General features: G+C 36.7%; 2 protein-coding genes across 2 annotated transcripts; both read right to left on the bottom strand.

Annotated features, from left to right (window-relative positions):
* Positions 1–17,846: 17,846 nt before the first annotated feature.
* On the bottom strand, positions 17,847–18,656 carry LOC125863873 (uncharacterized). The gene is made up of 4 exons (XM_049543847.1): positions 18,637–18,656; positions 18,392–18,557; positions 18,206–18,283; positions 17,847–18,050 (listed from the first exon to the last, which is right to left on the bottom strand). The coding sequence occupies exons 1-4, from the start codon at positions 18,654–18,656 to the stop codon at positions 17,847–17,849; spliced, it is 468 nt and encodes a 155-aa protein (XP_049399804.1).
* A 27,646-nt stretch (positions 18,657–46,302) lies between these two features.
* On the bottom strand, positions 46,303–47,697 carry LOC125863871 (uncharacterized). The gene has a single exon (XM_049543846.1). The coding sequence runs from the start codon at positions 47,695–47,697 to the stop codon at positions 46,303–46,305; it is 1,395 nt and encodes a 464-aa protein (XP_049399803.1).
* Positions 47,698–72,089: the final 24,392 nt, after the last annotated feature.

Below are 72,089 nucleotides of genomic sequence, written 5' to 3'. Positions count from 1 at the left end.
ACCAATACTTTATTTACAACATCAAAACTTTGATAAAAGTATAGTAGCAGTAGTTCATCAGGAAAACCATGTTTTTGCATAATAACAACACTCTTTTAAAACATAACCACGCTTTATGTACGGGTACTACATTAAATAATTCATTATTCAGAACATCTTACCTTAATTTCATTACTGCAGACAGAGGAAAGAACCTTTCAACAAAAACTTCAATCAATTCTTCCCATGATGTAATATACTTTCTCGTCAACCCAATCAACCACCTAGTTGTTTCCCCTATTAAAGAAAAAGGACATAACCTAAACCGCATTGACTCTTTTCAAATACCATCAACCAAAATGGGGTTGCACACATTCAAAAACTTGTGGAGGTGATCATTAGGGTCTTCATGTTCAAAACACCAAAATAATCCTCCCAATTTAATAAGCTGAGACATGGACTTGGTTACGACAAAAGTGATATCCTTATTTACCGGTGGTAACCAAATTGCTCCAACTTTATTCGTGATATGAGAAATCACCACTTCTTCCTTTCTAATTTCATTATCTTGTCCATGGTGACTAAGTCATCACCACTATATGTATTCATTGTTTCACCTACCAAAAGAACACAATAAGAGGTCCAAGCGTAAGTTTGTTCACCTACAAAACAAATTAGTATGTAAATTGCTTCTCAAACTGAATTCCTAGGTAGCTACAATTTCCCACCAGCGGCGCCATTTTTTAAAATTCTCACACCATTCCTCAAAAACTAATCAAAAGAGTAGGCATTTGTCATCAATTAAAATACCAAACTAAGAGTCGGGGTCGAATACCACAATGAATGGTGTGAGGTTAAGGATCCATTTAGGGACTTAAATCACAACTAATCTCAATGTAGTAATGAGGGCAAATATGTGGATGATTCCACCAAATTTAACAACACGAATTCAGGCTCGCAATTTTATCAATATCTAAGAAAGCAAAGGTTCACAAATTTAGTTAACTCTAGAGGTGTGGGGAATTGAACATTGATAGCACTAGGGGTAGTATTGAATTTATGAATAAAACTAAATAATCATGCATAGGTTGGGTCATCTTTAATAGTGTTAATCTTCTTATGATCTCATAACACTAGTTCATGAAATCTTCTTTTAGACTCATTCATGCGGTGTTCAATTCAACCCAGTACATTAGATTTACGTTTAATCATAACTAAATTGAAAACATCAAACTAATTACCCACTCATATTGGTCTTTTTCAAGCACCAAGACTAGATTGAAGCTAAAATCAAGTTGGCCACCTTAATTCATGCTTTATGCACATGGTAACAGTTCAAATCTATGATTAAAAGCTATAAAATAGAGCAATTATATGCATTCGCTAAGTTAAATTACTATCAAACCCCATAATCACACCCCAAGATATTGGGGTTTAGCCACACATCACAAAGTGTAGAGAATTTATACCTTTCACAAAATCAGTTGTCGGTAACATGAATTTGAGTAATTACAAGAAAGACATCTTCAAATTCAACTTCAATTTGTTAAATTTGAGATAAAAAATATAAAAAGCCCCTAGAAACCAAAAGTGTCCTTCAATCAATAGGAAGTGTTTCTATCTCCAAAATATTCAAAACTATCCCATATTTTTCCAATCCCGTTTTCTCTCTCATTTGGCCTATTTATATGTAACACCCCAAAAAATTATAAGCTAACACCCAAATCATTTTGTAGCACCTCGCAACTCTACTCTTAAAATTTTAATCGTTCGTTGTAAGAATGTTAGTTTGAATCAGGTTATTTTATTCTTTTTCATGTGATATAACATCCTTAACAAGTGTATGAAGAGTATCTAATGTGATCTAGGGTCTTAAGGGACCTCAAACACCTAGCCAAGTTCAAAGCATTCCTATTAGCTAAGTTCTTGCATGATTTTATATAGAGGCAAAATTTAATAACTCATATATCTCAGCATATAATGAATTAGGTAGCTTACAACCTTCCAAATTAAAGATCTATGCGTCTTCTTTCATACGCCACCAAGTTTTCCTTGTTCGGTGTTTGGAGTAAATAGTTATGACTGTTTTACTAGAACATACACAGTTTAGGAAATTGGGCGAACTCACCTACTCAATCGGCGATCCACTGAATGGGTTGGCGAATAGCTGAATTAGCTCACTGAGTTTTCCCGAAAAGCATAAGCTTATGTCCATTTGGGCGATCCGCTGAGTGTTTATGGAGAGGAGACTTCCAGATCACCCATTTGGTCGACGGGATTAATTAAAAGGTTGTTTCCTTGATTTTTATGGTTTTCTTCAGTTTCTAGAAGGTTAGTATTGACCTTTTACCCTAAATCAACCTCCCTAAGTTCATATTACAACCTAATAACATTATTATACGTATAATAACTCTCAAAATCCCCTATTCGTCTTCTTCTAAAGATCAAGAACTCCAAGAAAGGGATTTGTCCATTTTCTCAAGATCTAAATGCCCCAAGTTCAAGATCTAAATGCCCCAAGTTCAAGATCTCTTTAAGAATCCTAATGTTTCAAAATTTTCATGTGCATTCAAACCATTTAAAAAGCTATATGTTATATTTTTATCTTTTCATATCACTGATCCACTTAGCTCTGAAGGTAAATCATTAGGTTATTGAATATCTTTGTATATAGCACTATTTTCAATGGATTCTTCTGGATTATTCCATAATTTGTTTAATTAATCAAAATCAGGTTCAAATGTTTCCTCTGATCTAATCATGTCAATAGAATTCTTAATTCTTTTAATGGACTTCATCAAAGTAGTATCATTACTTATCATTTTATTGTTTGTGGTAGTATTTATTAAATATTCTAAATATTTTACGGATGATGGTGTAGACATGAATATTTAAGAGAGAAGAGCACTATCCTTGGGCATAAGTGTCTACTTTAAAGGTTACATTCGGAGTATTAAATTCATTGTGTAGTAATTATCGTTACCTTTTTCACTAACCTTATTACATTTTATTCCTCTAGGCTTGGCGACGGATAACCCCCAGGTCCAACTCTACGACATATACAGTCTAAGCTAATCCAACAAAAAAGTATGGGCCTGCCAACGTCTAAACCGCGGTTAACCGCTTACCTTACTTTAAGGGATAAAACTAAGAACATAAGTGGAAGAAGAACAACAACTACAAAACTCCGAACTTATTATACGGACCGCACCACATTATTAACAGCTGGGTTTATTGGTACAACAAAAAATTAGTGGAATAATTATCTCACGGAAGATAACAGGCAAAGGAATATTAAATACTAGAACCGGATTAAAATTATATACGGATATGACACTTAAAAATCAATTGAAAAATGGTAGTAAATTATCACGATAAGAATTAGGGGATTTTTGTAAAGACTTTTGATATACCAAATTATCTGCACCTTCAAATAAAGTTTTTAAAAAGGGTAAACACCATCGTAAAAATTATAAGAATAAAGATGAAAAACCTCAGTATTAGAAAAAATATCTAGAAAATCCAAATTAGATAATAAAAGTAATATCAACACTGATACGTGTTGGAACTGAAAAATCGGACACCATGCTAGAGGTTGTTGGGTCTCTAATAAAATAAGGATAAGATAAATATGTTATAACGAAAAGATGAAGTTAAAAATAACTATATTCAATCCTTGATAAAAATCAAACTAGTTCTTCTTTCGAAAGGAGTCCTAGTCAAGATGATCAACTGAATATGATATATAGTTCAGACAGTAATAATTCAACGAACTGTGGATTTGGTGGTGCAATTTGCACCACCAGAACAACTCCATAGATGTCATTACCAACAGTAGTAAAGAATATTTCTTTGAAATAGTTGAGCATATCGAAGATCAAGTGCTGACTAATCTAACTTATTAAGTTATATGTTTTACATGTGTGCATACACTAATACACAATTCTTCTTTTTCACGTAGCTACTAAATAATACCCATTACTGATAATGACTACATGTGGTTGATAATTTATGCAACGTAGCTGGAAACAATCCACATAGCTTTTGTTGAATCTGTTAAATCTATATGCATGTTGAAAATATATTTTTGCTAAAAATAGTCTTGGAAATATGTATGTTCTTATTGTTTGGACCTTTGTCATTTTGTGGCATAGATTTTTTGTCCATACAAGGTCCACCTGCTTGTCTTGAATTCTGAGTTCTTGAGTTACTAATTATTGAATTCTAGTTCCTATTATTGAGTTGATATATCTTGCATTGAGATTTTTGAGTTGATTGTTCATGTCTAATTTTCAACATTAACCCTATTTTCTATGTATTCATTGAGTTCTTATTGAGAATCTTTTGAACAAAATATTGTTTTTTAAATTGAGTTTTGAGAAAATCAAGAGGAGTTTTAGAAAGAGTTTAACCAAGATTTAAGCATAGGGAATATAAGTATTTCCCAAATGTTTCATTTTTACATGAAGAAAGATGATATTATTTTGATAAAAGTAAAAAAAGAGTTTTGAGAAAGATTGAGTACAAAGCAGTTACCCCTTAAAGACGGCCATTTTTAGTAAATATCTCAACCCAGAACGTACTTTTACATTGAATAAAGAGAAACCATGATTTCTAAATGTGCAATGAGTTTCAGAGATATTTCAGCGCAGTTACCTCTTTTAAGAAGATTGTTTGAGCAATTATCTTGAACCAGTGAAAGAGTATGTTTTATACATTTGAGAAAAAGTATATTATTGGGAGAAGTATTGAACACCAATATAGGTGAGAGTCCAAACAACTCACAGTCCCCAAAAACCATGTCTTGCCAATATGGGTACATGATCATACTATTAAGATAAATTCTCATTTATTTGTGTATCCACTTAGTTGAGAGGTTCTAAATGTCGACACTATATAGGACAACTCTGGCAGCGAGAACAAGAGCGTTATCATTATATAGCACGAGATGATTGTTGGTTAGAAAATGTCCTAATAAAGTTTATGTGTATTTTTATATATCACTTATTATGTTGAGTTCAGAAATGAGAAAGAATTTTTTAAAGCTTTAAATGATTTAACTCATTTATTTCATTACACTAAGATTGAGTATATTTTAACTATTGCAATCCTTTCATTCAGTTATTTCTTCTCGCTAGATTACATACTCGTACATTCAAATGTATTGATGTCATTCGACCTATTTTTTGGAGATATTGTGGGTATTGTCTAGACATCTATATTAAACATTAGAGGTTTCATAGATAGATAGACTCGAGAAGTATCTTAGTACATTCTTTCATTTAAAAATGATTTGCAAATTATTATTACTATTATAGCAATGAGTACTTTCAGACATTCTTATTGAGTTTTACATTTCTGTTTTAAGCCTATTCTCGATTGAATAAGTCTTCTGCTAATTAGTCAGCCAGGCCAAAAGTTCGCTTCGTGACCAACAATGGTTCTCAAGTGCCGGCCAGGTCTAAGGTGAAGGCTCTGGGCATGAAAAACTTGGTATCAAAGCATAAAGTTCAAGTGTTCTAGGGTGTCTATTGATATACCGTAAGTTTACATTATTTTTGATTTATTTTACTTAAGAGTTGTGTTTCTAGGGCCATTTTGTAGTAGAAATAATGTTTTATATGTTATGTTTGCAGGAAATAGGCTTGGATGCGGTTGAGTAAGATGACAGCTGAAATTGTGCAGAAGAAGCCACCTAGTGACACAATCCACAGACCGTTGGTCCTTTAACTGTCATTCGATGGGTAGGAGTAGATGGAGCATTAGAGAAGTCTGACCAAGTGAGGAACCATAGATGCAACTCATGGATTGTAGGTCGACCCACGGTCCTAATTGCACATCCGTCGTTGATGAACTGGGAGTTGAAGTTCCAGTACCTGATGAAAATCCTAAGTGTGGAGCCACGGAATAGGACCCACAGACCGTAGGTTAACCTACGGTCTGTCCTGCACAGCCGTTGATGATAAACTGGGAGTTGAAGGTTCCAGCCTCTGGTGAAAAAGTTCTATGTGTTGACCAATGGAGTGGACCTACGGATCGTAAGTCAACCCACGGTCCGTAGGTCGAGTCATCGATCAAAGCCACATTTCAGAAGTTTATTTCCTTATTTTGTTTCCTTTTTGTTTAGAACATGTTTTTCTATAAATAAGGGATGTAAACCTCATTTTTAGGGGTTAAACAATATTGTTCTATTTTAGTTCTTGGTATTTTGTGGAATTAACTCGCAACTTTAGCAATTTGATTTCCGAATTTCGTTTTACAAGATTTTGACTTTGAAATTCAATTTGAGATTACGGGTTTCTTCTACTCTAATCATAAGTTCATGAATTCTCTTTATCAAAACATGAATTGTGCTATTTCAAGCATAAGTAGCTAAATCCACAACTAGGGTTGTGGCAACCATGAGTAAATAAACAAAGTATGATTAATAATTAAGTAATTCTTGAACAGTGTTTATGCTTATATTGTTAATTCTTTCACTTAGAAGACTTTTTAACGGTGTGCAATGTTAGAACTCGCCTTGTTGCTACTTGTCGGACCAAGGAGGTAGATAATGAGAAAAGAATTAACAACATAGATTTAGTGGATGCTATCTAATAGTCTAATATCAATTGGTTGGAGGGTGAAAACTAAGTCATACATTAATGTGATGTCTAATATGAGGTAGAGGTAAGGGTTAATAAAGTATACACTCGTAGCCGGACCAAGGTGCATAGTGAAATTCCCTACTTGGAGGACCAATTACTTAGGGATATCTCTCTTACCAAGTTTGCATGTAAATCACTAGGAAATGATTAATGTTATTAGGATTACTACGTTAAGAGCTCGTAGGGAACACATACACCCTAGTTTTTCTCTCATATTGATAACAACAAAATTTGAATCTTGCTTACTTGTTACTTAACAATCAACAATATATTACTTGTTTACACAAAACTGTCCCTTTAATTACTTGTTTTCGGAAATAGTTTGACTAAATGGAAATAATCATTAGTTAAGTTTAAATTTGAACCATATTCCTCGTGGGATCGACGCCAATCTATATGTTGGGTTCTTTACTTGATAGCGAACGCTTATGCTTCTTTAGGGAGGTGTATTTTGAGCGTATCAAATTTTGGCGCTGCTGCGGGGGAATAAGGCTTCTAGATTAAGTTTAACTACATTATTGAACTTTAGTCAATTATTTCCTGATTTTACGTTTTCTTTTGTTTTTATTTTCTATAGGTTTCTACCCTAGTGTCTGGCAAGTACACGGAGTCGAGGTGAACCATTGACCCCATATGAGTCGAAACTAAGCAAAACACTGAGGAAAATGAATAATCAAGGGGTCCATAATAATCCAATCATAAAGAAACATAAGGATGGAGTTGAATTGCAACCGCCTAGAGTTAGTAATGAGAATGCTCAGGTTCATGGTGGTAACCTACTCGGAGACGCATTCAAGGTACAAAATCCACCAAACCTAAGGTTGCGTGATAACTACAAGGTCGACTTCAATACTGTTGAATCAGAAGGACCTATTGTTCTCCCTCCTCTACCTCCAGGGCATACATTCGTGGTGACGAGCAGTCTTATGCAGATGCTTACAGCGAGAGGGTTGTTTTCTGGGCAAGCTTTAGAAGATCCGCATGGTTACATGGCTAAATTGAGAAGTGTCTGTAAGAGTTGTGTGGGGGGACCGGAGTTGGATATGGATGTCATAGGGTTGAGAGTCTTCCCTCTATCATTGATTGGTGTTTCTACAGTGTGGTTTGCGGAGCTTCCATATAATTAAATTCATACATGGGACTAATTGCATCAAGTGTTCATGTAAAAGTATATCCCAGTGTCTAAGAAGCTTAATGACAAGGACAAGTTGAATAATTTTGTTGCACTACCTAGAGAGTCTGTGAGCAGTTCTTGGGATAAATTCAATGCGTTCATTAAAAGTGTTCCAAATCACCGTATAGATGATGAGTCATTGAAATAGTATTTATACAGAGGACAGGATGACAATGGTAATGCTATGTTAGATACTATCCCTAGAGGATCCTATGGTGAGTGCACTTTTGAGTAGATCGCTGAAAAATTGGAGAAGATTTCTCGGAATAATAAGGCATTGAGCACTAATAAAACTAATACTGGAAGAAGCACATTCGTTGTTCAAGTCGCACCAGATCAAACTAGTGATGACATTCGTGAGGAGATGACTTAGATGAGGACAGAACTTGGGTTGGTATTGAAGCATGTGAGTGAAGGTGTAGAGAAAGTGAAAGAGGTAACCTATCTGACTAGAACTCCACCAGCACTAGTTGAGGAATGCTACTATGAGGAGGATGCTTATTTAGTGAATGATCAAACGGGGGGTTTATGAGCCAACGCATAAGGTTCCAACTCAGATAATTGGCGCTACGGTCAAGGAAACCAAGGTCAGAACTATGGAAACTACAATCGAGAATGAAAGTATGTCCGGGATGGGAACTACAATCGTGATACCAATTACAATCGGAACAGCTATGGTAACATGAATGAGAGGGTTGGGCCCTATGTTCCACCTGCATATTGGGAATCTAGCAAGAGAGAAGTTGAGGTAGTATGTCACGCATTGAGAATATGATGCAAAAGATGATGAAGAGGTTCGATACGACTAATGAGAATGTGAAGGACATGTGAAACGACTTATCTAGAATTGATCAAAAAGATGATGCCCATGCATTGTCAATCAAGCAACTTGAGCAGCACTTTAATTAGTTGTCTACTACAATGAACCCACGTCAGCCTGACACACTTCATAGAAACACAATCCAGAATCTGAAGAATGATGTGCATTGTATGACAGTCACCACTCGAGGAGATAAATAGACCATTGATCCCCCTATGCCGTCTGAGATTGAAATTGTGGCAGAAAGAGATGATGATGAGATTGAGGTTACTGGAGAGTCTAAGAATGCTACAGAAAAGAAAGCAGAGATGACCCGAAAAAGTTGTTCCCATGACTAGACCTCCACCTCCATTCCCACAGAGATTGGTGAAGAAGACCGAAGAAGGAATATACCGCAGGTTCATTACTATGTTGACACAACATTCCATTAATGTTTTGTTAATAGAAGCTTTGGATCAAATTTCTGGGTGTACGAAGTTTATGAAGGATTTGGTAACCAAAAAGAGGGTCGTCAATTTTGAGAATTATGAGAGGTTGCAACATTGTAGTGCTATTGCTACTAGGTCACTTGTGCAAAAGAAAGAGGATCCTGGTGCTTTCAATATTCCTTGTGACATTGGGTTGTTACATTTTGCGAAGGCGTTGTGTGATTTGGGTGCTAGCATTAATTTGATGCCATTGTCTATCTACAAGAAGTTGGGTTTAGGGGCTACAAAACCGACTGTAATGCGACTACTCATGGCCGATAGAATTGTGAAGAAGCCCATTAGTGTTCTCCAAGATGTCCTTGTGAAAGTGGAGTGATTCATTTTTCTGGCGGATTTTGTGTTACTTGATTGTGAGGTTGATTTTAAGGTTTCCATCATCTTAGGGAGACCATTCCTTGCTACTGGGCGTGCCTTGGTGGATATGGAGAGTGGGCAGATGAAGTTTCGATTGAATAATGAAGAGGTAACTTTCAATATTTGTAGGTGTATGAAAAAGGAAAGCGATCTCAAGTATGTATCAGTGGTGAATCATATTGTGGAGCGAGGTTCTGAAGTGTCTATTGAAGAAAGCTTAGGTGTTGATCCACTGGTAGTGGTAATTATGAATTTTGAGGGTGATGGTATTGAAGACTATAATGAATTAGTTGTCGCACTTGATAGGTTCGAATTCCATTCCAAGCCAAAGAAGTTGGAACTAGATATGAAGAATCGTGACTCGCCACCCACAAAATCATCTGTTGAAGAAGCTCCACAATTAGAGCTCAAGGCTCTACCATCGCATTTGAGGTATGTATTCTTGGGGAGAGATGGCACTCTACCGGTAATCCTTGCAGCCAATGTGAATGAGGTACACGTAGAGGCATTGGTTTTTTTGTTGAAAAGGTTCAAACGGGCTATTTGATGGACTATTGAGGACATTATTGGGATTCCTCCCGGCATTTGTTCTCATAAAGTCCAACACATGCCGGACAGCAAGACAAGTATTAAGCACCAAAGGAGACTAAATCCACATATGCAAGAGGTCGTGAAAAAGGAAATCATCAAATTGTTGGATGTTGGAGTCATATACCCCATTGCATATTGTAGTTGGGTCTATCTTGTTCATTGTGTACCTAAGAAAGGTGGGATTACTGTGATTCCTAATGCGAAGAATGAGCTTGTTCCGATGAGGCCAGAGACCGGATGGAGAGTATGCATGGACTACTACAAGTTGAATGCTTAGAAAGAAAAGGATCACTTCCCGATGTCGTTCATGGATTAGATGATGGATCGTCTTGCTGGTAAGGATTGGTATTTCTTTCTTAATGTGTATTCGGGCTATAATCATATCTCCATAGCACTGGAATACCAATAGAAGACCACCTTCACTTGTCCTTATGGGACATTCGCCTTCAAAAGAATGCTATTTAGGTTGTATAATGCTCCAGTGACATTCCAGCGTTGCATAATGTCGATATCTTATGATATGGTGGAGGACACTATTGAGGTATTTATGGATGATTTCTCTGTGGTAGGTGACTCATTTGATGGTTGTTTGATGCATTTGGCCGAGGTACTAAAACAATGTGAAGAGTTCAATCTTGTGCTCAATTGGTAAAAGTGTCACTGCATGATAAAAAAAAGGGGATAATTCTAGGTCATCGGATTTCTAAGAAGGGTATTGATGGTGATAAAGCTAAAGTTAAGGTAATAGAAAAACTTCAACCACCTATCTCTGTTGAAAGTGTTAGATCTTTTCTTGGGCATGTAGGTTTTTTTCAGAGGTTTATTAAAGATTTCTCTAAAATTGCACACCGATTGTGCAAACTGCTTGAAAAGAAGTGTAAGTTTGATTTTGATGATGCTTGTCTAAGAGCATTTGAAGAGTCGAAAGAAAGGTTAGTATCAGTACCTATCAATATTTAACCGGATTAGGGGCAACCGTTTGAAGTGATGTGTGATGCGAGTGGAGTAGCGCTTGGTATTGTATTGGGATAGAGGCAAGAGAAGATTCTTCATCCAATTTACTATGCCAGGAAAGCTCTGAATGTTACTCAAATGAATTATACGATTACTAAATAGGAACCCTTGCTGTGATTTTCGCATTCCAGAAATTTGGATCCTACCTGCTTGGTACTAAGGTCATAGTGAATACTAACCCTTCTGCATTGAGGTATCTGATTGTTAAAAATGATGCAAAACTGAGGTTCATTAGATAGGTATTGTTGCTGCAAAAGTTTAATTTTGAGGTGAAATATAGATGGGGACAGAGAATCAGGTTGCCGACCATTTGTCCAGATTGGAGGAGGAAGTTATGCTGAAGTTAGGAGATGGGGCTGAAATTAATGATTCATTCCCAGACGAACAGGTATTGGCTGCTTGTGTTGATCATATCCCTTGGTTCGCGGGATTTTGCTAACTACTTGGCAAGCGATTTGATTTCATCGGATTTGTCGTTTCACCAAAGGAATAAGCTTATGCATGATGTGAACAAGTTCTTTTGGGATGAGCCTTACTTATTACGTATTTGTGCTGATGGAATTATTCATCGTTGTGTGCCCGAGGTCGAGGTGATGAGTATACTAGAGGTGTGTTATTCATCGCCTGTTGGTGGGCATCATAGTTGTATTCGGACTGCTCATACAATCATGCAGTGTGGGTATTACTGGCCTACCATCCACCATGATACTCATGATTTCGCCAAGTCTTGTGACCGTTGCCAAAGAGAAGGAGGAATTTCAAAAATTCAAGAGCTACCTATGAATCCAATATTGGTGATTGAGTTATTTGATGTATGGGGCATTGACTTCTTGGGTATATTTGTGAGTTCACATGGGATGAAGTACATTCTTGTTGCAGTTGACTATGTATCAAAATGGGTGGAAGCAATTGTGCTTTCAAACAATAAGGGTAAGAGTGTCACCCCATTCCTGAAAAAGAGTATCTTCTCCAGATTTGGCACACCTAGGGTGATTATTAGCAATGGAGGTTCCCACTATTGTAATAAATTGTTCAAGGAGTTGCTATAGAAATATGGAGTTCGTCACAATATAGCTACTCCTTACCACCTGCAGTCTAGTGAGCAAGTTGAAGTGTCTAACAGAGAGATAAAGTGAATCCCTGCATGACTGTGAACTCCAACCGAACGGATTGGTCAAGAAGGCTTGATGATGCTCTATGGGCCTATCGCACCGCATTCAAGACTCCTATAGGTATGTCCCCCTACCAACTTGTAAATGGGAAGTCATGTCATTTGTCGGTAGAGCTAGAGAATAAGGCCATGTGGGCATTAAAGAAGTTGGATTTGGATTGGTGAGCCACATCGTGTCAAAGATTGAGTAACATGTATGAGCTTGATGAGTTTTGCCTAAAAGCTTATGAAAGTTCAGACTTGTACAAAGAGAAAATGAAGAAGTATCATGATCAAAAGTTTGGAAAGCTTGAATTTGTTGTGGGTGATTTCGTTCTTCTATTAAACTCAAGGTTGCGCTTGTTTCCTAGCAAGCTCAAGTCCAAGTGGACCAGGCCATTCAAAGTCACTCAAGTATTCCCACATGGAGCAGTCGAGTTCGAGAACAATGAGGGAACAAGGTACAAAGTGAACAGGCAAAAGATCAAAGTTTACATGGGGAAATTGGAGAGCGTGCAGGAATGATTGAGGCATATTATCTTGATGAAGTCTGAGTAATCAAGGGCCCTGCGTCGTGCCGCGACGTTAAATCAAGCGCTTCTTGGGAGGCAACCCAAGATGTACAATCTATCCAATTATAGATTTTTATTTTCGATATAGGAGTTTTCTTATTGTATTTGTAAACTCTTTAGATAGGTGTTTTATTTTTGTATTAGTGTTGGCTAGATATGGAATAGGGTCCGTGTCTTAAAAGTGTATAGAAAATGTAAAAATAAAGTCCTAATGGTTGCTACGTGTGCAGGGATGAAAGGCAAATTCCGTAAAAAATAGTTGTGCCACGTTCTACGGACCCCATCGACGGTCCGTTGATCAATCCATGGACCATTGATAGCGTCCGTAGATCCCAGGTAAGTCCACAAAATTTTCTAAGTGTCAGAGTGACCTATAGACCCTACCCACGGTCCGTAGATCGACGCATGGACCATAGACAGGGTCTCATGGGTCCAAAAACTAGGGTTGACCCGACCTGGACCCCTTATAAATAAAACCCCTTCATTTTTAAAACACCCCCATGTACAAATATCCCTCTCAACAGTGTTTAAACTTTTTCTCTCCCACAATGACTCCCATTTAATCACAATATCTGTCATATCAAGACCCTATTCACTTCCCCAAATCCCAAATCACTCTTCTTCATTCCCCAACGATTCCACAGTCTGGGTTCAGTCTCAAAGGGCTAGGAAAGGTCTACGGAGTCAATTGCATCATCACACTCACCACTTCGATTACTTGTAAGGTAAATGACTTCACCCTTACTTTGAATTCACTGTTCATTATTGTATCTTGACTTTACGAAGTTGGAACTTGACCTTGGGTTATTAAATTTGTGTTTGAATGTGAAATTGTATGATAGAAACACCCTTGGTATGCTCGTATGTGAGTGTGAAGTTAATTAAAACCGAATAATTCAAGTTAATAGTCCAAATTGGAAGTTTTGACTTAGGTTTTGTTGTGATACTCTATAAAATCCTATGAAATTGGAACCCTAAGGATGATTAACTACCAACATACTTGTTGAAATGCATGTGTAGGCCTAGGTTATTTGTAACTATTGAAAGAAAAGGAATGAAATAAATTAAACCGTCTGAAATGTGGCACAGAAGCGACCCACGAGACACCGCCTACGGACCGAAAGACATTCGACGGACCGTAGGACATTCTAAGGACCGTAGGTTGGGTTGGTGGGCCAGAAGCACACAAGAGTTTTCCTAAGTGTTTAACCACGGTGTTGACTAGGGTCCGTCATTCAATCAACGGACCGTTCTGCACATCTGTGATTCACATCAGAGACCTAACCTTTGGGTGTTCTGATCTACGAAGGGAACCCATGGTCCGTCATTCACTCGACGGACTATAGGTGTCCACCGTGGGTCGACAGTTCAGCTACTGTCAATAATTTTTTAATTTTTTTGTTTTGTTGTGTTTCTTGTTCTAAAATTCTTTCGTGTGTTTTATTTGCTTGTTTTGGTACTAACTAAGCTTCCACAAATACCATGGCTCCTAAGAAAAATCCCACATGGTCCACGAAGGGCAAGTGCTAGTTTGAGGCCCTTCTTTGCGGTTGATCGACGAGGATATAAATGGGGAGTACGTGCCACCTCGCACAAGGACCTCCCCTACTGCTCCCCGCACTACATGGAATACAGCCCAACAGGTGAGTTCCGACATGGTCACTGCCCACCATTCTAATGAGGGGACCACACCGATCGTCTCACAGGCTCCTATCCCAGCGGCAGCACCGCCTTCTCGTACGAGTCTGATAGTACAGGAGAGACCATAGTACCACCCCGTACAGAGCCCCCGGCGGTTGCTACAGAGCCCAACAAATGGTGTGTGACAGGCCACTTTCAGATTTAAAGTGATGCTCACATGCGAAACGAGCATGATAAAATGGTTAGATTAGTCACCGAGGAGCGTTGGGTTCTCCCAGGGAGCCTACACACTACCCCAGTCGTTGAGAGGCTCTTCCGCAGGCACAAGTGCGAATGGATGGCACAGGCCCCAGGCACCCATAGTAAGGATAGTAAGGGAGTTCTACGCTTCCTATGTTTCCATCGTTCGAGGGTTCATCTCATATCGGGTCAATCCCGCAGCTCAGGCCCCAACTGCAGCTTCACTAGTAAGGGGGTTCACTGTAGACATCTCCAAGATCACCCTCTGCAGGCTCATCTATGGTCTAGACTAGACTCTACCTATCAATACAGAAGAATTAGACTACCGCATGGGCATCATTAGGAGAGGGGCATTCTAGAAGAATGCCGAGAAGAGGGAGGCCCTTTTTAGATGGCTAGCCGGGAACCTTGCTATAGATGGAGAGAGCGCATATTGGGTTAGTACCCCTATCCTGGGCATTGGGTCTGCGAATTGATACTTGCAGCTATGATAGCAGGGCTAGAGGTTGATTTCATTTGCATTCTGATCGCGGAGATTCCTGAGAGGGCCTTCAAGGCCACCAACACCCTACCTCTCCCCTGTCTCATCTTCCAGCTTTGCAGGGACTCCAGACTACCAGTTTGGCATTGTGACCGGTTGTTGCAGGCAACCAAGGATCTAGACATCAGCCTTATTCGGGATGAGGCCAATGAAGCTGCACCTCATAGGGAGCCACTGGTTGAGGTGCCACCATTGGGCGATGATCTTGTAGCAGATGTAGAGCAGATGGAAGATGATGACACTTCCCTTCCAACCACTACAATAGAGCCCCAAGCTCCTCCATCTCTGGCCTCCAGTCAGGCCCCTAGATCATCTACCTCCACTCGCTCTTCGAGTTCCACCGCCATCCCTCTAGCCTGACTCCATAGGCTAAAGGCACAAATGGCCACTCTACTTCAGCATGTGAGGCCATGGATGTAGCGTGCTATAGAGGAGTCTGAGGCGAGGGTTGATGTCACGACCCGAGAGAACCCCTTAGTCGTAACACGGCGTATTCAACCCCGAAGGGGTCTTATACAAGTCTCAAAGTCATTCATTGCATTCAGTAATGAAAATAGTGCAGAATTAAAACTTTATATTTAAAACCATACGATTCAAAACATTCAATACTCATAGAAATCTTTCAAAAGACACGGCGAAAGACTAAGTCTCGCATGGCCATCTTAGACAAAACTTTAACAAGATAGGGTCACAGTCCTTTACTATTGAAGTATTAACAGTAGTCTCAAATAAGAAAGAACTAGAAACAATAAGAGCCCTTGTCCTCGACCTATGAGGACATACCAAGTCTTGGAGGAAAACTCTATCCAAACACTTCAATCCTAGCTAGGACCAATCACTTTCCGGAACCTACACTTGTAGAAATAAGAGAAAATATGGATTAGCACACAAAAATATACTAAGTAAGATTACCATGCAAAAACATGCTTTAAAAAGGGACATTTTGGTTGGAAACCATGCATTATGCCACTTTTTGGAAAGATCATGTACAATAGTATAAGAGACATACAATACAAGTATAATCATCATTCAAGTCATAACACCACATTTAGACAACATCATCATGTAAACCATTACCTTTACCTTACACCTTCACTTCAAGTAACCCTCATGTTATACCTTGTGCAATGTATGGATAGCGTCCCATACCACCATCCACAACAAGGAACCATATTAAGGCCACCAAAAAGTAAAGTTTTTTTTTTTTTTGGGGAATAAAACTGTGAATATTACCATACCAAAATAAAGTATTACAATTTGGGAAAGAAAAAACTATAGCATCTAGCTACTTACTATCTACCACATATCCTATGTATTAAATCTTGACAATTTCTTGCTTTTCTAGACTCCTTAACTCTTTCTAGTCTAACTTGTAACTCATTTTTTATTTCTGCAATGAAGTTTATATTTACATGTTTCTGTCTAAACTGCCTCCAATTCCTCGCTTGGCAAGTATATTAAATTGTTGCTCCATACATAGCAGCTGCTGCTTCCTTCTTCAATTGCTTCCAACGTTTTCTTTTAATCCATGCCAATATTTGTTGAATTGTGCCTCTTAGCAGTACCATATCCATCCAGTTTGCCAAATCCTTCCTCACTATATTCCCCCAATGACATTCAGTAAACAAATGTTGGTGCGTTCCAGCACTCTGTTTCTCACACAAGCCACATGCTGCATTTTCAACTTGTATATGCATATTATGTAGTCTATCCTTAGTGAGTAGTCTTCCTTGGTATGCAATCCATAACATAAATCTTTGTCTAGGCCGCATTATAGAGCTCCAAAGTAATTCTGCCTCAGGGCATTTATGTAACAGACCAAGCATGGTTTGGTAGCTACTGGTCATGGAGTATCTGCCATTTGGTGTCAAAACATATTGTCCCCTTTGGTACCATTGGAGAATTTCCGTCTTCAAAACATTCAGTTTCTTCCAATACCAACTACAATCTCGGGGTGGTATGTGCTCCCAAATGTTATTTGTATCCTTCATATATATCTCATGAACCCACTTGACCCATAATACATCTTTCTTGTTCGCCAATTGCCATAAGAGCTTCCCAACAGCAGTTATATTCCATAATTTGCAACTCTTGATATTTAATCCTCCATAATATTTTGGTTCACATACCTTATCCCATTCCACCAAGGCTATTCTCTTGTGCCCTTTCGAACTTTCCCATAGGAATTCTCTGCATTTTTTATCTACTTTCTGCAACACACTCTGTGGGAGGATAAACACTGTCCCCCAAAAATTATATATCGAGAACAAAACAGCATTAACAATTTGTAGCCTCCCTGCATATGCCAGCTACCTCGAATAACCTGAGGTAATTCTTTTTGTAATCTTCTCCACCAATTGGTAACAATCCACCTTATTCCATTTTTTTGAAGATAGCGGCAGTCCCAGGTACCGTATAGGTAGTACACCCATTGAGAACCCGGTACTATTCAAAATTCTCAGCTTTGCTTCCTCAGTCATTCCAACAAGAAATATGTTAGATTTCTGCAAATTTGCCTCCAAGCCAGTCACAGCACTAAAATGTTTCAGAGCTTCCATCACCCTCTTAATAGAATTTGTGTCTCATTTGCAGAACACCATTAAATCATCTGCAAATATTAAGTGTGTAAGTTTCGCTATTTGCACATTGGATGGTATTTGACATCTGCCAGATCACTCATCTTCCTCAGAATTCTCGTAAGATAGGCCATAACTAATACAAATAACAGAGGGGAAATAGGGTCCCCTTGTCGAAGGCCCCTCTTGCCCACAAAATATCCATAGCCTTCTCCATTCACTTTAACTGTGAACCTCGTAGTGGTAACACATGTCACTACCAACTGCACAAAGGTTCGTGGACAATTATAACCCTTTAAAGCTTCCTCTATAGAGTCTTAGCTTACCATATCATTTGTCTTCCATCGATTAATCTTCATCATACATCTCAAAGTAGTTTTATATTATAATGCCTCAGGAAGTCATGGCAAATTAGTACATTATTGATCAATGATCTTCCTTCAACAAACGCTGCTTGATTACTTGCCACTACCACTTTTATTGCTTCCTTCAGTCTCTGACAGATCATTTTTTAAATGCACTTGCACAGAACATTGCAACATGAGATAGGTCTGAATTGACTTGCCATCACTAGTGCATCTATTTTTGGAATGAGAGAGATTACTGTAGAATTTAACTGTGTTAGGAGCTCCCACGTCTCCATAAATTCCAGAATTGCTTGTGTCACATCTTGACCAATCACAGTCCATGCTGCTCTAAAGAATCCACTCCCATACCCATCAGGCCCCGGGCTTTTATTGATGTCAATACCAAATATAGCACTCTTCACACTACAAGAAAAACAGTCTCTAAGGAAGGGAAATATGGTCCCTGAAAGTCGAAATCTGGTCCCAAACGAGCATTTGAGACCTGAAAAATCTAGTCGCCATCCGTCCTAAAAGCTTCATTCGCTATCGCTCAACAGTGACGGGACAAAAAACCAGTCGCTAAAAGGTTTTGGGACGGGGATCCAATCTCGTCGCGAAACACCTTTAGAGACGGTATTTATGGTCTCAATTAGACCAAATATATTTTGGGAAATACTTTTTCCAGGTCGGTAAAACTCACTAGCGACTACCAAAAACTAGTCGTAATAATATTTAGAGACGATATAGATCTGGTCCTAGTAATCTCTAGCGACCATTAAAGTGATGGCCTTAGAATATCTTTATAGACGAGTACTATCTGGTCCTAGAAATACATTAGCGACTATCACCAACCTCGTCCTAGAATTGCTTTGGCGACTATCAACAACCCCGTCCTAGAATAGCTTTAGGGACAGGTATTATTTCTTGGTCTAGATTATCCAATAGAGACGTGCAACAAGCATGGTCATCATAGATTAACCTTTAGAGACCAGCAATAATTCTTGTCCTGGATTGACCACTAATATACATTACAACAAATATCAAATTGCTACTAAAATTTTCGCTACAAAAAGATGATATATATGTATATATAGAGAGAGAAGAGACAGAGAGAAGAAGATATATGTAAGGAGAGCGATTAATTAGAATAAACTAGTTTACATCCATGATATTAGTTTCAATGCTTCCTTAACCAAAAAAAATAGCTAACATCCGAGTTAGACTATGACATCAAGTTTTGCATAAAATTTGTAGTAAACTAATAGTGAGCTCATTCATCTTCTTCTAAACTTGTATCTTGCACTAGAGAATGAACAAAAGCTAGGCAAAAAAAATTAAAGTTCCGATCTTCATCAGGTGCCATCCAGAAACATCAACAAAAGCTGCTAGAAAATAAGAAAAAATCTTTTAGAAAACTTTGAGATGTATTAACCGAGAATCCAATATCTATTTTGAAGATTTACAACTTAAATACATAACATTTGTCTCATAATAGAAACAACGGACTTAATAGCTTTGGAGACGAGTAGGAATGAAAAATAAGCTAGGCAAACACAATTGCTATAAACAAAAAAACAGGGCAGAAATCTCTTGTTTGAAAACATCATCTAGAACTAACTTGAGAAAGCTTTCACAAATATGTATCAGGTGATTGATGTTCGAGGCTCCACATGAGACCCATTATTATGTGTAGTTATGGATGGCAACGAAGAGAGGCGTGCAAGAATAGAGCAGTGAAACCGGGAAAAAGAACAAGCAGAACTTGATAACAAGGCTAATGTAGACTAGTAATTACAAAAATAAAAGCAATGAGAATAGACCAGTATTATAATCAGCAATGACAAGAAAGTGCATATGGATAATAGATGAAAACATTGTGCTGGTTGTGGATCTAAGTCAGAAGATATATACCAACAGGTTTGGTTTCACAGGCATTTGCAGGGACAAGAATTGAATGACTGATCTGTAGCTGGAGACAACAATATTAAAATTCTTAATCCTTTAGTCTATTTTTAGCTTTGAAATACTTTGAAATGAGCAAATATTGATTCTATTCATCCAACAATTATAATTCTAGGTTTCATACCATATATTAGCACTGAAACTCAAAAAATATACTCCTGAAATGACTGAATATCATTTAAACTAGTATGATAGTGAAGCTTATTTATCATGTTTAGTTTGGTTGTGACCTATGTACTCCGTGAATCACGTTCTTTGAGCAGAAAGTTCCTTTGTCAAGGAAGGCAAAACCACGACTCACCTCTGTAAGATTTTCCAAAAACTCAACTAAACTATAGCAATTTATGGTTTACAACCTCCCTTCTAACACGTAGAGAACTGTTGACAACAATCCCAACTTCTAACCTATTAACTCTTCTCTTGAATGAATGAATCAAGTCCCTAACAAACACAAAACAACAGCTACTACAATCAATTAAGAACAACTCAAAGCAAACTATTACAACTCAAGAACAATATACACAAAACTTTATAGGAGCAAGTTCTTTCATTGTCGTAAAACAATCCTTGATTATGCAAACTTACTTTTTCTTGAGCTTCCCAACAGTTTCTATCTATAAATATAAGGGATGTGGAACTTCGGAACTGGGACTGCTAGTTTTGCGTTGTACAGACTATTGTTTGCTATTATGTATGGCAGTGAACTTATATGAGACCTATTTAAGGTTGTGGATGCTTAGTCTGTAACTTCTCTAGAAGAGAATCTTGATGATATCATTTAGGTATTTCATCTTTCACTTGAAAAAAAAAAGCCAAACCATTCACAATGAGGATGAGGACATCGTACAGAGATTGAGGCAGAACTATCATCTTAGGAATAGAATAAAGTCGGGTATATTATTACTTACTTGGTCAGCAGAACAATTGTCATTCAGTTGAAGCAGGCGATATCGTAGGTGGAACATGTGACTGTTGAGCAGCAAATAATTCTTTCATTTTCATTATTTCTTTCATCTCATTTTTAGACAAGCGATCATTCAAGGATTTGTTTTCCGCATTAAAGGATTTGTTTTCTTCATTCAAGAATTTGTTATCATATCGAGTTGAACGTAGAGCGGACAATAGTTCAGCCTTTAAAGAAGTTCCACCTTTCAAATCTTTCGCCTTTACTCCACCCCCAAATCTAAATACATGGCTACGAGTTTGTGGTCCACAACATTTTTCAACAATCTCTATACTAAATAGAGATGGATCTTCTTGAACCACTTCCTCAAGTTGAGCCTACAAAATATATAAAAGGACATTTTCTATCAAAACACCTAACAATTTCAAGAGATTAACTTATTCAATTTACCAAACGTACATGTTTTTCAATTGCTTCAGGTTCAACAAGCTTGTTATCTTTCTTACGAGTCTCAAAGAAAATAGACGCCAAATCTGGTGGATTGCCATCTTTCCCACCCTTTACATCAAAGTCAAATATGTCAAATAACGACACAAACCTCGTAAATACTCCATCAAGGAAAATAGTTTTTTAACAATACCTTTTGATAAATAATCTCTCAAATAGGTTTGATACCAATATGATGAAGCATCTTTAACTTAGATCGGTTTGTTGCATTTCTAATGCCTCTTGCCAGTAGTTGTGAAACAATAAGCTTAATTGGAATAATTATAACAAAATTATTAAAACATACGGCATTTCATGCCTTAACAAACTTATAGGTTTTTTCCTACTAATACACTTAACCAATATACATACCTGGAAACTTTCAGAAGTAAAATGTTCCTTTCCTAACCATTCCCATTCTTTTTTGTCTACTCCCCTTGGGATATTCTTGAGAGATTGTTGAATGGGCTTATCCTTCACATATTTTGCATGCAAGTGTCCTATCCATTTGTTCCATAACTCATTCATCCATCCCAAGATATGATCACGATGATCATTCATGTCAACAGCCTCAAATTTGTGCTACAAAAATCAGGACAAGAATTTTCGTTATATGTAGTTCTTTTACTATCCTCATTTATTTAGGATGTTAATTGTGTAAGATTAAGGATTACTTGTCTCGCCTTTTAGAACACTCCTCATTTAACTTTTAAGCAATAAATAGAGTGGACTAACAGGGTATGAGCAAGGGAAACTACAGTTTAAATACTTGGGTATCCGTATATCAGCAAAGAGGCTCTCTTCAATTGATTGTGAAGATTTAATTAACAAGATGAGTAGTAGAGTGAACACATGGGGTTCTAAAAACCTGTCTTGTGCAGGTCGAGTACAATAGGTAAACTCACTCCTAATTAGAGTACACTCTTAGTGGTCTGCTGTACTGATATTACCTAAGAGAGTAATGTAATGTTACTGTTGCTTTTGTGAATATGGATGTAATGTTACTGAGCATAACAGAGAAAGCAATACAAAGCAGAGAAAAAGAATTACAAAACTGAAAGAAAAAATCAGATCAAAGATTATATTGCAAAACAGAAAAAAAACAAAACAGGGGAAATTGTAAAACAAAGTTTTTTCCCGCTGTTACTGAAGTCTTTCTTTTCACTTCTGGGACTAAAGCGCTCGTAGAACAATAACACATTTGTTGTATCAATATTACAGGCAGATCCTTGTCACCTTGAAAATATTATTAGATAGAGGTACCATGTCATTTTCTATTCGATATCTCGAGTAAATAAGATTTCAGTAACACATGAGAATGGTGTGATACTTATGTTAATGAAAGATTTGAATGAAGTTTAAATTTGTTACCTCAACAGCTGCCCACATGTGATTTAACTTCTCTTGCTTCATATCACTCCAAGAGGTTACTCCCAACGGACATATATTACTGTCACGAACAATGTTTCCCTATTAAAGGTTGAAGATATGTATCAATTGCATCTCCTGGGCCATTTGGACTAGGAATAAGCATGGACAAAATAAAATTTTCTTGTTTCATACACAACCAAGGAGGTAAATTATAAGGAATAAGAACCACATGCCAAATGCTATGTGAGGTTTTTGAATTTCGGAATGGCTGAAATCCATCACTAGCAAGTCCAAGTCGAACATTACGAGGCTCGACCGCAAATGAAGGATGAAGTTCATCAAATGACTTCCATGCCATTGAATCAGCTGGGTGCCTCATTATTCCATCATCAACTCTTTTATCCTTATGCCATGTCATAAGAGTAGATGTCTTTGTAGACATAAACAACCTTTGAAGTCTAGGCTTTAAAGGAAAATAGCGTAAGCTCTTTAATGCTATCCTTTTTCCTTTTTTATTCCTTGTTTCCCCGCTATGTGTATCTATCTTCCATCTAGACGCCCCACAAACTTTGCAAGAATCAAGTTGGCTATCCTCCTTCCAGTATAACATGCAATCATTAGTACAAGCATCAATCTTGTTATAAGAAAGGCCGAGTTCTTTGATTATCTTCTTTGCCTCATAATATGAGTTTGGCAAATTAGCGCCATCAGGCAACAACTCATCTTTCAACATTTTCAATAACATTGTAAATAAAGCATTACTCCAACGACCCATACTTTTGATGTGAAGCAATTTAATCAAAGAGGAAAGCTTTGAAGCTTTGGAATTTTGATATAGTGGTTGCTCGAAATCCTTCAATAGGCTGTAAAATCTTTTTGCTTCAACATTTGGTTCCTCCTCAAGTAAATCATCACCATCAGCGTGTGTAGTTCCTCCATCAAGATTAGGATATAAATCTCTCAACAGTTCTTCTACTTCATCCTCACTCTCACATTCTTCTACTTCAACACCATCTCCAAATGTAAATTCAAATTCGGATTCAGATTCTGACAATGGCTCACCCAAACGTTCTCCGTGGTGATACCAAAAAGTATAATTCTTAATTATTCCATATACTTGCAAATGTGTCTCAACCGTTTTACGAGTTCCTAAAGTTGTATTGTAACATTTGACACATGGACATCGTATTTCATATTCTTCTCCTGTTCTTTCAAAAGCATAATCCAAAAACTTTTACACACCTACTAAATAGGTTTCATCGAGCCGATGGTCCACTAGTTGCATCCATTGCTTATTAGGAGCCATAACCTTGAATAGTACATAAAAAGCTAGATTAAAAAAGTTAAAGGATAAGAAAAATACTAAGATCAATACAACTTGTTATAATTAGATGCACAAAACAGAAATGTGTGTTATGATTGATACACCACTAGTTAAAACATATACTATTTGTCTAAAGACATTATTAATGGTGTTTCATTTAACTCATCTTAAGATAAGATAAGATGGAGTATATATTTATCTGATAGGGAGGCTTATTGTACAGCTCACTATCACCCGTGACTTTTTGGATTCCAAAAATGAATGAAATACAATTTTTAACAAAAAATAATAATCAAATTGCACTAAGAATCATAAAAGATTACTCATCTTAAAACATGTAATCTTCTATAGCTTTGTACTTATACAAAATAGTCGTTTGTTATTAAAAAAAATTCTTGTTTGTAGTCGCTTGTGATTAAAAAGTCTTGGCTCATAACTTACTTCACATAAAGTTAAGAATGACTTAGTCGCATCCTCAAACAAATGCATAAAGAAAAAAATCAAGAAAACTAGTAATTGCAACTATATGCTACATTGGCTATAAGTCCAAACTCCAGAACACTATTTTCCCTCACTATATATCGATTTATTAGTTATGCAGTTGCACAAATACAAGTATAGAATGGTACCTTGATGCCTAATATTAAGCAAAATTTTAGGCTCAACTGGGCAGGACTTGATGATTCGGGTGAAAAACATTCAGATGATACTACTAAATGTACTATATTTTGGTAGGTGACTTGGCAGCTGATTTCACAGATTACATGTTTCAGAAGACATTCAGGGCCAACTATGCCTCAATCAATGGAGTTAAGGCTGTAATAGATAGAGAAATATGGCACATAATGGAGCAGTCAATTTGTTAGATTTGTGGATGAAAGTGATCAGTTTAACACTATGCCTTAGATGAATTGAAAGTTTTGCACCACTCAGCAAAGACACATCAATTCTGCAGCTAACAAGAAGAATGTTGGAGGCCAAATGCAAGCTTCATATCAAATTACTGGAACTCAAAATGAGGATGACCCCTAGTTATTTGACTATTTTCATTGTAAACTAAAATCATCCCAAGAAATACAACACTATCAACTTCAAAGTCATAAGTTTTTTCAACTGCAGCAGATAGGCAAACCAGTGTTGAGATTAATGTGCGTCAAGGTGAAAGAGAGTTTGCACAAGATAACAAGTCTATTGGAAGGTTCTGCTTGGATGGAATCCCTCCAGCTCCCAACGGTGTTCCCCAGATTTAAGTGAAATTCGACATTGATGACAATGGTATCTTTCTGTCACGTCTATTGATAAGGGTACAAGAAAGAAGCAGGACATTGCTATAACTGGTGCTACCACTTTTCCCAAATATGAGGTACACTCATTAGATCTATTATTTTCGTTACTGAATAGAGGACATTCTTTTAATATTAGTGGTTTATCAACTGACAGCTACCATATTTCAAGTATATTAGTGTTATTAAATGCCTAACAAGATATAAATAGCATCCTCTGATCTTTCCTCGCACCTTGATCAAGTATTGCAGAATAATTTAAATTACTGGAACTCAAAATGAGGATTACCTCAGGCAGGTTTTTTAAAACTACAGGCAAATACTTTATGTTAGAATAACATTAGACAAACATTGCCGTTTTGTTCAATTTACCAACAGAAGTTCTGATCCAAATCAGTGGAGTATACACCATGATATGACGATTACATTTATGCCTACTGATCAGGAGCCATCCTACGTAGTGGTATATATACAAACTGGTATGTTATTCACGAAACAGTGAGTTTCTTAAAATTTTATATGGACTCTATATGAAATATGAATCTTGAGAAAACTTTTACGGAAAACTTCGAGAAGGGAATCCACAATATTAAGTCCCAAGGTTGAAAGATCCTTACAGGTGGTTCAGTCGTAGAATCTGAGGATAATTTTGTGCATCCAACAATTGCTGAAATTTCTTCAAATGCTGAAATTGTGAAGGAAAAATTGTTTGTTCCAGTTCTGTATGCAATGAAGTTGAAGACTTTCGAAGAAGCAGTTGAAATCAACAACTCTGTCCCTCAAGGTTTAAGTAGTTCCATCTTCACCTTAAATCCAGATAATATATATTTAAGTGCATTAAACCTCAAGGAAGTGATTGTGGCATCGTTAATGTAAATATCCCAACAAATGAAGCTGAAATTGGCGGTGCTTTTGGAGGTGAGAAAGGTACTGGTGGTGGCTGTTATGCAGGAAGTGATTCTTCGAAACAATATATGAGACGCTCAACTTGTACAATCAACTACGGAATTGAACTACCATTGGCTCAAGGAATCAATTTTGGCTAGTGAAATTGGTGCAGATACACCCGTTTCGCTCGTGAATTCTGCCTGTAAGGAGCTTATGATTGACCCGGAATCACTTAAAATAATGTACCTTCCTTGCAACTCAACTAAAATATTCTGAACGTAGTGTTTTCAGTGATCAGTATCAGGTTTCCTAATCAATGAGTTTACTTGGCTGTTATACTTCAAAAAAAGTTAAAAAAATCTTGAGACACAAAATAAACTTTACAAAATCAAATTATTTATTAAAAGTGCAATCCAATAATCTTCCCACTAATCTTACAATAGAAAAGAGACCAGATTTTGAAACTATTAACCTATTTATTGCTAAAAAAAGAGGAAGAACAAAAAGAGTAGCTTGAACACAACAATGAAAAAAACGACATCAATAAAACATATGGAAGAAACACAACAACTCGATCAGAAGACGAACCAACCTGGAATTCTGTTGCAAGCAAAGCTGGGGTGGAACGATACAAAGAAACGATTAGGGCAGAGCAGCACTGATACAAAGAAAAAAATGATTAGGGCAGAGGACATTAATAAAACATAAACACAACAACTCGATCAAAGAATTCTGTTTTGAGAAAAGTTGTAGTGGAATGATACAAAGAAACGATTAGAGCAGAGCAGCAATGTACAAAGAAAAAGAAACGATTAGTGCAGAGGAACGCCAAGATTAAGCTAAAAAAGTTAAGATTAGGGCAGAGTGACAACCTTGATCAGTTGCAATGTGTTCTTAAGATCGAGCTCAAACTAGGGCAACTTTTAGGACCAGCTGCAATTTTGAGTAGAAAAAAGATCGATGAAGCGCAACTGGTCTTTTCGTTTACCTCTCTGTATAAAAACTTTGGCGCTTAAAGTTTTGTCAAAAATAGCTAGTGATTCTGTTTTACAAGAACAGAAAAAAATATGGTGCAACTATTGAAAAATCTTGAGTTTTCCAAGTTTTGAAACCCAAATGAAACTATCGTTGTTTCTACCTACTATGTACATCACATACAAGAGGTAATTTGCATCAGTTTCCTATTGCTTTCTTCATCGTTCATCAGCTCATGTTAATATAATCGTCAAAATATGATTGATTCTTTAGGCACACACTATACACTATGCTATAAGAAGAAAACAATCAACAAATTAAATTTAGAGAAAGGAAAAAAACTCACAGAAGAGGATGCACAGCTAATATACAAGTAGACAGAAATAAGAGAACCAATTAGAAAATATTGAAAGAATGTTTTAAACAACTATTAGAATGCATCTTCATCAAAGTTATCAAGCTTTCCAATTTTTAGACCCAAACAAAACTATCACTCATTCAATCTTCTATGTGCAGCACCAGAGGATGTCAGTTTGCATCAGTTCTATTGTGTTTTACATATTTCATCAGTTTCAGACCCAAATGAAACTATCTTTTCTTCACTTATTCAGTTGTAATATTCTGCAATCACTTGTCTCACTTGCCCTGTTAGTAGTTCACTTGTAGTTCATAACAGATTTCTCAACTTGGACAGAACACTCTCTATATTATCTGTTAATATTGTTTTCGCTCATTGAGTTGTTAGTGCCGCTTTTCAAGTTTAGTTCATTATTATTTATCTTTAGGAACACATACTTCTTTAAGGACTGATCGATCCCCTTCACTTTTGGCATCATATCACACTACGAAACTGAATCTTTTTTTAAGAAAACGATCAACATCTAGTCTTAGAGAACAAGAACTCAAACAAGACGAGTTACAACTCAAACAAAACAAACAGCAAATCAACTGTACAGAAAAATTAAATCAACTCATAGAAGTGGAGGCATACCTGAGATCTGAGTGAATAGAAGATATATATTGAGTGGAGATCACTGCTAGGAAGACCTCTGCTTTCTCTGTTTTGAGAAAATAGAGATGAAACACTAATCAATGAGACCTGGGTTGCGTTTGCTGCTAGGCAGACCTGTGTTTTCTCTGTTTTGAGAAAACACAGATATTTGGTTGAGAGCTACGTACGCTAAGATCGTTGTAAGGGAAGCTGGTTGTTAGCTAGGAAGATCGTTGCTATAGGGTTCTTTTGGATTTCATTGAGAAAAAACTAAACGTCTTTTATTTGTTTTCTTTTCCTTTTAGAATTTTAATGAATTGATGATTTTTTAGGCGGCTAATTTTTTGGTGAAAATATGTTCCCGCCTTGCAATACATTTCTAATTAAGACCCAATTAGTTTTAATTTGGGATGAGTTACTACTTTTTCTAGAGACCAGATTTAGAACCTTCACAATAACATATAAAATTAAAGACCGAAATAAAATCTCGTCCCAATATATGTACTTTCTGAGACGGGATTATTAACTCGTCCCTAAATATTGGTCTTAAATAAATAATGTCACTTCTTCTGTTGTATATGATTTCACTAATCTCAATTGTTGTTCAGTATCTAATACAACTCCATTTCTAAAAAATAAGCCACTTGCTCTTTGTCATTTCTTTTCCTTTGTGCCTAGAAGGTCCTCATAATATTCCACAAATACATATGCAATTGCCTGTTGGTTTGTTTGCATTACATCATTATTATCCTTCAACTGCAAAATAACTTGTTTTAGCTTCCTATGTTTTATAATTGAGAAGAAATATATTGTGTTGTCATCTCCAAGTTTGATCTAACTTGCTTTACTCCTCTAATGTAAGTAGATCTCAGCCATGTACGAGGATCTCACAAACTTTTGGTACAATCTCTTCTCCTGCTCCTGCAAAGTCTTATCCATTGGTTGGAGATGTAGCTCTTCTTGTGCTTTTGCTAGTTTAGTTTTGTCCTCATCAGCTTCTGTGATGATATTTCTGAAATGCTGGCTATTTAGATTTCTCTGTCTTCTCTTCAAATACTTAAGTCTCTTCACAACTCTAAACATCTGGTGGCCTTCAATATTCTGGTCCCATGTCTCTTTCACAATGTTCAAGAATTCAGGATGACTAGCCCACACATTGCAATATTAAAAAGCTGGTTTCACTTTTCTTGGTCCATCAAGTAGTGAAATTACAACAGGACAATGATCACTCACTCATTCTGGTAATAAATTTGCAATATAAGTCGGCATATTCACTAACCATTCTGGATTAATAAAAACCCAGTCTAACTTTGAGAACACCCTAGCATCCCTTTTATCATTCCATGTATATTTGTTACCTTTTCTAGGTAATTCCAGCAGTTTACAACTCTCAATACAAGCATGAAAGTTAGTTATTTCCACCATACTCACTGGATTTACCCCTATCCTATCCTCAACATTTAGGACAGAATTGAAGTCCCCTATTATTATCCATGGAAGCATGTTCCCTGCGTTCATATCATCTAAATATTTCCACAATCTTTCCCTTCCTCTCTTGTGTTGAAAGCATATACCACAGTTACCATATACTCCAAATTGAGGCTTTGATTTCTTACTTTACAGGTTATTGTCCCTGCTCTCTGATCGACGTTTTATAGTCTTCATATCTATGGAAAGAGGAAGCTAGGAGAGGATTCTAAACAATTCTATCGAGCCGAACAACAAAAAGAGAAAGATAGAATACCTTTCTTAGCTAGCCTAGCGTGCTATAAACCTACAGGGAACAAGAGCCAGATCGAAGGCATTCCTTTCCTTCTTTTATACCCCTCTCTTCTTAGTTGCTCCTCTTTCTAGGAATCTAATGGTCGTAGACCACCTTCTTGTGACTATTTTGAAGAATTCTTTCCCCCCTTTGAGTTCTCCTGGGCACAGCTTGCAACCATTTGCACTTGAAAGTAATCTGGCCTCCAAGCTATCCACACCCTACCATTATAATGATCGTCAAGATTAGTAATGTAATCCCATCCTCCAAACAAGTTTCTAGCCACCCTGTCAATATTACTTACTTTGATCTTAGTCTCTACTAAACCCAGAAATCCAGTACTTACTATCCATTCATTTTCACCTTTACACCATATCCATATAAAAGAGACATAACATTTCATAAGGCATGACAAGGGAAAATAACTCATAATATAACCCAAGTATGGCATGCATATCACATTTAAGCATTTACGAGTCAACATTATTCAATTGCTTCATTTAGAGGACTTTCATACATTAGTTATTAAGACTTAGAGAACTCACTATTATCCTATCAAAGTCTACTAATGCAATGCGTAGATGTCATCCCATACTACAACCTACACTTCATAGAACCTCTCAAGAAACCATAATGCACATCTCACATGATGGGAATAAGCGTTTAACTGACATACACCATGTAAGCTAGACATTGAATCTGGTGTGATATAGCCCCACACCATAAAGAGGTGTTCCACTTGCCTAAGGTAGAACGATAACATTAGGTCAGACGAATACTTAGCTTGGATGAAATCCGTTCGCTAATATCCTATGTGGGCACATAGTTATGGGATAGGAAGATGTTCCTTAGAACTCTAACCTAACATTGGCAGAGTTTCCATCTAACCATATCCACTCGGTGCTTAGCCTACATTCCCATAGATTATTTAATTCACATTACATTAGTGAATTAGGGAGGAATACCATAAGCATTTCGACCCATGATACATCATTACCAAGCAAGGAATGCTATAAGCCTATCGATCCATGGTACATTCAAGGATAGCTCTAGGATCCTCATGAATAGAATGGCACTAGCCTATCGATTCATGGCACCTCATTTCATTCTTATACTCGTGAAAGGAGTGCTACTAGCCTATCGATTCATGGCACATTGACTCATTAAGAAAGGAATGCCACTAGCCTATCGATTCTACAGTCTTCATTACATTAGATCATTTATGAAAACGATGCCTAAATCCTATCAATTCACAACCATCAAGTAAAGACACATTCATCACTCATATATGAAAGGAATGTCATAGCCTATCGATTCATTTTCGTTAAGTCAAGATACATTCATTACCCACGAAAGGAGGCCTAAGCCTACCAATCCAAGTTATACAATATATAGAAAACAACATTTCACATTAGATCATCATAGTACATGAGTGTCAAATTGAGAAATAGCCCTTCAATAATAACACATTCACATTCACAACATGATCACCTTAACCTCATTGAATTCACATTCATATATTTAGTAAGTAAACACCTCCATCTTTCAAGTGGATCAACATCTCTAGACAATTCTACTTTAACATCTAAGTTAGTCAAAACTTTCCTTCAAGGCCATAAATCTCAAATCATCAACACACCAACAATCTACCATAATTAAGGCATAGATTATGATAAAATTCAATAACCCAAGGCAATTTAGACATATTACCATCACAACCTTTCATAATCAATAAACCCACTTCATAAAGGCACAATTTAGAAATTGAGAGAAATCATGGATTCATAGAATATTTTCATCATAAACCGTCAATTAAACATCAATACAATAAATATACGACAGTAGAAACCATTTGAAGTTGTTTGAAGAAAGACCCACGAGATTGAGTAAAACCCTTGGTTTTTCATGATGCCTCTTCCCACAAGTAATGCAAAGAGGTTTAGAAAATTGAGATCAACCACCTTTCTACTCATTGACCTTAGGAGCACTTGAAGAATCTTGGTTAGGAGCTCTCTTCTTGAACCTAGGTTGACCTTGCTCATAGGACCTACCCCTTTTCAACTCCCTACCCTTCCCCTTAAGTTTGGACTCCTCAATAGAATGAGCACACACCATAAGTCTAGAAATCTCCATATCATTATGAACCATCATCGTACGACACTCTTCCTCAACTAGGTCGGATATACCCATCACATACCTACTCATCTCATCCCTAGGGTTAGACACCAAGGATGGAGCACACATACCTACTCATCTCATCCCTAGCGTTAGACACCAAGGATGGAGAATACTTAGACAAGAGAGTAAATTTCAAGGAGTACTCTTCCACACTCATGATACCTTGCTTAAGATTGATAAACTCCTTAACCTTACACTCCCTCTTCTCACGGGGAAAGTACCTACCAAGGAAAGCTCCCTTAAACTCCTCCCATTCTCTAGGGCCCGCTTCTAAAGGCCTATTGTTTTCCCATTGAGTGAACCACACTTGGGCAACCTCTTTCAATTGATAGGAAGCCAACTTCGCTTTCTCCTTAGAAGATACCCCCATAGTATTGACTATCTTATAAACTTCATCCGGGATCCTCTCTCACTCTAGAACCAAGAAATATCGGAGGATTCATCCTCACAAAGTCTCTCAACCTTGAGGCCACAGAACTCTCATTAGCATTCACCCTAGCCCCCACATCTCAGTTAGCTTGAGTCGTCATGGCTTGAGCTATGGTTAGAAAAGCCGCCCTAATCTCTTCATTGGTCAAGGCGGCGATCCATCAGAACATGATTTTCTTGAGGCATTTGGCCACCTTGAAGACCTTGGGGAGGAACTCCCTCATTCCCTATCCCCTCTTACATCCTTCTTGGGTTAGCCCTTGTATCATATCCTATAAACACAACAGAAGGGTTAGGAAAAGGACATCTATAAAACTAAACTCTAAGGCACGACTTCAAGAATATGAAAGAAGTGTAACTTTCTAACCTCCTATAGCCTCTCGCTCATAGATGTGTCGCGACTCACACTAATGAACAAGACTCTACTAGACGTGGCTTGTGAGATATAAACCCTAAAACCACTACTAATTTCTTATGTTCTGATTCAATGTTTGTCATGACTAGAGAGCATCCCCTAGTTGTAACATGGCGTATTCGACCCCGAAGTGGTCTTTTACAAGCCTCATAATCATTCATTGCAATCAATAATGAAAATAGTGTAGAATTAAAACGTTATATTTAAAACCATACGATTCAAAACATTCAATACTCATAAAAATATTTCAAAAGACACAGCGGAAGACTAAGTCTCACATGGACATCTTAGACAAAACTTTAACAAGATAAGGTCACAGCCCTTTACAATTGAAGTCTTAACAATAGTCTCAAATAAAAAAGAACTAGAAACAATAAGAGTCCTTGTCCTTGACCAATAAGGACATACCAAGTCTTGGAGGAAAACTCTATCCAAGCACTTCAATCCTAGCTACGACCAATCACTTGCGGGAACATACACTTGTAGTAGAAATAAGAGAAAATATGGATTAGCACACAAAATTGTACTAAGTATTATGACCATGCAAAATTATGCTTTAAAAAGGGACATTTTGGTTGGAAACCATGCATTATGCCACCTTTTGGAAAGATCATGTACAATAGCATAGAGACAAACAATACAAGTATAATCATCAGTCAAGTCGTAACACCACATTTAGACAATATCATCATGTAAACCATTACCTTCACCTTAGACCTTCACTTCAAGTAACCCTCGTGCTATACCTTATGTAATGTATGGATAGCATCCCATACCACCATCCATACCAAGGCACCACATTAAGGCCACAAAAAGTGAACTTACCATACATTCCTTTTCAACTTTACACCATATCCATATAAAAGAGACATAACATCTCATAAGGCATGACAAGGGAAATAACTCATAATATAACCCAAGTATGGCATCCAAATCACATTTAAGCATTTAAGAGTCACATTCTTCAATTACTTCATTTAGAGGACTTTCATACATTAGTCATTAAGACTTAGAAAACTCACTATGATCCTATCAACGCCTACTAGTGCAATACATAGAACATCTCAAGAAACCACAATGCACAACTCACATGATGGGAATAAGCATTTAACCGATATAGACCATGTAAGGTAGACATTGAATCCAATGTCATATAGCCCTACACCGTAAAGAGGTGTTCCACTTGCCTAATCTAGAACGATAACATTGGCTCGGATGAACCCTTAGCTTGAATGAAATCCATTAGCTAATATCCAATGTGGGCACATAGTAATGGGATAGGAAGATGTTCCTTGGAACTCTTACCTAACATTGGGAGAATTTCCATCTAACCATATATGCTCGGTGCTTAGCATACATTTCCATAGATTATTTCATTCACGTTAAATTAGTTTATTAGGGAGGAATGTCATAGACTTATCGACCCATGATACATCATTACCAATGAAGGAATGCTATAAGACTATCGATCCATGGTACATTCAAGGATAGCTCTAGGGTCCTCATGAAAAGAATGCCACTAGCTTATCGATTCATGGCCCCTTATTTCATTCTTATACTCATGAAAGGAATGCTACTAGCCTATCGATTCATGGCACATTGACTCATAAAGAAAGGAATGCCACTAGCCTATCGATTCTACAGTCTTCATTACATTAGACCATTTAAGAAAAGAACGCCTAAAGCCTATCAATTCACAACCATCAAGTCAACACACATTCATCACTCATCTATGAAAGGAATGCCATATCCTATTGATTCATATTTATCAAGTCAAAACACATTCATTGCCCAAGAAAGGAGGCCTAAGCCTACCAATCCAAGATATACAATATATAGAAGACAACACTTCACATTACATCATCATCATACATCAGTGCCAAATTAAAAAATAGCCTTTCAATAATAACACGTTCACATTCACAACATGATCACCTTAACCTCACTGAATTCACATTCATATACTTAGTGAGTAAACACCTCCACCTTTCAAGTGGATCAACATCTCTAGCACAATTCTACTTCAATATGTAAGGTAGTCAAAACTTGCTTGCAAGGCCATAAATTACAAATCATCAACACAACAACAATCTATCATAATTAAAGCATAGATAATTATACAATTCAATAACCCAAGGCAATTTAGACATATTACCATCACAACATTTCATAATCAATAGACCCACTTCATAAAGGCACAATTTAGAAATTGAGACAAATCATGGATTCATAGAATATTTTCATCATAAACCATCAATTAAACATCAATACAATAAATATACAGTAGAAACCATTTGAAGTTGTTTGAAGAAGGAACCCACGAGATTGAGTAAAACCCTTGGTTTTTCATTAACTTTGAAAACTTTGAAAACTTCTTTGAAATTGACTCTACAGTGAAATTTAACCCTAGATGAAGGATAACCATACCTTTACTAAGATTCCCCAAGAAATTTGATGAAGAAAACGCTCTGAATCCAAACCCTAGCTTTCACTTCTTCTTCCTTAAGTTAGAGAGAGAAATATTGAGAGAGGAAGCACTTCGGGGTTTTTATTTGGATGTTTTGAATAAAGGAGTAAATGAAGTGTTTTAAGACTAGAAACTACTTATATTTATGATATAAACCATTTAAAATCAACCCCACGTAATAAATCATTAAAACAAAATTACCTAAAAACCCCTTACTTGGGCTACCCCGTCAGGGACCAAATCCACTTCTACGGACCGTGAAAGGGGACCACGGCCCATGGTGGTTCCAGTGGTCCTCTAGGCAGTAGCTCCCTTGACCGTGATAAACCTCCACATGGCCATGACCACTGCCGTGAAGTGGGCCCTAGTCTTGAGGCACTGGCTTGGCCAAGTTGCCTTGCTTTCCTTACCACCAAGTGACCTTCAAGGCAACTTCTATGGATCGTGGTCAAGGCCACTAACCTTGTGGTGGTCTGTAGACTTGGGACAGTGCTTGGGCAAGGTTGGGCAACCTTGGCCTTTGTCTTAGGCCTTGCCCCCTTGGCACTTTCCTTTCCAACCATTAACCAACATTAAAAAGGGTCTTTCCACTACAGAGTCTATCACGTATCTTGACGTTGACTAACTAAACTCCATCAAAGAAGGCTCGGGACAACATTACATAACATGAAACCTCATTTTAAGCCCAACACAAAGTCCACAGGCTCTGGTTTAACTTATTCGTTTTAGGGTCATTACAATTGAGCAGCGCACGAATCATATGATGGACCAGAAGGTCCACGATGTTCATAAGCGCCTGGATGCCTTTGAGTTGCGAGTCTTAAAGAGGCCGGCCTCGACCGTTAAAGCGACCACCCTCAAGAAGGAGTTAGAGAGCATTGGTGTTGATGTTGTTGCACTTCTCGCTCCCCAAAGGCTGAGCCAGAGTCTGCCCCTATGGCATCGGTTGATGATGTGGTGATGAGTTCTCTATTCAGCGATGACATGCCGCCACTAGATTCTTCCTGTGTTACTGGGAAGCGCCCCCATTCTGCTCGTACTTCTGATTATACTGAGGTTGAGAGATTGAGGAAGAAGTTGCGCCAACAAAATGAGGTGGCTCGGAGGGTATTTATATTTGATGAGGTGCTTTGACAGCAGCGAGCCAGAGAGATTAGTGTTGGTACTTCTATGTTTGTGAGCACTAATGAGGGTGCTAATGATGAGAGAGTTGATGTGAGAACTATTGAGAGTGCTGGGTTAGGAAATGGGAGCTCTATTGATGGTGTTTCGAGTGTTGATCTATCGGGCTCTAGGAAACTGGACCCACCCGCTTCTTGAGAGGTCTTCAGCGCATTTGCGCCACAGGTTTGCTTCACCTTCACCCTATGCTTTATTTTTAGCTTTCTGTGCATTAAGGGTAATTGCACCTTATTTTGTTGGGGGTGGGGTAAATGGATTATGAGTGATAGGGTGAAGTCTGAGTAACCTAACTCATAATCCTCTCTTGGGGTTTTCTTGCCTTTGATCTTTTCCCCCAAGAGATTGTTTTAATTTCTATTGAACCGCCATGTTTAGGAATGTATGTGTAGGAGTAAGTAGAAAATGAAAGCATGATGGCATAAAAATCAAGAGAAAATGATCCATGTCCAAAAATGTTGAAATGTGCTAGAATATGTAGGCTTTATGAGTTGAATATTGTGGCTCTTAATATGACATGTTAACGAACCGATTCGACTTCATGACTTAAGCTGAAACTTGAACTTTGTAATTTGATAATTTGATAATGAAACAATGTGCCAAGTGTGAGTAAGAAAAGTTTGAATGTTCGGACAGTTGTGTACCTATCTAGAACTTACCCCGTTGGTCTTGCTAAGATAATCTAGGCTAGAAGCTAGGAAATGATCATAGGACCTTGTTCTAATAAGTCCATTATTGCCTAAAATGATACAACCAAATGAAATAAATGTTCCCCTTAATCAAAATGTTTTAGCCTAATATAGACCACTTCTTTCAATTCACCTAACTCACCTTCCCTAAAATAATTGTTTTGGCCCCGGTCATTCTTTGGATATGTGCACCTTGATTTAGGAGAAAAACCTAAGTTGAGGGTGGCTAATTCAAAAGTTACCTTCATCTTGGCCCTGGTCTTACATCGAATATTGTGCACCTCAACTCATGCAAAATACAAAAGTTGAGGGTGGCAATGAAAAAAGGAAACCGAAAAATGGTATGAAAAGAGTTTTATGTTGAAGAGAGAAACAGAAAAGAAAAGATGTGACTCTGTGTAAAAGAAGCAAAAGAGGAATCATAAAAGTGCTGAAAGAAATAAAGAAAAATAAAGAGAAAGAAAAAGAAGAAGACCAGGAATAATATGAGCTACAATGTCAATGGTCACATCTGTGTTGAAAGGAGTCAAGGAAAAGAAAAGAAAATAAATAGATGTCAAGAATTGGTTGAGAAAAGAGGTTAAAGCCAATGTAATGTCAAGGAGGGCATAAAGTCACTAATAAGTACCCAAATGTATCCTACCTGACCCTGAGCCTACGTTACAAACCAAGAAAGTCCTATAGTGATCCTAGTGACTAGTTTCGAGAGTCTATGCAGTGAAAATAAGGGCAAACCTATGGTATTGAGCACTAACTGTACTTGAAAGTCACTTCTGAGCATGACTGTTGAATGAATCCTAAAGCCAAAATTCATATTTATTGTTTGAAAAAAGGATTTCGTTTGAAGTAAGGGCACTAGTTACATTGTCGGAAAGTTGGTACCTTAGCGATTGTGAAAAGTGTATGTTGTGGTGTGTGTTGGTCAATCTTAGTCATATCTTGATCCGCATGAGTTAGCTTGTTTAGTCTAGATAAAAAGTTTTGCACTAATTGAGGGATTTGAGGGAATAGATAGCCATGTGATTGGTTGTGTTTGAAGGATTTCTTCAACACAAATGTCGTTTAGAATTGCAGTGTATCGCTTGAGGATAAACAACATGTTTAAGTTGAGGGTGTTGATATACCGTGAGTTTACGGTATTATTGATACATTTCACTTAAGAGTTGTGTGTGTCTAGGGCCATTTTGTAGTAGTAATAATGTTTATGTGTTAAGTTGGCAAGAAATAGGTTTGGACACAGTTGAGTCAGATGACAACTCAAATTGTGCAGAAGGAGCCAACCACGGACACGATCCATGGACCGTAGGTCCTTCAACGGTCCGTTGATGGGTAGGGGTAGATAGAGAATCAGGGAAGTTTGAACAAGTGTTGAACCACGGATGTAACTGACAGATCGTAGGTCGGTCCACGAGTCATCAAGCACATCCGTTGTTGATGAACTGGAGTTGAAGTTCCAGTACCTGATGAAATTACTAAGTGTGGAGCCACGGACTGTAGATTAACCTACGGTCCATAATGCACGTCTATCGATGATAAACTTGGAGTTGAAGGTTACAACCTCTTCTGAAAAAGTTCCAAGTGTTGACCAACGGAGGGGACCAACGGACCGTAGGTCGGCCCACAGTCTGTAGGTCGAGTTGTCGATCAAAGCTGCGTTTCAAAAGTTTATTTCCTTATTGTCACACTCCTTTTCCGACCGGCGGAAGGGTTTTTTCAATTAAAGTGACGGTATTGATTAAGGGATCATTTTAATTGTTTCAGAGTTGCCACTTGGAATTGAGTTGTGGTGTTCCAAGTCACCTTTTTATTTAATCCCTAATCAAAAGGAAATGACTTTTTATTTGGTCTGCGAACATGAAATTTGGGTAAGGAATTTTGTTGAACGAGGGGAAGGTATTAGGCATCCCTCGAGTCTCGTGGTTCTAACACAGTCGGTTTTATTAACTTTTACATACTTTAACTATTTTTTGGATAGATTTTTTGTAGGCCATGATTTACTTATTTTACTAGTCTGAACCTAGATGCGTAACCGCATTCTTGGTCTTGACATTTAGAGGCATAACTATTTTTTCCTTTCGAGTACCTCACACCTAATAATTCCTATTTACACCTCTTGATTTGAATTAATGAAAGTTTAATTATTAAAATAATTTGGCAAAGGTGTGTAACAACATCCTTGAATTTGGCTAAGGTGGGTAACCATATCCTTAAATTTGGCCAAGGTGCGTAACCGCATCGTTGGGTTTCTTAAGTATCTCAAAAAGATGTGGAAGCACATTCTTAATTGAGATAAAATTTAAATTATTATTGTTACATGAACTACCAAAAATTTTAATTTTTTTTTCTAATACATAATGAGTTATTCTTATAATAGATGTCAATATACTACATTAAAAATATCAACATTCTAAAGATCTTCATTGTTTAGTAATATGTAAGATTTAAACAATTATATTTCAACATTATAATATCAAAATTAAACACACATAAATTTTGAGCAATTTCATAGTATTGGAATCAAGTCATATATAATTGTGACATAAAACTATACTATCAACATTTATTACGTAGGAAACATCCTTATACTTAAGGAGTTGGACATATACAATAAACGCTAAGTCAATAAACTCTAGTACCCTATTTAGATTCTTATTTTTTTATTAGCAAATTCACTATTAAACAAAACCTAATTAAATCAATATAGTATACCATTGTGCCCAGAAAAATAACATAAATCAAACTACAATTAATACGAGTTGATGTCAATTATACCACCTACTAATAATCATTATTATACCAGAAAATGATCCATAATAATCCACATGAACAAACTAATAAGCATACATACAGGAGAACAATTAACACAAAAAATTGAAATGTATCTTATCAAAACCTCAACTATTTTATAAAAGTACAATATAGCATCCACACGCCCAATAAAATAAGTAAATATCATACCCTTTTTTAGCATACAGTGAATAATGATCATATTATACAAATTTTATTCTAAACTTAAGGTTATAACAGGTTCGCATATATTTAAATATTTTAACATTAAATAATATTAACAGATTAAACACATGCGAAATCTGAGTAACTTTAATATATTGAAATCAATTCTTGCACAATCATGGCATAACATCATACAAAAATAAAATATAAATAAGTTTTACCTCTTGTGAAAATTAGTTCACGAGAAGAAAGGACTAACAATCAGGAGCCACGAACTTGAAACCGCGAAAATAAACCTCGAAGTCAACCTTTGCTTTTAAGTGAAAAGGAAGAAAAAATATATATGTAATACGAAGAGGAATACACATGCTATATGTGTGGGAGGATAAGTATGTTGCTGAATTTTTCTTCTTCTATTTTCCTGTACGTTTTTGTGTGTGATGTGTTGTGTCTGTATCGGGATCTGTAGGTATTGTAGTATGTATATAGGTGTAAGGGAGGGGTTGTACGTCTGTGTGTGGAGAGGGAATATGGTGGGGTGGTGAGTGTAGTGGGGTGTAGTATAGGAATAGTGGGGTTGGGGTGGGTATTATGCAGGTTACTTATTAGATTATTAGTTTTTATTTTTTTAGTTTGCTTATTTTTTAAAAGAAGGTAATAATAATTAACTATACATATAAATAATAAATTATAATAAAATATCAACTAATTATTTTAAATTAATAAAATCTAAGTAAAAGTCAAATAGCTAATAAAAAATTATAATTAAAAAATACTAGCTTATTTATAAAAACCTAATTCTAAAATAATATCTATTTTTTGTAATCTTTCATTTATTTTTAAAAAACTGAAAATAAAACCTACCTTAAAGTGTGACTCTATTTTTTTGTAGTTTTCAAATCTTTTAAAATAAACATAATAAAATAAGGTAAAATTCAAAATATTTAATTTAGATTTTTATGAAATATCTGAGCTCTAAAAATGGTGTTAAACTTAAGTTCGGTAAAAAATTACGTGTCTACAGTTTGCCCCTCTTTGATTGGAAACACGAAGAGTTTTTAGACAAAGAAGTAGACAATGCGACAAATTTTGATCGGACTCTTATTTGAAAGAAAAAATATGTGCGACCGAGTCTTGATTTTGGACATCCTACATATCCCGAGTTATAAGGGAATCAAGTCACATGTAGTTCAAGGAGATGAGGTGATGAGTTGTAAGTTAAGTGAGGCGCCATCGAGGCTCCAGGTCGCGACTCTTATCCTTACATAAAAAAAATGAAAGCTACTAGTCAAAAGAAAAATAAAAGTACAAGTTCCTATCTATACAGCTTTTCTTGTGTCTTGAATTTGCGATATCACCTTGACTTTGGTGAGTATCTTGATATTGAATGGATTCGATTCTTAACTTGCTACTTAGAGTGATTTTTTGGTAGTCTTCAAAATGACAATTTGAATATGTTCTTGAATGACTGCATGTTTTCTTAATTAGAGCTGAATAAAAATAGATGTCAAGAAGTCAGGCTGCTACATGCATTGAAGAAGTTGATTGTGGCTATCATGGGATTGATCGTTCTGAAAAGAGTTGAAACTTTGTTCTTGAATTACAAATCAATGTTTCGCTTGAAGAAACCTGAAACCATTACAAACAAAAGAAATAAACAAAAAATTTGCCCTAGTTTTCAATGGAAATTTTTTGTGTGTTTTTAGGAAATGTAAATTAAAAAACAAAATAAAAATAAATGAATTCAAATTTGCAAGTGTTTATCCTAAGAGAAAAATTAACGGTCTCAGAGTAGGAAGTGTTTATCCTAGGAGAAAGTAACCAAATCTCATTAAGTAAGAGAGTCCTACTAATCACATTGTCCAGGAGGGTCCTGCTAATCTAAATCTCGTTGTTTAGTTGGTCCTGCTACGCTAATTCCCATTGTTTAGGAGGGTCATGCTACTCTAATTCTCATTATTTATGAGGGTCCTGCTACACTAATTCTCATTGTTTAGGAGGGTCCTGCTACTTAGATTCCCATTGTTTATGAGGGTCGTGCTACACTAATTCCCATTGTTTATGAGGGTCCTGCTACTTTAATTCCCATTGTTTAGGAGAGTCTTGCTACTCTAATTCTCATTGTTTAGGAGGGTCCTTCTACACTAATTATCATTGTTTAGAAGGGTCCTGCTAGTCTAATTCCCATTGTTTAGGAGGTTCCTGCTACCCTAATTCCCATTGTTTCGAAGTGTCCTACTACACTAATTCCCATTGTTTAGAAGGGTCTCGCTACATTAATTCCCATTGTTTAGGACGGTCTTGCTACTCTACTTCCCATTGTTTAGAAGGGTCCTGCTTTGCTAATTCCCATTGTTTAGGAGGGTCCTGCTACGCTAATTCTCATTGTTTAGGAGTGTCCTGCTATGCTAATTCCCATTGTTTAGGAGGGTCCTGCTACACTAATTCACATTGTTTAGGATGGTCCTGCTACGCTAATTCTCATTGTTTAGGAGGGTCTTGCTACGCTAATTCTCATTGTTTAGGAGGGTCCTGCTACGCTAATTCCAATTCTTTAGGAGGGTCCTGCTACTTTACTTCCCATTGTTTATGAGGGTACTACTACTCTAATTCTCATTGTTTAGGAGGGTCCTGCTACAGTAATTCACATTATTTAGGAGGGTCCTGCTACTCTAATTTCCATTGTTTAGAAGGGTCCTGCTACTCTAATTCTCATTGTTTAGGAGGGTCCTGCTACACTAATTCCCATTGTTTAGGAGGGTCCTTCTACTCTAACTCCCATTATTTAGGAGGGTCCTGCTATGCTAATTCTCATTGTTTATGAGGTTCCTGCTACTCTACTTCCCATTGTTTAGGAGGGTCATGCTGCTCTAATTTGCATTGTTGAGGAGAGTCCTGTTGGACTAATTCTCATTGCTTAGGAGGGTCATGCTACACTAATTCTCATTGTTTAGGAGGGTCCTGCTAAACTAAATCATCAAATACAATTACCATAATATTTTTTTTAAACTCTTAGTTTTTTTTTTTTTTAAATAATTTAAAATAGAAAATGTTTATCCTAAAAGAAAAGTGAAAAATAACTATCTCAAACTAGAAAATGTTTATTCTAGGATAGAGAAAACAAATAAATAAAATAATAATGCTAATAATGGTCTCCAACTAGGAAGTGTTTATCGTAGGAGAAAATGAGAAATAAATGTCTCAATCTAGGAAATGTTTATCCTTGGAGAAAAAATACATGTAATTTTTTATGCAATATTGTTTACAAATTTGATTCTTTAAATTTATTTTTATTTTTTAATGGCGGTTGATTTGTGGCATTGGCTTAGAGGATAATTGTTCCTATTGTTTCCTTGTTGGAAGCTAATTTCTACTTGAGATAGACTGCTTTCGTCCACTAGTCAGCTCACTTTCATAATCTTAAAAGCATCTCTAATTGTTCAGTTACAAACTTCAGATTTGTCATATTGTTTCTACTCTCCAATAATCATTGAATCTTGTATTCATATAAATTCTCAAAATTTGTCACTTGTTGACAAGTTACTATGCATGTCACTATTTCTTGAATCATGTCACATTTGATATGCTGACCAAATTTTGTATTGTGCAATTGAAAATATGGTAGCAATTGTGAAATCATTTTCCGTGCGTGTTTTAATGTGTTTTAATGAAGACTAACTCAAGGAAGAAATGCAAACCAAATTGAGCTATACAAAATAAAAAAAATTATATAGATTTGTTCCTTCTAAGAGAAAATGAAAATATAAAGGGACTCATTTGAGAACGATGCTCAATTCTAGTGATCATGACATGCATGTGAGATTAAATGGCTTGATCTGTCCAATTAATCTAAACTTTTTCTTTGTCAAACTTTCAGCATTTTGAAGTCATGCTTTTATAATCTAATTTGTGTACTAGATTGATGTCTCACATTCGACTTGTGGTGCCTCGAAAGGTTTTTCACCAACAATCTCAGTCATTTTATGTGTCTCTCACTCACCATCGTCTTATAGTGCCCTAAGGGTTTTCACCAATAAGACTCTCTCATTTTTTTTACTCTCTCCAAAAAAATGATACCTTATAGTGCTTTGGAGGATCTTCATCGATAAGATTCCCTCATTTTTCACTCCTCATACGAAGGACATGACCTTTTTCCTTATATGATAATCAACATTGAAAGCTTTATTGTCTTGTCATTGTTAAAAATTGATCAGAAGGTCTTTATTTGGATTGTAACGTGACTTTTGGAAAGGGTTACAAAGAAAGGATGGGCATGAAGGCTCAAAGATAACATGGTAACAAGGTTAAGACTTACAACCTTTGGAATCGACTCTATTTTGCATAATAATAATAATAATAATAATAATAATAATAATAATTACTATTATTATTATTATTATTATTGCCCTAATTTTTGTGATGAGGACCTTTTAAATTTCTTTTCTTGGTTGGTCCGAACCTCAAAATAAGGCTGCCTACGTATCATGTCAAAGCAAGAATAAGGTCGAATGTAGTTCAGGAAGTTTATTCTTTTGTTTTTGATTTTTTCCAACCTTTCTTTTCACTATTTTTTTTTCTTGACTCTTTTTTTGTGACTTCTATTTTTTTTTTTTTTGAGACTCTTTTTTCTTCTTCTTTTTTGTCTGTATTTTGATCCCAAAAGAGGGGTATGAAAGAAAATAAAATTAAGGATCAAATGGGGTAGCAAAGAATTATACAGTGTTTGGATAGTAGAATAAAATGTATTCGTCATATCAATTATTAAAAATGTCAAATACAAGCACGCCCTTTAAGATTTGAAGCGAAAATCATACATTATCTCTTTGCAACGTATGCATTGATGGATATATATATCATTTTTGTTCCATATTTGTCTGCTTAGAATCTCCATTTGAGTAATATCTTCTTGACAACAAATGACAAGTGTCAATTTAAATGAAAATTTATTTTTTTAAGTATTTTCGATACTGAAGGATCTATCAAGGTGGTTAAGTCCTGTATTTATTTTCTCTAATGTATTTCTTTTTTTACTTCTATGGTGTATTCATTCCATGACTAGATATAATCTTAACATCTGACTAAATCCTCTTCCATATCATGTCGTAAAAATTGAATTGAAAAGAGATGTATATATGGAAAGTCAAATAGAATGGGTCACTTTGACACAAAATAAAGATTATATTAAGATAAAGAGACTTGATGACAAGACAACAAACTAAATTTTAGGTTACAAACTCTATAATAAACCCAAAATACGACAAGACTCAACAAACAAACACATAAGAGAAATGATAGAAAGGTCTGACTTACTAAAATAAAATATAAAAAGAATTGCATAGCAGAAATGATGACAAAATAAACTATCCATACACTCTTTTTTAGAGAAAAGTAGAGTGTCTCCCAATCACCAAGCTTAACTTCTTAGCCACTCTTTCGCATATTAGCTTTCATAAAAGCTCCACCAATTTGAATTGTCTTTTCTTCAGAATTGTCATATTCTTTGTCATCACATATTACCTCAATACAGTGTACATCACTATGTGCCGGTAGAGGATTCTTAGTAACATTTGGGGGGTCATAATTTTTAACCACAATTCTCTTTGTTTGAATCATCTCTTCCATCTTTCTTCTTAAATTTCAACAATCTTCAGTACTGTGCCTTGGAGCAGTAGAATGGTATGCACACCGTATTGTAGGATTGAAACTTTCTACATGTAGGTCCACGTAATTTTGAGAAATTGGCTCTATCATATTCAAACATTTCAATTTCTCAAATACACTTGTGTAAGACTCTCCAATTGGTGTGAAATTGTTCATAGGCCTTTGACTTCCTTCAAATACCTGCCTTGGACGGGAATTATAAGGTGCTCAAAATATTTGAGCAAAAGGATGAACATTTTGATTTATTGGTGCTCACCATTGAGGATAGTTCGGCTGATGTGCGTATGGTTGTGCACTATAGACTGCATATTTAGGCGGGATAATAGAGTACTGTATGTCTTTCATGGGGAGATAGTGATGGAATTGAGGTGGTGCATATTGATAAAGTAGACCCCTTGGACTTTTTTGTGTGTTTGACACAACATTTGCTACATCCTCCTTCACTTTCTTTCCCGTAAGATTTTCCGATCCATTTTTAATCACTTGTGTTGTGGCTTTCAAGGCAGCTTGACTTACAATCTTTCCAGACTTGATGCCATTTTCCACCATTTCATCAATTTTAATAACTTCGGCGAATGTTTTCCCAACAATGGAAAGTAAATAATGAAAATAGTCTGGTTCTTGCGCTTGGACGAAAACAACAATCATTTCAGACTCTTTCATTGGCGGCTTAACCCTAGCAGGTTGCTCTCTCCACCTAATAGCATATTCACGAAAATTTTCGATGGTCTTTTTCCTCATGTTGGCAAGTGAAGTACGATCTGGAACTATGTCAATGTTATATTGAAACTGTTGTACAAAACATCGAGCCAAATCATCCCATGTAGGCCATTTATAAGTATCTTGATATATGAACCATTCTGCGGTGATTTCCATCAAACTTTCTCCAAAATAAGCCATAAGCAACTCTTCTTTGCTCCCATTCCCTCTCAGTTGATTACAATATCTCTTTAAATGAGCTACAGGATCTCCATGTCCATCATATTTCTCAAACTTTGGAGTTTTAAAGCCGATGGGTATATGAACGTGGGGAAACATGCACAAATCATTAAATGAGAAACTTTTGTGACCTCCCAATCCTAACATATTTTTTACACTTTGTTCCAAACTCTTTATTTTTTTAGTCATTTCTTTATGTTCCTCGTTCTTAACAGCTTTTTCAGCTTCAACAGGAGAACTATACTGATGAGTATGAGGGTAAGAGCCTGGAATTTTAAAAGTCAATTCAGGGGTATAATCTCGATCATAATGAACTTTGGGGGGAGGATCATTATGGGATTTTGGCTCCATTATAGATTGTGGGACTGTTTTAGTCGATGGAGTTAGTATGAAAAGTGGATTATTCATCATAGGTGCACTCCAAGGACGCACCATAGAAGTTCTAGCAACGTTTGATGCGTTAGCATAGGGGCCGAATCTAGGTGGATGAATTGGATCATTTGTCGACACTTGGATAGGGGGTGACATATTTGTATTTAGATAGTCACGGATTGAAGACGGTGGAGCTTGTCCACTCATCCAAGCTTCGTACATCTCTGTCATTTTTTGTCTTAATACCCTTACCTTTTCTATTGACATTGTTTCTTGTGAAGCCATCTGGTTTCGGACCTCATCATTGTCCGACACATTTCCATCTTTGTAGGCCATTTTCTTTTTCCCTTTTGATCTTGTATTGTAGGGATAAGATGACAGCTTAACCGCAAACCAACCACCTTTAATTTAATTGTGTGCATGGATGATAATGTTTGTTAGGGTTAGACCTTCTTCAATTATAACCACATCTTGCCGTCATGCATACACAAATCTTTTTATTTGTAGAATTAGTTTAGAAAGTTATGTTTAATCCTAAATATATTTTTTTATTATTTGACTATTATTTGCATAAATTTTTTTAATTTTTTTATTTTAGAAAAAAACAATGATGCATTGATCAATTTTATTAGGATTGCATACATAACACGCTCGATAAAAATGATTAAGATCTTTGCATAATATTTTTTTAAATAAAGATCACCGAACCCAAAGAGAGTTGCATACGTATCTCATTGAGATGAGAATCAGGTGCGTATAGTTCATTCAGATCAGACAGTAAAAAAAACTTTGAGATATTAATTTATTTATTTTTTGACAAAAATGCAATTTTTCAGAGTATTATGAAAATAAAATATTTTGAATTTTTTTTATAAACTTTTTTTAAAAAATCTAAATAAAATGTTATTATTCTTTTCATTAAGTAGTACAAAATTGGTTATTTTATTTTTAACAAAATGTATAATAAAGAGGAAATATATTCGTGTTTTGTCCTTCTTTTATTTTATAAAATCAAAAGATAATTTTTTTCTATTCATTACACTAATCATACGAAAATGCTTCAACTTATAAAATTTTTCTAAATATATGCATTTTCATGTAACACATAAAATGATCTAAGTTGTCAAGTAAGCAAAGGATACTTGTCTTAGATAGACCCAACTCCTGTTTCGAGGCTCACCAAGTCAGATGCAAATAAGTGGAGGCTTCTAAGGATAACCCTGTATATGTTTCTATTTTTCTAATCTTGTACCTAAAAGGAAAGGTGTCTAGACAGGCTTACCCGCGTGGACAACTCGAGCTAGGGAGGGACAACTTATCGGTAGCAGAGCTATTCCAATTTCGTTGTTGGTCCAACCCTGCCTAACATGTGCGACTAAATTCTTTACTGAGTGTTAAGACACTCCAGTTTATCTCAATAGAAAGTAGGATGCATAGCTGCATTCCTGTCACCGTGTGTGAATGTATTCAGAGACTTATAATGATTGTGCAAAAGAAGACAATCTAATACAATTCAGCAATATTAAAACGATAAATAAGCAGCAAGTAGCATATAAGGCCATAATACATAATATATCCAAAAGATACAATAATAAAATCAAGCAAAAGTCAATATAACAATTCTCGAATTCTAGTTATTCCCCAGCAGAGTCGCCAGAGCTGTCACACCCCTTTTCCGATCGGTGGAAGGTTTTTTCTCCAATTAAAGTGGCAGTGTTGATTAAGAGATCATTTTATTTGTTTCAAAGTCGTCACTTGGAATTGAGTTGTGGTATTCCAAGTCACCTTTATATTTAATCCCTAATTAGAAGAAAATGACACTTTATTTGGTCTGCGAACATGAAATTTGGGTAAGGAATTCTGTTGACTAAGGGGAAGGTATTAGGCATCCCTCGAGTCCCGTGGTTCTAGCACGGTCGCTTTTATTAACTTTTACTTATTTAAACTATTTTTTTGGATATATTTGTATGCCACAATTTACTTATTTTTATTGTTGAATTTTTATTAGTTTGAACCTAGATGCGTAACTGCATTCTTGGTCTTGACATTTAGAGGCATGACTGCATTTTCCTCTCGAGTACCTCACACCTAATAATTCTTATTTACACCTCTTGATTTGAATTAATGAAAGTTTAATTATTAAAATAATTTTTCTAAGGTGTGTAACCACATCCTTGAATTTCGCCAAGATGTGTAACCGCATCCTTTAGTTTCTTAAGTATCTCAAAAAAATGTGGAACCACATTCTTAATTGAGATGAAATTTAAATTATTATTGTTACATGATCTAACAAAAGGTTTAATTTTTTTTTTCTAATACATAATGAGTCATTTTTATAATAGTTGTCAATATACTACTTTAAAAATATTTCCTTTAATATTAGAATAAATAATTTTAACATTCTAAAGATCTTCATTGTTTAATGATATGTAAGATTTAAACAATTATATTTCAACATTATAATATCAAAATTAAACACACATAAATTTCGAGCAATTTCATAATATTGGAATCAAGTCTTATATAATCATGAAATAAAACTATACTATGAGCATTTATTACGTAGGAAACATCCTTATTATTAAGGAGTTGGACATATAAAATCAACACTAAGTCAATAAACACTAGTACCCTATTTAGATTATTATTTTTTACGAAAAAATTCATAATTAAAACAAAACCAAATTAAATCAATATAGTATACCATTGTGCCCAGCAAAATAACATAAGTCAAACTACAATTAATATGAGTTGATGTCAATTATACCACCTACTAATAATCATTATTATACCAGAAAATGATCCATAATAATCCACATAAACAAACTAATAAGCATACGTACAGGAGAACAATTAACACGAAAATTTGAAATGTATCTTATCAAAACCTCAACTATTTTATAAAAGTACAATATAGCATCCACGCGCCCGATAAAATAAGCAAATGGCATACCCCTTTTTAGCATACAATGAATAATTATCATATTATAGAAATTTTATTTTAAGCTTAAGGATATAACAGGTTCACATATATTTAAATATTATAACATTAAAGAATATTAACAGATTAAACACATGTGAAATCTGAACAACTTTAATATATTAAAATCAATCTCTGCACAATCATGGTATAACATCATACAAAAATAGAATATAAATAAGTTTTACCTCTTGTGAAAGTTAGTTCACGAGAAGAAAGGATCTACAATCAGAAGCCACGAACTTGAAACCGCGAAAATAAACCTCGAATTCAACCTTGTTTATTAGTGGAAAGGAAAAAAAAATATGTGTAATACAAAGAGGAATACATATGTTGTATGTGTGGGAGGATAAGTATGTTGGTGAATTTTTCTTCTTGTGTTTTTTTGTGTAATGTGTTGTGTCTGTATCGGTATGTGTGGGTATTGTAGTATGTATTTAGGTGTAAGGGAGGGGCTGCACGTGTGTGTGAAGAGGGAAAATGGTGGGGTGGTGAGGGTAGTAGGGTGTAGTATTGGGATAGTGGGGTTGTGGTGGGTATTGTGCAGGTTACTTAGATTATTATTTTTAATTTTTTTAGTTTTCTTATTTTTTAAAAGAAGGGAATAATAATTACATATAAATAATAAATTATAATAAAATATCAACTAATTATTATAAATTAATAAAAATCTAAGAAAAAGTCAAATAGCTAGTAAAAGAAATATAATTAAAAACACTAGCTTATTTATAAAAACTTAATTTTAAAATAATATATATTTTTTGTAATCTTTCATTTATTTTTATAAAATTGAAAATAAAACCTACGTTAAAGTGTGACTCTATTTTTTGTAGTTTTCAAATCTTTTAAAATAAACTTACAAAAATAAGGCAAAATTCAAAATATTTAATTTAGATTTTTATAAACTATCTGAGCTCTAAAAATGGTGTTAAACTTAAGTTCGGTCAAAAATTACGTCTCTACACTTCTGTTGTTTCCTTTTTGTTTAGGACATGTTTTTCTATAAATAGGGGATGTAAACCTCATTTTTTGGGGTTTAGACAATATTGTTCACTTTTAGTTCTTGGTATTTTGTGGAATGAACTTGCAACTTTAGCCATTTGATTTTCGGATTTCGTTTTACAAGATTTTGACTTTGAAATTTAGTTGGAGATTTCGGGTTTCTTCTACTCTAATCGTAAGTTCATGAATTCTCTTTATCAAAATATGAATTGTGCTCTTTCAAGCATAAGTAGCTAAATCCACAACTAGGATTGTGGGAACCATGAGCAAATTAACAAAGTATGATTAATAATTAAGTAATTCTTGAATAGTGTCTATGCATGCATTGTTTATTCTTTCTCTTAAAAGTCTTTTTAACGGTGTGCAACGTTATAACTCACCTTGTTGCTATTTGTCGGAGCAAGGAGGTAGTTAAAGAGAAAAGAATTAACAACAGAGATTTAGTGGATGCTATCTAATAGTCTAATGTCAATTGGTGCGAGGGTGAAAACTAAGCCATACATTGATGTGATGTCTAATCTGATGTAGATGTAAGGTTTAGTAAAGTATACACTCGTAGCCGGACAAAGGTGCACAGTGAAATTCCCTACTTGGAGGACCAATCACTTAGGGATACCTTTCATACCAACTTTGCATGTAAAATAATAGGAAAGGATTACTATTACTAGGATTACTGCATTAAGAGCTCGTGGGTAACACATACGCCCTAGTTTCTCTCTCCTTTTGATAACAACGAAGTTTGAATCTTGCTTACTAGTTACTTAACAATCAACAATATACTACCTATTTACACAAAAAAAAAACCCTTTAATTACTTGTTTTTAGAAATAGTTTGACTAAACGGAAATAATCGTTAGTTAAGTTTAAGTTTGAACCATATTCCTCGTGGGATCGACCCCGACTTACAAGTTGGGTTCTTTACTTGATAACGATCGCTTATACTTCTTTAGGGAGGTGTAATTTGAGCGTATCATCTATGAATCTGTGGTAGAAGGATCTTATTTATGGTTATGAGGGCCCCATTTCTATAAATTGGGGACTATAGACATTTAAGAAAAGTTTCCCTTCTTTCATACTTTAAATCTCGCAATATAACTCTATCATAAGAAACTTTTTCAAAATCCTACGTTACACAAATTTAGTTGACGACCTCTCATACTAAAGGTGGTTGAAAAGCTAAGCCTAGATTCTTATTGATAAGTTACTCTCAGCAAAAGTGGTCAGAAAGTAAAAAGATTGTGCAGGGCATGAGAGAAGCCAATTAGTGTGCATTAAGAGTATTGATTCAAAAGAATGCCTCTTTGTTTAGATGACTCGTGCATTGGAGCTAAATGCAAGATGTGCTCTCAGATTCTCTTCATAAAACTTTGTTTCAGATGATGCCCATTATGAGGGGAGTGTGTTTTTGAGAGCTTGGATAGTATTATATATCAAATGTAAGATAGTATGAGATGAAATGTTATAGCCAGTAAAAGTGCTCGGAGTTATACGTTTGCATTTGGAAGTGTAGTAACCTAAAGAAATGGGGACATATATTGAGTAAAGTGTATAGTTGTAGTGATCTACCCAGTAAGCCATTATGAGGAGTTTTCCCTTATGTGTAGGTTAAGGAGTAATAATTTTATATGGATTTCATGATAGAAGGTAGAGGAATAGTTACCAGTTAGGATAAGTTAGAGTATAATTTAACCAAAAGAGAGTTTATGTCAATGTAACACTACATTAGTGAAGGCCAAGTATAGGTATATAATAAAAGAACAAAGTATTCATGAGGTGATAGATGTAAACTGGGTTTATGAATTTGAAAGGACAGCCCCTTGATATTTATAGAGTTATAGAAGTAATTAGGAAAGGATGTGGAGTGAATGGGTAAATTGTACTTAGGTTGTGAAAAAAATTGTGATGATAAACAATAAAGAGGTAGACTGCGAGATAATGATTGACTACTTGTCATGAGGTATTAGTGGGTGATGATGTTAGTTTTAAGGATGAGGAATTAAATTAACTAGTGTGGTATTATAACCCTTAGCTGAGAGAAATGAAGTGTGGCTACGTCATTATATTAACAAGAGCATTAAGAGGTGTACCTAAGATCATAAGTAATAAGACGAGGTACCAATTAAGTTTATGCTTCGTTCTTTCATGATTGCTTAGATAGTTTTTTCAAGTTGTCGGTGTGGAGTAGACTGATGTGAGCATTATTTATTGCCCTTTAGAGGGTGGTCGAAGGGATCATATATAGCCAATGATAAGCCTCTTAAATATAGTTCGAGTTTCCTGTAGTTGTGTAGATGTGAACATATAAAGGTGGCATTTACAGACTAAGAAGCAGAAGTAACACTATTAAGAGTTAGACCAAGTGACTTTATAAGCCATTAAGAAGAGGTTAAGAGAATCATCTAAGAAAGAGGTCTTTGAAGGAATCTTAGTACCTGCAGATGGAGATTCCATAGCGATGATATTAGTTTTTCCCAAGTATTAGTGTAAATGTATCTAGAATAGTGTAGAGATGATGGAATAGATCCATAACTTTAATGTGTCAGCTTCAACATAAAGGGGAGATGATAAGATGAGAAACCAAGTCAAGTGTGGAGAATCATATAATGATGTGTTCATATAGATTTATGGTGTTATATCAATCCATTAACACTCTAGTGTATTCCTCAAAATTTAGTTGTTACTAAATCTTATTGATGTCCCCAATATAAGAATTGTGTTATGACTTATGCCCATACACTTCAAACAGATTCACATTTATGCTCAGTCCCCAAAATGAGGGGCGGAGTCTTTAGCTCATTGATCTCAATCTTACTCCATAAAGTTAAGCATATCTGCCTCTTGATATGAACCTATTCATATAAGCATTCATGTCTCATAATATGCTCAATCTCATGAATTCATGATTTATTCTCAATATCTAGCAACATAATGTTTTATCATCCATATTCTTATTTTAGAATTCTCGAATGAATCATGTTTATGATCTTTCGCCCTAAAGCGATTTCGATTATCGTTCATAGTTAGAGAGTGATGTTGATGACAGTAGTTAAGTAGTGATAGTAGTTAATGTGTCAGCTTCAACATAAGGGGGAGATGATAAGATGAGAAACCAAGTCAAGTGTGGAGAATCATATAATGATGTGTTCATATAGAATTATGGTGTTATATCAATCCATTCACACTCTAGTGTATTCCTCAAAATTTAGTTGTTACTAAATCTTATTAATGTCCCCAATATGAGAATTGTGTTATGACTTATGCCCATGCACTTCAAACAGATTCACATTTATGCTCAGTCCCCAAAATGAGGGGCAGAGTCCTTAGCTCATTGATCTCAATCTTACTCCATAAAGTTACGCATATCTGCCTCTTGATATGAACCTATTCATATAAGCATTCATGTCTCATAGTATGCTCAATCTTATGAATTCATGATTTATTCTCAATATCTAGCAACATAATGTTTTATCATCTATATTCTTATTTTAGAATTCTTGAATGAATCGTGTTTATGATCTTTCGCCCTAAAGCTATTTCGATTATCGTTCATAGTTAGAGAGTGATGTTGATGATAGTAGTTAAGTAGTGATAGAAGAAGAAGGTTAATGTTTCTTATGTTGGTAATGATGGTAATGATGGTATGCTTATTCCATCTAAAGTTATAAAGGTGGAGGGAGGATGAGATGAAGTTTTACTATGAGTAATAGTTAGATGAGAGTAGTTAGTCAATTCATGGTAGTAATGCCTGAAATTTCAAATTGTAGAGATGATGAGAGAATGAGAAATTCTTAGAAATATTAGTTAGTTGGAGTCCATGGATGAGTTATAGTTCTAGGTTTGAATGAGGTGTTGATAACATGTGGAGGAATGCATAATGCATTAGGTGATTCTTGATTAGGGATCGAGGTTGGTTGAATGTGGTGGTAAAGAGTAGTATTTTTGGGATGAGATTCTCTGTAGATGTTTAAAACCCGAATCAGGTGGTTTAGATTAGTGTAAGCATCTCATGTTTAGCACCTTGTCATTTAGAGTTAGGCTTGAACATAGTAAGATCAGCCAGTTCAACTTAGACCTTGGTAAGAGTACTTATAAACTCTTGTAGAAGATGAGTTGCAGCTAATGAGGTGAGGTATTCATAAAGGGGAGCGTGCTTTAGAGGTGTTTCTAGGCTTGAAAGCTAGCAAATGTATTGCTTAAGGCATAGTAGTAATATTCTTACTTCGTGCCCAGATACCCTTGTTTCATGTCAAATAACTTGAGATAGAGTGTGACTCTATTCAAAATCATATTGTTTGTTACTTATGTAATCTGCACTTCTTCAATTGATTTTAGTAAGCCATCTTGCAAATGTTATGCAGCAAAAGCTGACCAGTGGATTCTAGATTCAGGAGCTTCCAACCACATGACCTTTAATAAAGCCTCTTTGACCAATATAAAAACACTACCATACCCAATACTTATCAGTCTTCCAAATGGTTATAAGGTTAAGGTACAAGAGTTTGGTGAAGTAACACTTACCCCTAAGATTATCATACATAATGCCATGCCCCGAGCTACCCTGAGACGCGGACATGGGACCTAGGACCAAAAGTGATCCCAAGCTAACCCTGATGGTATGATCATGAGCATACTAAAGATAATAAACTGATGCGGAAGCTAAATCATAAATAAACTAAAAAGATGGGGAATACCCATAGACTATGACTGAATATATCAAATCTGAGAGTTTAATACAAAAGAAATATCAAATTCAAAATATTAAGCTGAATCTAACTATGTCTGAAATAAGCCTCTAAACTGACTAGAAATGTTGGGACATGCCCCAACTAGATCTCGCATAACTGAAACTAAAGACTAAAAGCTATAAAGATAAACATGTCACTAGTCCTCGAAGAATGAGGACTCACCACTGATGCTGCTGAACTGAAGATCGGGAACCGATCTAAATGTGATTTGGATGCTCAGAACCTGAACCTACATCACAAGAAGATGTAGCGCACATATGCGTCAGTACTTGAAAGGTACTAAGCATACAGGATAGAGTAAAGCTGGAATAACATATAACTGAACAAAGCAATAAAGCAATGAAATAATCTGAAGATGATATAGATACTGAAAATACTGAATACTGAGCTAACTGATGCAATGACCAAATTTATAACATGTTGAGACTGAATACTGACTGTACTGAAATATGGTCAATGTAATAGAGTCTGACTGAATTGTGGGAGCTACTAATAACCGACATAAACCCACATGAGCTAAATGTGGAGTCCGATGTATACGCCCCATCGAGAGGACCCAATATACCCTACCAGAGGTATAGAGGCATGCTGGCGTGATCACTAAACTGATGTTGCCCACAAAGGGGACTTACACCTACGTGGCTCGTAGTTCTGGGACTATATAGGTACGCTGAACCCTAGTCCAACTCGGTATTATGCTACTCCCAATGAATTAAGTGGTTAGCTAGTTATGACTGAATTTTTGTAAATACTGGATAGCTCGAAACTGAACATGCAAACTGAGAATACAACAATTAATCTGATAATGATGCATTAATAACTGAGGCATGTATAACTGAATAATTGAGATATCTAACCTGGCATGTGTAATTCAAGAACTAAATAAATACATAGCTAGGGTTCTGAAATTCATGCAATTAGCTAAGCAATAACATGATAATCTAATTTGGAACATTTAAATAACTAAATCATGATGATCTGTTGAAATTCTAGAAACCCTAGGTCTGTTCATAATCATGGAATCAAGAATCTTACTGAATTCTAGGGAGCTAATGGGCGAAAGGAACCCACTATTGGAATTCCACATACCTGGTGACAAATTCCACGGAGAAATCTTTCGATTTTGGGGCTGGAACTGAAGAAACCTCGTTGCGTTCTTGAACTAGGGTTCTTCACCTTTTTCTCCTATGTTGATTCTAATTTTGTAAGTTTTGATTAATGATTTTGACTAAGGTAAGTTCTAGTTATGTTTCTAGGCTTAAACTGACTAAAACCTCATGATTTAGGGTTTAAACGACGTATCTTAGGGGTTAAATGAAATAGGAAAAGACCAAAAGACGCCTGACTTAGCTGCTGTCAGAGTGACTGACGGACTGGACTAACGGGCCGTCATTTAATCGACGGTCCGTCGATTGGATTCGTAGGTCGAGTCTGCCCGTAGGGTTTCACTATAACGAGCATAACGTTTTACTCGGAGGTCAGAGTTTAGCAAACTCAGTGGCGTTTGAAAGATAATTCAATTATCTATCTAACCATAGTTCATGGGACACATAATTCATTTTGTACTAAGAGTTATGACTATATGAAGTTGACCCATCAATAATTTTTCAACTAACTGGTTGCTGAACCTCATCTACGGTTAGACCTATGGACCGTGGATCGATTGACGGTCCGTTCTAGTCGACCATAGTTTGTGGTTGAGGTTGGGTAAAGGAGGTGTTGATCCACGGACATAGACCTTGGACCGTTGTCTGATCTACGGACCGTGGGTGTGTCCGTGAGTCGAGACTTAGCTGATTTGTTTGAGCCTTTATGGGGAGGGGTTGCAGTGGTGAACCACGGACCACCAGCACGGGCCGTTGTCTGACCTACGGTCCTTGGATGGCAATCCTGGGTTGCACCTGCAACTTCTCAAAATCTACATTTTTGGCCTGATTCAAATACGGGGTGTTACATTATCTCCCACTTGGGACCATTTGTCCTCGAATGAAGACTAAACTAGCTAAAATAGTGGTAGAGGGCTGCAATCCCTACCACTAAACACTGAGAACTGAATTTCTAACTTAATCGAGTTCCAAGAACATGCAAATACGCTGAAAATGCAAGTACAAACTGAAGGAACATGATTCTAAGACTGAATTTACGCATGAATGACTGAAAAACTGAAGAGGAACTATTACCTCAAGCTGGAATGGAATCGGAAGAAAGAGGTGATGATACTTGGACTTCATGGCTATTTCTGCTTCCAAGTAGCTCCCTCTACAGACCGACTCATCCACAAAACCTTGACTGAAGCAACTTCTTTGTTTCTCAACCTTCTAACCTGACAATCGAGAATCTCAATTGGTACATCCTCATATGAAAGGCTATCTTTCACGGCCACACTCTCTAATGGCACTATGGATGCTGGATCACCCACACACTTTTTCAAAGAAAAATGTGAAAGACTGAATGTACTGCTGCTAAGTCTGCTGGCAACTCTAACTCATAAGCCACTTTACCAATACTTTTCAAGATCCGGTAAGGGCCTACATATCTAGGACTGAGCTTCCCTTTCTTGCCAAATCTCATCACCCCCTTCATGGGTGACACATTCAGGAAAACCCCATCATCAACTTGGAACTCTAGTTCCCTTCTTCTCACATCTGGATAAGACTTCTGGCGACTCTGAGCAGTCTTAAGTCTATCTCTAATGAGTTGCACTTTCTCCATAACATCAAGGACCTAATTTGGTCCTATCAAGGCTGCTTCACCTACTTCAAACCAACCAACTGGAGATCTACATCTACGCCCATACAATGCCTCATCAGGGGCCATCTGAATGCTGGAATGGTAACTATTGTTGTAGGCGAACTTAATCAGAGGAAGGTGATCATCCCAACTACCCTTGAAGTCGATCACACAAGATCTCAACATGTTCTTTAAGGTCTGAATGGTACGCTCTGCCTGACCAAGATGAAATGTTGTGCGAAGGTTAACCTGAGTACCAAGACCCTTCTGAAATGACTTCCAGAAATGAGAGGTAAACTGAGGACCTCTATCTGAGATGATAGACAAAGGAACCCCAAGCAACCTCACAATCTCATTAATGTAAAGCTTGGCGTAATCCTCCGCCGAATCTGTAGTCTTGATCGCCAAAAAGCGAGAAGAATTAGTAACCCTATCAACAATCACCCAAATGGAGTCATGTTGTTTGCGAGTCCGAGTACAAGGTAAACCTGTGATGAAGTCCTGTTGATTACTTCCCACTTCCAAGTAGGAATGTCAATCTCTTGAGTCATACCTCTTGGTTTCTAATGTTCTACCTTGACTTGCTGGCAATTGGGGCACTTAGCCACAAAATTTGCTATATCTCTTTTCATACCATTCCACCAATCGACTTCCGGCAGATCGCGGTACATCTTAGTGGCGCCTGGATGAATAGAATATCTGGAATTGTGGGCTTCTGCGAGAATATGCTGTCTCAATTCACCCACATCAGGAACACACAATCTACCTTGATAGCGAAGTACACCATCTCCCCCTTGGGAGAAAACCTCCACTCTCTGATTATGGACTGAACCCTTAAGTTCAAGCAAGATTGGATCACTATCTTGCTTTTTCTTAACCTCTACTACCAAAGAAGATTCTGCCCCATTCTGAACCTTTACACCACCATCTAATATGCTCATAAGACGAACTCCTAGGCGTGCAAGTCTGTGAATATCCTTTGCTAGCTGTCTCCTTTCTTCCTCAACATGTGCTACATTACCCATGGATAATCTGCTAAGAGCATCTGCTACTACATTCGCCTTACTCGGATGGTAATCCACACTCATATCATAATCTTTGGGGAACTCAAGCCACCTTCTTTGGCAAAGATTCAACTTTTTCTGGGTGAATACATACTGGAGGCTCTTATGGTCTGTGAACACATCTACATGAACACCATACAAGTAGTGTCTCGAAATCTTGAGTTCAAACACCACTGCTGCAAGCTCGAGTTCATGAGTTGGATAATTCTTATCATGTGCCTTAAGTTGTTTGGAAGCATAGGCTATAACCTTACCTCGCTGTATCAACACACAACCTAGGTCGACCCTGGATGCATCACAATAGATCACATAACCATCTGAACCCTCTGGTAGAGTAAAGACAAGAGCTGTAGTCAACCTAGTTTTCAGTTCTGCAAAGCTTTTCTCACAATCATCTGACCAGTGGAACTTAACCTTCTTCTGAGTCAACCTAGTCAATGGTGAGGCTATGGATGAAAATCCTTCCACAAACCTTCTGTAATAACCTACTAGACCCAAGAAACTTTTGATATCTGTAGCAGAGGTAGGTCTGGGCCATTGTTTCACTGCTTCTATCTTCTGGGAATCGAATCGAATTCCTTCATTAGACGCAATATGCCCAAGGAAGGCAACTGATTGTAACCAAAACTCGCACTTGTTAAATTTTGCAAATAACTGGCAATCATTGGGAATTTGCAGAACAACTCTCAAATGACCCACATGTTCTTCCTCATTCCTAGAGTAAATGAGGATATTATCAATACAGACGATCACGAACAAGTCCAAGTACTGCTTGAACACTCTGTTCATCAAATCCATGAAAGTTGCATGAGCATTGGTTAGTCCAAATGACATGACTACAAATTCATAATGACCATGCCGAGTTTTGAAGGCTGTCTTCGGAATGTCGCTATCTCTGACTTTAAGATGATGATAACCTGATATGAGGTCTATCTTTGAAAAATGACTAGCACCCTGAAGTTGGTCAAACAAATCATCAATCCTGGGGATGGGATAGTTATTATTGGTTGTGACTTTGTTCAACTGCCTACAATCAATGCACATTCTGAGAGAACCATCTTTCTTCCTTACGAACAACACTGGTGCACCCCATGGCGAAAAACTAGGTCTGATGAAGCCCCTATCTAGAAGGTCTTTCAACTGCTCTTTCAATTCCTTAAGCTCAGCTAGAGCCATCGTATAAGGAGGAATAGAGATAGGCTGGGTATCTGGAACGAGATCAATTCCAAAGTCTATTTCCCTTTCGGGAAGAACTCCGGGAAGATCTTCTGGAAACACTTCTGGAGACTCACTAACTACAGGAACTGACTTAAGAGTTGGGGTTTCGGAGCTAAAATCCTTAACCCGAACTAGATGATAGAGATAACCCTTAGAGATCATCTTTCTAGCCTTAACGTAAGAAATGAATCGACCCATAGGCGCTAAGCTACTACCCTTCCATTCTAGGATTGGTTCGTCTGGAAACTGAAAAACGAACAATCCTAGTTCTACAATCGACTGAGGCATAACAGGAGTGTAACCAATCCATGGCTATAATGACATCGAAATCTACCATTTCTAACTCTACAAGATCTGCTAAGGTGACTTTCTGGGAGATTGTGACAGGGCAATTTTTGTATACCTGTCTAGCTATAACTGGGTCACCGACTAGAGTAGAGACTGAGAAGGGTTCTGAGAGAATTTCTGGGCTAACACTGAATTGGACTGCTATATAAGGAGTTACAAGAGAAAGAGTAGCACCTGGATCTAATAAAGCATAAACATCAATATCAAAGACTCGTAACGTACCAGTGACTACATCAGGAGAATCTTCCTGATCTTGACGAGCCTGAAGAGCATAAAGCCTGTTTTGGCGCTGTCCGCTATCGGTACCAGAAGAGTTACCCTAATGAGTTGGGTGACCTGCTGATGCTGTTGAACTTGTATAATGAGCTCTACCATTATTTCCTCATTGACCTTGTCTTGAAGGACAATCCTTCAATCTATGACCAGACTGACCACACGCAAAACATTTTTCCTTACCTGCAAGGTACTCGCCTGGATGGTTCTTACTATATTTCGGGCAAGTTGGGTAGGTTTTGGTGACTGAAACACTACCTTAAGACTTAGAGCCTGACACCCTACCTTTCTGATCATTACGAAACCTGGGGTATTGAACACTAGCTGATGAAGGGGCTGGAGTCGAAGACTTCTGCTGAAATTACGAGCGATTTCCACCACCCGATTTCTGTTGGAATACTCATAGTTACCTGTTCTTTCTTTCTTAGACTCCTTAGCTTGTTCCCTAAGCTTATCACCCTCAACCTGCTGAGCATGAGTCATGAGCCTAGAGATGTTCATGTCTCCCAACAACATAGCATTCCTACACTTGGTTTTCACCAAGTCTGACACTACATACAAAAACTTATTCATCTGAGCCCTGGAATCAGCAACCATGTGAGGACCATACCCAGAGAGTTGGTTAAACTTGAGCCCATACTCTTGGACAATCATGTTACCCTGCCTTAAGTTCATAAATTCCTGGGCCCTTTCTCTCTCAACTCTATGGGGAAAAACCTGTCTAGAAAGGTTTCCCTGAAACATTCCCAAGTAATAGGAGTAGCATCTGTACCCGTGTTCTCCTTCCACTGAGTATTCCAGATATGATCTACATCCTTGAGTTGGTAAGATGCTAACTCAACCCGATCATTCCCAGTGACCTGCATCACCTCAAAGATCTTCTTGATCTCATCCAAGAAATTCTGGGGATCTTCACCAGTCTGTGATCCTAAGAACTCTGGAGGATTCATCCTAACAAAGTCACGGACCCTTGCAGCTGCTGATCCACCATTTGCATTTACAGGAGCTTAAACCCGTTGATTGTTCTGGTTAGCGACACTCTAAGCCAACATTTGAATGACATTCCTGAATTCAGCATTTGAGACTTGTTGATCTGGAACTGGAGGAGCTGCGATTGCGTTCCTGGCATTCACATTCCTGGCATAAGCTCTACGAGGAGGCATGATCGCTGAAATGTAGAATGTCGAGTTAGAATAGAATTAGATCATACCTTACGCAAGATAAGAATATCAAGAAAGTGAAGTTTTCCTAAAATACTTCATAGCCTCCCTCTCATTAGATGTGGTGCACTTCACACCCATGAAAAAGACTCTACTTAGTGCGGCTTTTCAAACATCCTAGGACAGTTAAACCTAGTGCTGTGATACCAAGTTTGTCACGCCCCGAGCTACCCCCGAGAAGCGGACACGGGACCTAGAACCACAAGTGATCCCAAGCTAACCCTGCTGGCATGATCATGAGCATACTAAAGATAATAAACTGATGTGGAAGCTAAATCATAAATAAACTGAAAAGATGGGGAATACCCATAGACTAAAACTGAATATATCAAATCTGAGAGTTTAATACAAAAGAAATATCAAACTCAAAATACTAAGCTGAATCTAACTATGTCTCAAATAAGCCTCTAAACTGAATAGAAATGTTGGGACATGCCCCAACTAGATCTAGCAAAACTGAAACTAAAGACTCAAACCGATAAAGATAAACATGTCACTAGTCCTCGAAGAATGAGCACTCACCACAGACGCTGCTGAACTGAAGATCGGGAACCGATCTAAACGTGATCTTGGCTGAGAACATTAACCTACATCACGAGAAGATGTAGTGCACGTATGCGTCTGTACTTGAAAGGTACTGAGCATGCATAATAGAGTAAAGCTGGAATAACATATAACTGAACAAAGAAATAAAGCAATGAAATAATCTGAACATGATATAGATACTGAAAATACGGAATACTGATGCAATGACCAAATTTATAACATGCTGAGACTGAATACTAACTGTACTGAAATATGGTCAATGCAATAGAGTTTGACTGAACTGTGGGAGCTACTAATAACCGACATAAAACCACATGAGCTAAATGTGGAGTCTGATCTATACGCCCCATCGAAAGGACCCAATATACCCTGCCAGAGGTATAGAGGCATGCTGGCGTGATCACTAAACTGATGTTGCCCACAGAGGGGACTTACACCTACGTAGCTCGTAGTTCTAGGGCTATATGGGTACGCTGAACCCTAGTCCAACTCGGTATTATGCTACTCCCAATGAATTAAGTGGTTAGCTGGTTATGACTGAATTTCTGTAAATACTGGATATCTCGAAACTGAACATGCAAATTGAGAATACAATAATTAATCTGATAATGATGTATTAATAACTAAGGCATGTTTAACTGAATAACTGAGATATCTAACCTAGCATGTGTAATTCAAGAACTAAAGAAATACATAGCTAGGGTTCTGAAATTCATGCAATAAGCTGAGCAATAACATGATAATCTGATTTGGAACATTTAAATAACTAAATCATGATGATCTGTTAAGAATCTAGAAACCCTAGGTCTGTTCATAATCATGGAATCAAGAATCTGACTGAATTCTAGGGACCTAATGGGCGAAAGGAACCCACTAGTGAAATCCCACATACCTGGTGAGGAATTCCATAGAAAAATCTTTTGATTTCGGGGCTTGAACTGAAGAAACCTCGTATCTTGATTCTAATTTTCTATGTTTTGATTAATGATTTTGACTAAGGTAAGTTTTAGTTGTGTTTCTAGGCTTAAAACTACTAAAACCTCATGATTTAGAGTTTAAACGACGTATCTTAGGGGTTAAATGAAATAGGAAAAGACCAAAAGACCCCTGACTTAGCTGCTGTCGGAGTGACCGATGGACTGGACTGACGGGCCGTCATTCAATTGACGGTCCGTCGATTGGATCCATAGGTCGAGTCTGCCCGACAGGGCTTCACTAAAACGAGCATAACCTTTTACTCGGAGGTCATAATTTAGTAAACTCGGTGGCGTTGAAAAGATAATTCAATTATCTATCCAACCATAGGTCATGGGACACATAATTCATTTTGTGCTAAGAGTTATGACCATCTCAAGTTGACCCATCAACAATTTTCAGCTAACTAGTTGCTGACCTTCATCTACGGTCAGACCTACGGACCGTGGATCGATTGACGGCCCTGCTGGTTGACCGTAATTTGTGTCAGAGGCTGTGTAAAAGAGGTGTTGATCCACGGACATAGACGACGGACCGTTGTTTGATCTACGGACCGTGGGTCTGTCCGTGAGTCGAGACTTAGCCGATTTTTCTGAGCTTGGCTGGGGAGGGGTTGCTGTGGTGAACCACGAACCACCAGCACGGGCCGTGGATGGCAATCGTGGGTTGCACCTGCAACTTCTCAAAATTTGCATTATTGGCCTGATTCGAATACGAGGTGTTACACATAAGGTGTTGTATGTTCCCTCTTTCAGATACAATCTGGTTTCCATTCACTCTTTAAATGTTCAACTCAATTCCATTGTGTTATTTACTAATTCTTCCTGCATATGGCAGGCCCCTTCAATGAAGAGGCCTCAGGAGATTGGTAGTAGCAGACATGGACTGTATTACCTGTGTTCAAAGTGCTTGAACAGGAACAGGGTTAATTCTAAGACATATCCCATTTCCTCTTGTAATTGCATTTGTACTTCAAGTTACAGTTCTAGTTCTTGTTTTTCTAATTCACTATCTTTGCATTCAGTTGTAGACAGCTCATTTTTACTTCCTTGTAATAAGAATGTTTCTCTTCAAACTGCATGTGATGAAGCTGTTTTCCTCATACAGCCCAGTCTGAGTCACAATATGCTCTAACTCTGTAGTCACTGTTTTTCGACATAAAAATACCAAGGGTAGGGTCCTTTTTTAGATATCTAAGTAGGTGAATAGTAGCTTGAAGATGAGGCTCTCTTGGATCCTGCATAAATTGACTAAGGTGCTGAACACTATAGGCAATGTCCAGTCTGGTATTTGTGAGGAAGTTCAACTTCCCTATCAACTTTCTGTAATAAGAGGGATCAGGAAGAGGAGGACCTTCGTTTGCTTTAAGTTTGACATTTGGATCAAGTCGGGAGGAAAAACATGTGTAGTCGAACAGATCATATTCTTTATGTAAGTCCAAAGCAAACTTCCTTTGTGAAATGAGGACACCATCAGTAATATATAGGATTTCCATGCCGAAGAAGTAATTCAACTTCCCCAAATCTTTGATCTTAAAGGTTTCATGGAGGAAAGACTTCAGGTTCTCTATTTCCAAAGAATTTGCCCCAGTAAAGATTACATCATCTACATATACAGCTACAAAAATGGTAGAAGAATTGGTCTTCTTATGGAAGAGAGAGTAGTCATTTTCTGAGTGTACATAACCTCTGATTGAAAGTGCCTCTGCCAACTTAGCATACCACTGCCTGCTGGCATGCTTCAACCCATAAAGAGACTTGTTTAGCCTACATACCAATCCTGGTTTATCAAGACCAAGACCCCGAGGTGCCTCTATGTAAACTTCCTCATGCAAATCTCCATGGAGAAAAACATTATTTACATCTAATTGAAAAAACATCCCAGCCTCTCTTTACAACACTAGCAATCAATGATCTAACAGTAGTCATCTTGACAATAGGGGAAGAAGTCTCTATATAATCTACTCCTGCTCTTTGAGTATAGCCTTTGACAACTAATCTGGCTTTAAACCTCTCAATGCTACCATCAGCCTTGTGCTTTACTTTGTAAACCCATTTGCATCCTATGGCTTTCTTCCCTTCAGGTAAAGGAACCAGATCCCATGTGTGGTTGGCATGTAATGCTTCATATTCTTGTGTCATGGTTGTTTGCCATGCAGGATTGAAAATGGCCTCCTCAAATGATGATGGTTCACTATCATTGCAAAGATTGTTAACCAATTGCTGACTAGTTAATGTTAGGACATCAGGAGCAATGTGACTATGTCTACAAAATAGTGAACTGAGGGATAATGGCGTGGAACAAGTTGTTTGTTTGGGTGTAGGACATAGATAATCTTGTAGGTAGATAGGTACTTTTTGTTTTCTAAGAGATCTCCTTTGAGGTTGAGAAGGTTTTATTTCAGGTGCATTATCATTGGGGGAGTAAGGAGGTGTAATAGTGGCAGGACCAAAATTTGAGGTTACAACACTAGTGTTCCCTTGATTATCATAGACAGGTATAGTAGTAGGTAACACATCATCAATGAATACATTTGCTGATTGTGCAGATTTGGACACAAATTTAGAAACAACGGGAAAGGAAGACCCCTTTGGAGACAAACTAAAAGGAAACACATGCTCATCAAACACAACATCTCTAGAAATATGCAGTCTTTTTGTGGCGAGGCTTAATACCTTGTAGCCTTTTGTTGCAAATGGATATCCAATGAAGATGTGTGGTGTGGTTTTGGGGTCAAACTTATCTCTGTGGACCTTAGGTATAGTAGGAAAACAGAGACATCCAAAAGCTCTCAATTCAGAATAATGTGGTTTCTTATTGTGAAGGATTTCAAATTGACATTTGTTTTTCAGGGTAGTGGTGGGTAGTCTATTTATGATGTGTGTTGCTATTAGGATGCATTCTCCCCAATACTTTAGGGGTATTTTTTATTGAAACATCAATGCCCTAGCAGTCTCAAGAAGGTATTTGTGTTTTCTCTCAATAATGCCATTTTGTTGGGGTGTATAAGGGCATGTTTTCTGATGAATTATTGCTTTGGCTTGAAAGTATTTTGTGGCTTCAGTGTTGGAAAATTCTAGGCCATTATCAGACCTAACAGATTGAATGGTAGTCTTAAATTGGGTTTCAATCAGAGAAATGAATGTTTTGATAGCTTGTAGGGCATTGCTTTTGCAGCTTAATAAATGTTTCCAAGTAGACCTGCTAAAGTCATCCACTATGGTAAGGGAATATTTGTAATTGTCATGTGTTGGAGTATGATAAGGCCCCCAAAGGTCAATGTTAAGTAGTTCAAAAATTTTGGTACTTTCAGTGGTTCTGGTGGGGAATGGAAGCCTATTTTGTCTGGCCATGGGGCATATAGTGCACATGAAAGGTTGTTTTGAAGAAAATTGTACAAGAATAGAGGATATACTCTGCATTTTAACAAAAGGAACATGTCCAAGTCTATTGTGCCATAACAAGTCTACATTATTTTCATTAGATGAGCAAGGAAGAGCAGACCGAAGGAAAACACCTTCATCACATGCAGTTTGAAGAGAAACATTCTTATTACAAGGAAGTAAAAATGAGTTGTCTACAACAGAATGCAAAGATGGTGAATTAGAAAAACAAGAACTAGAACTGTAACTTGAACTACAAATGCAATTACAAAAGGAAATGGGATATGTCTTAGAATTGACCTTGTTGCTCTTCAAGCACATTGAACACAGGTAATACAATTTATCTCTGCTACTACCAACTGTCATTTTGTTAGGACCAAGCTGCAGGAAGGTCTCATTGCGTTGCATCATGTTACCACTGTGAATCAACTGGCAGACATTCTCACTAAAGCCCTCACAGGGGTGTCTCATCTATCCATTCTCCTCAAGTTGGCAGTATGTTCCTCCCTTCCGACTTGAGGGGGGTTATTGAAGTATTAGAGTAGTTGTAGCTTAAAGTAGCTAACTATATATTCTGTATAGTCAGCTAATGTGATTCGTCGGTTAGAAAGTTGTTATTTTGTTAGGAGTAGTTACAGAATTAGCTTCATACTACATGTATATATATAAACCTTACTTGTGGTAGATAATTCAATATACAGTTTTCATTTTTTCAAATTGTTTCCTCATTCCTTCAACAATGGAGTCGACTACTCCATTTAAGCTCAACATTGAGCTGGATTGATTTTGACAAGGTTCATAGTCGGATTTTGTGGAATATAAAAACCTGCTTTATTCCTTCAAGTTTCATAGTATATAAGGTTGACGACTATAAGTTTAATCAACTATCCAAATATACTCCACTTTTCATAGACAATTCAGGAATTCCGATGCTAATAGCAAAACACATGTCCTAAGTTGTGAGTTTAATAACCATTGCTTCATAGAAGACGATTAACTCAACAACAACCCTTACACATGGATTAGCCAAATGGGGCTACTTTATTTTAGTCTTTGATATATTCCTCTTATCAGATATTCTCATTAACATGTAAAGACTATTCCCAGTCAAAAGCATTCATCAAAATTGAAGCTACTAAAAGTACTCGTAACATCCATGCTTTTGTCGGTAAATCCCATGATCTAATTCTGTAAAGAAGCTCTTTTCATGTGTTTCTGTTGATTTTTAAAAAATGCAGTTTGTTGCATCAATGAGTCCATCAAAATTCACTCAAATGCATCAGATTTTCCACTTTAATTATGCGCCAAATGCACCTGGTTTGTTCTCTTAAATTTATGCCCAAATGCACCCAATTTTTTTTACTTAAAATAAGGCCTCAATGAGTGCATTAAAGCTGAAAATAAGTGCACCAAAATGCAAAATTCACAAGTCAAATGACACCAAACAACTATAATGGTAAAGGATAACTACAACCAAACTTTTCAATATGTAAACTAAACATAACTGGTTAACCAAATTAACATAATACACCAAAAGCTAAAAAGTTCTACTATTACATAAACCAAAGGTTTTCCAAGCACAATGTTCTATTGTTTATTTTGTTTTGTGAAAGAAAGTAACAACGAAAATAGACCAAGATGCGCTATCTAGGTGTGAATGTAGTAAATTAACTATAAAAATCATATGATAAAAAATGAGGAAATGGTGACAGTTTATGTAGATCTAAGTGAACAGAGTCGGGGGGGGGGGGGGATGTTATTCAGGTAATTTCATACAAAATTCGATGATTTTGGACTTAACATGTTAGGCATCTATTTCTGTTATTTTCAACGGGGTTAAATCAGACGGAACAAAGTGTCCATTCATGTGTGAATGCCACTAACTAAAGCTACAAAATTTTCCTACGCATAAATAACACGAGAAGTTGGTACTCGATTTATTAGAATAGAGGAACATTGAGAAGTTTGTCATATTGAAAGTTCATTATCAGATGGTCTTTTAAATAGAAGAATGTTGAAGCATATATGGACTATGTCTTAGTCGGATCTAATAGAGATGAGTGATTAAATACAGATTTGGCAGTACATCCGTTGCATACTGAATTCTAGTAAACTTCAGCAAAAAAAAAAAAGTAAGAATTTCTGGAAAAGTCTCACCAAAATCTACTAATCACAAACATGTAACATCACATGTTAAGAGCACAAGGTTTTAATGTGTATTATAAAATTTCATATGAAAAAGAAAGTAGATTAGAGGATTTTTACAAAGGTGTTAACAGTAAAAAGGAATCAAGTATTACCAATGTTGAGATGGACGTAAGTGAATATCCTGTTAGAATTACTGCAAACATAATTACATTTGTAAGCTATATAGGGCAAAGAATGTGGTTGTAGCAACGGGGTGTTATTTTGACCCTTTGAACAAATAACAATCCCTATATTTTATTGTTCAAGGGGAAGGACCAACTTTAATGAGTGTCCCCTATACACGTTAATTTGCAGTAAGCAGTTCAACTCGAATATGTTCCAGATGAACTATGTAAATCATATTTTCCAGTTTATGTTAAAGAGATGAATTGTAAGAAACGATGTATCAATGTTAATGTGAGAATGACAGATTTTTGTAGCAAATTAAGAACATAGAGATTCAGAGAGAAGTAGTGGGAGGGTGTCGCCTGATGAGGCCACAATTTGGACTCATTTAGGGCTATATTTTGATAGAATTAGTGTCTTCAAATGCATAATTTGTCTCAATATATGATGAAAATCCCTATGTTTTAGGTATTTGGAGTTTAAGGCAAAGCATGGACACTACTTGGAAAGAAAGAACAAGGCGGCTGAAAAGAATGAAGAAATGAAGGCCTGAAGATCGCCGAGCCTAGTTGGTGAGTCACCAATCGGCCTGGAGATCGCCTTTTGTTCAAGTGCGCTAAGACCTGAAGGAAAAGGTCAAGTTGGCGATGCAATGGGGTAGTCGGCGTGTCGCCGAACAGTTCTGTGAAGCAGTACCATATCACCAAACGACTCAAAATGCGAACAGGCTAAAGGCTAGAGCAGGAAGGCGATGAAATCGACCAAACGGCGGATCGATGAATGTATTGGCAATCCCGACTAACTTCACTGAAGTGTCCTTCGCAACACATTTTCAAACACTATAAATGCTTGTTTAAATTTCTAGCTTAGTATCATATCACTATTATTCTTAGAACTTTTTACAGTTTTTAGAGAGTTTATGTTTTAGAGGGTTTTGGAGACTTTATTTAAGACCTTGAAGATTCAAATTGTTTCAACTCCAAGAAATTGGACTTAGGTCTCGAAGATTCTTCACTCTTGACGTGTTTTATGACTTAATCATTCATACCCAGTTGATGGAAGCTGATATTGGTATAAATTTTTATCTCTGTTACATGTCTAGCTAAAACCCCAATTTTTGGGGTGTGATTTTGTGAATATGGGTTAGATTATTTGTTGGGTTTGGCTTGTTGATGGTTTATTTGTTGTTTAAATGTGATTTTGTTTAGTAGTTGTGTATGAACTTAATGGATTTGTAGTTGCAAATACGGTTTCATCTTAGTGTTTTTGGCTTGCTCGAGAGAGAGGTCGTAAAACTAAGACTACTAAATTCATAGCCGGTGGTATTAAGTCGACATAGGTTCAGCTCGAGAGAATGAATCCTACTCCTTCTCCCACACATTCAGCTCGAGAGTGTTAATGGGCTAAGGTGGATGATGTGCTTAAAGTGGCAACTCGGTGTTAGAGAGAAACCGAGTCGATTCGGGGTAAGTTGCTCGAGATAGAATTTACCCCCACTATAGTCTAGACTAGTCACAAATATTCAACAATTTACTATCAAAATCATGTACCCGATAGTTTAGTTTATCCCGTATTCCTATCACATCCCAAGAATCCCGTCTCTCTATCTAGTTCTCATATATTTTCGTTGCTTGTAGTTGTTAATTAATACAAAAAACTCCATTGATAATTGACGCTTGCGTCACCCCTATTAGATTTAGTATGCTTATATTCGATAATGTCTATAGCTATCACTACTTAAAACTAAATTTTATTTTTCTATTAATTCTCAAAACCACTCCCTTGGGACACTTGTACGATCGTAGACACTCGAATTGGAAGTTGTGTCTTGATTACGCAAACATCATCGCCTCATAAGATTCTTATCAGTTTGACTTTTAATCTAGAGAGTAGTAGAACATTGACATGGTGGGGATCTTAAAGGGCCATAA

The sequence above is a fragment of the Solanum stenotomum genome, chromosome 5 (assembly GCF_019186545.1).
Source record: "Solanum stenotomum isolate F172 chromosome 5, ASM1918654v1, whole genome shotgun sequence".
NCBI lineage: Eukaryota > Viridiplantae > Streptophyta > Magnoliopsida > Solanales > Solanaceae > Solanum > Solanum stenotomum.
The sequence above is the reverse complement of the archived record's forward strand: the minus strand, read 5'-3'. Positions and strand labels throughout refer to the sequence as shown.

Bases quoted from the DNA above. Each gene is read 5' to 3' on its own strand.
- LOC125863873 (XM_049543847.1), bottom strand. From the start codon at position 18,656: ATGGCGACTAGATTTTTCAG. The intron at 18,558-18,636 runs GTCTCAAATGCT...TTTTTCTTGTAG, and splicing joins ATGGCGACTAGATTTTTCAG to TGTGAAGAGTGCTATATTTG. The intron at 18,284-18,391 runs GTAATCTCTCTC...ATGATCTGTCAG, and splicing joins TAACACAGTTAAATTCTACA to AGACTGAAGGAAGCAATAAA.
- LOC125863871 (XM_049543846.1), bottom strand. From the start codon at position 47,697: ATGGCCTACAAAGATGGAAATGTGTCGGACAATGATGAGGTCCGAAAC.